Below are 57,622 nucleotides of genomic sequence, written 5' to 3' on the forward strand. Positions count from 1 at the left end.
CCCTTGGCATCTCACCAGCACGTGTCACTGGCCAGGCTGTGGTGCAGGGCAAGCTACCCCATGGGAAGGAGCTCAGGCAGGCAGGACAGGGCTCAGGCACCTGCCGGGCTCACTCCTGCCTCTATCGCAGTCCTCGGCAGCCTCGAGGCAGGGCGAGGAGGGCAGCTGCCGGGGGCAGGGGCAGGCGCAGGCCAGGCGCCCCTACCCCGGGCAGGGGTGTCTGACACCGTGCTCCATGGCCCAGCTCCAGAGCAGATTTGTTCCATGCGGAGGCATCCCAGGCAGGCCCCAGCTGTCCCCTGACAATCTGCACCACCCCACCCCCGGCCCCAGACACCATCCAGGTAGCATCACACACGAGCCCGTCCTGACCCGGCACCAAGGGCAAAGTCAAGGACGCAGCCAAGGGCAAGCAGGTGCCAGTGCATGGCGGGGCCTCAGCAAGCAGGCCCCTTCGCGGCCGTGGCTGCCTCTCCGGGTGCTCAGCGCCCAGTCTTCGCCCCTGGGGACAGATGGTCCACTGGGAACTAGGCTGGTCCCCTGGGCATTTCTTGCTGCCAAGGCAGCGTGCCTGGGCACCAGGCATGTCACACTCTTGACCTCTGACCTTTTGAAGCCTGGCAGCAGACCCCTGGGCCGCACAGCTGGTGCAGGGGAGGAGGCCGAGCTGTGCTGCAAGCAGGGGGTGGGCGCAGGGCTGTGGGGGGAGCACAGCACCCCTTCCCTTCCGCGCTGGGTCTCCCAGTCATTCCCAAGCAGGGCCTGTGCTGCCAGGGGAAAGATCTGTCCCTGGATCCGTGTCAAGCTGGCGGAAGGTGACCGGTGGGGTCCCCCAGGGTTCAGTACTTGGACCGGTGCTTTGCAACATCTTCATCAATGATCTGGATGTGGAGTGAAAAGCACGCTGGCAAAGTTTGCTGATGACACTAAGCTGTGGGGAGATGCGGCCACATATCAGGGTAGGCTGACGCTCCAGGCGGACACAGATGGTTTAGTTAGATGGGCGGACCAGAACCAGATGCTGGTCAACACCGAGAAGTGTCAAGTGCTCCATCCGGGGGGGGAAATTCACAACAAACTTACAGGCTCAGTGGTGCTACGCTAGCTAGCACCACGTCCAAAAGGGACCCGGGGGGTCACAATTGACCATACAATGAATACGAGCCACCAGTGCAATGCTACAGTTAGCAGAGCAAACTATACGCTGGCATGCATCAACCGATGCGCCTCCAGCAAAACTAAGGCAGTTATTCTCCCGCTCTACTTGGCCTTGGTGATGCCACAGCTGGAGCACTGCATCCAGTTCTGGGCACTGCACTTCAAGAAGGATGTGGAGAAGCTTGAGAAAGTCTAGAGAAGAGACACTTATACAATCAGAGGCCTGAAGAGCAAGCCATACAAGAAAAGGCTGACAGATATGGGACTATTCAGCCTAGAAGAGATAAGACCTTGTGGGGTTTTGGTGGCACCTTACAAATATATCAGGGGTAAGCATCAGGGGCTAGGTGAACAACTATTCACTGAAGTGCCCCAGGGGAAAACCAGGAGCAACAGTCACCTAGAAGAAGGTTTCAGAATGGATATAAGGAAAAACATCTTCATGGTTCGTGTGACCAGACTCTGGAATAGACTCCCAGCGGGGGTGGTGCAGGCATCTACCCTGGAGGTCGTCAAAAGGAAACTGGACGCACGCCTTACTGGGGTTATTTGACCCCCACAAGCTTTCCTGCCCAGAGCAGGGGGGCTGGACCCGATGATCTCATGAAGTCCCTTCCAGCCCTAAACTACTGTGAATCTGTGAACCTGTGGGTCCTGGCACTGCCCTGGGACAGGGGGCTGCAACCCCAGGGCTGCAGGGCAGGCGTAGGGCGTGAAACTCCCTCTGACCGGCTGAGAGCAGCTTTTCCATCCCTGGGCTTGTCTCTGCCTCTTCCCACAGCAGCCAAGGTCCCCGGGCAGCCGGGCTGCCCTGCTCCAAGTGCAAGGCTGGCCCGGCTGCTAATGAGACAGAGAAGTCCCGTTAATTATAGCGCGATCCCCAGGGCTCCTGCTGGGTGATGCCGTCCAGCTGTGCCCGTCTGAGTAGCTCGTTAGGGTGGGGAAGGAGCTGCCAAGCTGGGGCTGGCCCAGCAGCTCTGGCTGTGCCGTGCAGGATGTGAGCAGAAGGCCACTGCAGTGGGGAAAGCACATTGCAGAGCAGCCCAGTGAGACCCTCCCCAGCCCACAAGCATGTGCAGCACTGTGGCCGGACTGCCATGGTGTAGCCAGTCCCTGGCAGGGTTCAGCCCCAGGCCAGGGACGTGCAAGCACCTGGGAGGCTCCAGTATGGCGGGGAGAAGTGCAGGGGCTGGAACCAGCCCAGCATCCGTGTACCATCCTTGCACCTCTTCCCTGCTGAGCCCAGAGCCCCCCAGTACGGCACCTGGTGCCTGAGGGGCTGGAGGCTCAGACAATGCAATAGCCTGCAAGTCTGGGGCACCTTCAGTCTTCAGTGCTGGCAGTTGCAAAGGACAGAGGAGCAGGGGAAAACCCAGGTTACTCCCTTCCAGTCTTGTTTTGTCACCCGCCTGCTGTGTGACACAGGAGAAGATGAGCAAGAGGGACCTGGGGTCTGAGCCGGTCCATAGTAGCTCCTATGTTCTCATGAGACCCACACAGCCCTGCTAGTGCCCTAGGGCTGGGGACCAGGGTTCCCTGGGTGGAGGAGTTTGCTCACACAAAGCCCCCCAGGGTCAGCGCTAGGCCCAGCCGGCGTGGCAGCTCCCAGCACAGAGCTCCGCGCTGGCGCACAGCCATTTACCTCTGCTCTTTGCCACTATTCCTGGAGTCCTGCGTGGGCCAGTGCGACACGGCTCCACGGACACGGACCAGTAGGAAAGCCCTGGGGCAGATCGCAGCCATGGTGCCAGAGGCAGCCAAGGCAGCTGGTGTCGCGGGAAGGAGCTGGCCAGCCTGAGCAGCTGTGTGCCCCTCAGCAAATGCCAGGATTTGTTCCCAGGCCGACGTGGCTTCCTCGGCCATGGCAGGAGGAAGGTGGTGGTTTCGCTGAGGAGGGCTGATGCCTGTGTGGGACTATGCGATGGAGAGAGCGGGGCCAGCCTTGCACATGTGAGAGGGCCCCTCTGCAAGCAGATGAGGTCCAGGGTGAAGTGAGGAGGAAGCCTCAGCCTGAGGAGGAGGCTGCGCAGGAGGCAGGCTCCCCAAAGCAGGGACGAGCTGAAGCCACCACGTGGCCCGTCAATAGATCCACGGTGCATGAGGCAGAAGGGCTGTGAGCCCTCATCCAAGCACCTGCACTGTGCAAGCTGCGACGTGCTCCCCTTGCAGCGCTCTCCTTGGAGGGAGAAGGGGATTTCTCATTTTCATCCCACTTTTCCTCTGTGGAAAAATAATAATTTGCCAACTCTCTACCATAGTTCAGTACTTAGCTGTGACATCTGAAGACATTGATATAAACATTTCTCCCCTTGATAGTGTCCTGATAGAAAGGGGCCATGGCATCAGCATCAGCCTAGGAGGCTGGTTGCAGCCCTGTCCTGCCCACATGGCCTGCCCGGCAGCCTGGCTCCGGGTGCATGGCCTTGCGCTTGGCCCCACTGGAGTGCACTGTGTCTAACCCAGCCCCGTGCCCCCATGCCCCAGCCCCGCTCCTAGGCAGCCCATGCCCCCCCTGCCATGAGCCATCCCTGCCTTGCCCCGCCCAGCCCTGCCCTGCCCCCTGCAAGTGTGCCTGCGCTACAGGACCAAGTGCTGCTTCCCAGGCCCGCACCCTGCCTTCCTGCTGCTGGGCACTCTCCACCCTCCCCACACCTCTTCACTCCCCAGCCAAGGCCCCAGCCTGCTCCCAGCCCCAGCAGCCTCTCACCCTTCTCAGCCAGCCACAGCCCTTGACCCCAGCCCCGCACCCTGGCCCTCCAACCCCTTGATCCAAGTGCAGCACCCGCTCTTCTGGGCCTGCACGGAGGCAGGTGGGAGCAGCGCGGCAGGTGCTATTCTTAGCGGACTGGGCCGGAGGGGTCCTGCATTTCTGGCCTGCTGAACACTGTTTATTTAGGGCCGGATGCGCTGGCCCCGTGTGTGTCGGCCCTAGCGTGGCAGTGGGGGCGTGCGAGGGGGCTGGAATGCGCTGGAGCTGCCAGCTCCCAGCCTGCTGCTCTCAGTCACAGGCCTGGGGGAGGGGGCCGGTCCGCCTGTCCGTGAAAGCACATGCTCCAAGGTGCTACACGGGTGGGCCGCGGCCGCGCCGTCGTGGCAGCCCGTGTGCGGCGGGCTCTGTGCAATGGCCTTGGTCCTGTCAGGGTGTCAGGGAGGGGAGGACACAGTCAGGTCAGCTCAGCTCAGCTCAGTTCGGGGGGCAGGAGCCTGTATGATGCCCAGAACTGCTGCCCCCCACCCCCATGGCAATGGTGCCCAGCTGTGGCTTCCTCTCCCCAGGGGTGGAAGGGGGAGCTGGGCACACACTTGCCTTGAGAGGAGTGTTTCTGCTTGCTTTTCTGGGGAAGATGCACTGGTGTGGTGTGGGCCAGACAGCTGGGGGATGCAGGTCAACCCAGGGTCCAGAGCCCCTCTGCTGCCTCTTGGGAGCTCCCTGCCTCTGCCGAGGTTCAGGCTGGGCTCCAGCAGGGAAGGATGTGTGGGCTCTGCCCCTGGGGCACCCTCTCACCCTTCAGGGCACCACGGCCGTTCCAGGGTGCGCCGAGGCTCACAGGACGCACGAGCCACCAGGTCCCAGACCCTCTCTGCCCAGCGATGCCCCCAGGGGTCCTATCCTGGAGGCAGGTGTTGAGGAATGTTTCTATGACAACAGGCTGCACACCAGTTAAATCCAGGGAGCCTGGGGCACGCACAGGGGCCTGGGGTGCAGAGATGCAGTGAGGGGGGCGGGCATCGGGTCTCGGGGGCTGAGCTGCAGGGCAGGGTGCAGGGTTGCAGGAAGCTAAGACATGGGCTAGGGGCTGAGATGCAGAAGCAGAGGTGCAGGGTTGTAGTGGGCTGAGCTGCAGGGGTGGCGGGTACTGAGATGGCGGGGGCAGAGGTCCTGGAGACGGAGCTGCGGGGATGGGGCAGAGGTTCTGGGTGCTGTGATGTGGAGGAAAAAGATGTCTGAGGTGGGGGCGAGATGCAGGGGGGTGCAGGGAGTCTGTTGGGGGGGCAGACATGTGGGGTGCAGGCTGCTGCAATTTGGGGGGTGAGGTCCTGTGGGGTAGAGATGCGGGGTGCTAAGATGCAGGGAAGCAGAGGTTTGGGGAGCCAAGCTGGGGGGAGGGGGGTCAGAGGTTCTGGGTGCTGGGATGGGGGGGGCAGGGTGTGGTGATGCAGTGGAGACAGGGGTCCTGGGGCCGAGCTGGGGGTGGGGGGGTGGCAGAGGTCCTGGGGGACAGAGATGTGGGGTGGTGATGCTGCGATGCAGGGGACACAGAGGTCCTGGGGGGTGGAGGTGCAGGGTGCTGCGATGCGGGGGCAGAGGTCCTGGGGCCGAGTTGTGGGGGTGGGGGGGCGGCAGAGGTCCTGGGGGACGGAGATGTGGGGTGGTGATGCTGCGATGCGGGGGACGCAGAGGTCCTGGGGGGCGGAGGTGCGGGGTGCTGCGATGCGGGGGCAGAGGTCCTGGGGCCGAGCTGGGGGTGGAGGGGCGGCAGAGGTCCTGGGGGACGGAGATGTGGGGTGGTGATGCTGCGATGCGGGGGACGCAGAGGTCCTGGGGGACGGAGATGTGGGGTGGTGATGCTGCGATGCGGGGGACGCAGAGGTCCTGGGGGACGGAGATGTGGGGTGGTGATGCTGCGATGTGGGGGACGCAGAGGTCCTGGGGGACGGAGATGTGGGGTGGTGATGCTGCGATGCGGGGGACGCAGAGGTCCTGGGGGACGGAGATGTGGGGTGGTGATGCTGCGATGCGGGGGACGCAGAGGTCCTGGGGGACGGAGATGTGGGGTGGTGATGCTGCGATGTGGGGGACGCAGAGGTCCTGGGGGACGGAGATGTGGGGTGGTGATGCTGCGATGTGGGGGATGCAGAGGTCCTGGGGGGCGGAGGTGCGGGGTGCTGCGATGCGGGGGCAGAGGTCCTGGGGCCGAGCTGGGGGTGGAGGGGCGGCAGAGGTCCTGGGGGACGGAGATGTGGGGTGGTGATGCTGCGATGCGGGGGACGCAGAGGTCCTGGGGGACGGAGGTGCGGGGTGCTGCGATGCGGGGGCAGAGGTCCTGGGGCCGAGCTGCGGAGTGCGGGTGCGGGTGCGGGAGCTCGGCCCCCGGCCCGGCCCGGCCCGGCCCCGCCCGCCGCTCGCAGCCTGTCCCTAAAAGGTGCTTGGCGGCGGCGGGGGAGGGTCCGTCCCTGCGGCTCCTCCCGGCCCCTCCCCGCCTTTTAGGCGGCGGCGGCGGCGCCGGGGCGCAGTGCCCGCTCGCCCCGCGTCCGCGCCCGCTCCCGGCCCCGCTCCGCTCCGCTCCTCTCCGCTCCGGTCTCCGCCCCGCGCCGCAGCCATGGACGCCATCAAGAAGAAGATGCAGATGCTGAAGCTGGACAAGGAGAACGCGATCGACCGCGCCGAGCAGGCGGAGGTCGACAAGAAGCAGGCGGAGGATCGCTGCAAGCAGGTGGGCGCCCGCCCCGGGACCCCCGGCCACTGCCCCAGACTCCCGGCCAGCTCCCGCCCTCGGGACTGTGATCGCCCGGGATCCCCAGCCAGCCCCCGGGCCCTAAGCCCTCCAGAGCCCCCATCCAGCTCCCCTGAGACCCAACCCGCTCACAAACACCCCCTGCCAGCCCCCGGTGCACCCAGTCCTCCCTGAGGCCCCGACCCCCACACCAGACTCCCCCAGGGCCCCAGTGTCCTGCTCGGAGCCCCCCGCCCCCTTCAGTTCTCTGTGACCTGCCCATGCCTCGTGAGCTCAAGCAGAGGATCAGCGGGTGCAGATGAGGCTTCAGCTCCCCCAGCCCTAGAGACCCCCACCCAGAGCCCTTTACCCACCCGGGCCCTCCCTGGCCAACCAGGCAGCCAAGGACAGCTGGGTGACAGCTGCACTGAATGACAGGCGGGGAGAGGACAGGGCGGGCACCCAAAAGGGGCCTGGCCTGGGTCTGCTGCCCTGGTCACCCCATGTCTCCTCCTAGGGGTCCCAGACGTTCTTGGGATGCCCCTGTTCCTTTCCCAGGCTTGGCCTGCCCCAGCAACCCACACCCAGCCCAAGCCAGGGCTATGGGTTGAGTCTGCCTCTGCCCCAGCTTGATCCCCCCAGTGGGGGGAACATTGTGCCCAGCCCTGCTGGCCCTCCGGGCCCCTCCGTGCCTAACCGTGCCATGCTCTATCTGTCCAGCTTGAGGAGGAGCAGCAGGGTCTGCAGAAGAAGCTGAAGGGGACGGAGGATGAGGTGGAGAAGTACTCGGAGAACGTCAAGGATGCTCAGGAGAAGCTGGAGCAGGCAGAAAAGAAAGCCACGGATGTATGTAGCTCCCGCCTGTGCCCAGGCACAGGGATCATGGGGTGGGGGCTGGGGGGGGCGGCACTGGGGTCCCACCACTGGGGACGATTGTGTTGAACTGGGCTCCGAGTGTAACGGGGCCTGGGCTGGAGACAGGGCAGGGCGTAACAGGCTGGGATGGGATTGAGCTGTCACCGCGCCACCTAGCATGGGGCAGCGCCTTGGCAGCCCAGTCTGTCCGGGCACAGGCCCAAGGCGCTGACCTCATAAAGTTGTCAGAGTGCAGGAGCTGTCCCCGGGCGCTTGTTAGGTTGTTCCGGGTGATCTGAGATGCGTGGGGACAGGGGCAGCTGTGTGCCCGTGGGGCAGGGCTGGAGGACAGGGTCCTGCCTGCATGTGGGGAAGTCCTTTTTCTGTGGGTGGGCGCACCAGGGACGGCCCCATGGCTTGTGATAGGGCTCTGATTTATGCCTCTCCCAAGAAAGCGGATCTGGTGGAGGGCATAAGGAAGGTGTTGAAATGGCCGAGAGCCGGCCAGGAACAGCTGTGCACAGCCTGAGGGGGTGTGGGGTGGGATGGCCCACTGTGCCCCCCTGGGCATTTGACACCCTATAAATAAACCCTTCTTGCTGTATCCAGCCCTGCTTTGATGAAAGCCAACTCCGGCTGCGGCAAGGGGCTGCCTGGCATGGGACCAGCAGGGACCACTGGGTGTTTGGGGAGCGGGAGCAAAGCCTGTGATCCCTGCCAGTCCCTGAGGTTAAATGTGGGAGAGGCGTCAGGCCGGAGGCAGGTGCCCAGGGCAGGCAGCCCAGGCCTGGACAGGGCAGCAGCACAGGCACTCCCAGGGGCCACGACCAGATCCCTTGAGGTCCCATCCAGCCCCAGTTCTGTGACCCCTATCCCAAGGCCTCCCTCAGGGCACAGAGGCACCCACCAGGCCAGCTCTGTGCAGGCGCTTGAGGCAGCCCCCATGAGTGGCAGGCCCCACTGCCCTGAGTGGAGGGGATGCTGCGTTCCATGGCCACGTGTCCCTTGGGTTTGCGCGGGAGCCACATGCCACAGGCCATGCTGTCTCAGGGCCTTCCTGTGGGCTGGGCCGTGGCCTCTGGCTTCAGTGATGTGGCAAAGCCTGGGGGAGCTGTGAGCTGAACCGGGCCAGGCTGGGGCCTCTGGGCTCAGTGCAGACCCTGCCATCATGGCAGAGTGGTGCCGTCATGGGCCCAGGCCACGCCAGCTCCTGCCACTGCAGGCTGCTGCACCTCTTAGGCCTGCAGCTGGGGCTGCCCAGGCCTGGGATGGCCCCACATGGAGCGTGGGGCTGGTCCTCCCTTGGCACCCCATGGAGCCAGACATGGCGCAGCTCCTCATGGCCTGGTGGGTTCCTGCAGGGTTCAGGCCCCATGGACACCAGTGGGAGTTTCTCCTTGACCTCTGTGGAGCCAGGTCACCTGAAGCCCGTTTGCCCAGGGCTGGGGCGAGGAGGTCTGGTCTGGTCTGGTCACCTTGCCCCTGGTCCCCCGGCCCCAGCCAGCTCAGAGCCACGAGCGCGGGTGTCTCGCCCAGTCTCCTCCCCGCACCTAGGCTGGAGGGACCGAGCTGGGAGAGCGGGGCCCTGCTGACTGCACCGTCCCTGCGCTCCTGGCGGGGGCATTGCGGGGCGGGGCGGGGGCTGCGGGGTAGGAGCCGGCGGGGCGCTGCGCCCGGCCCGGGGCTGCGGGGTAGGAGCGGCGGGGCGCTGCGGGGCCGGGCCGGGGCTGCGGGGTAGGAGCCGGCGGGGGCGCTGCGGGGCCGGCCCGGGGCTGCGGGATGGGAGCCGGCGGGGCGCTGCGGGCCGGGCCGGGGCTGCGGGGTAGGAGCCGGCGGGGGCGCTGCGGGGCCGGCCCGGGGCTGCGGGATAGGAGCCGGCGGGGCGCTGCGGGCCGGGCCGGGGCTGCGGGGTAGGAGCCGGCGGGGCGCTGCGGGGCCGGCCCGGGGCTGCGGGATAGGAGCCGGCGGGGCGCTGCGGGCCGGGCCGGGGCTGCGGGGTAGGAGCCGGCGGGGGCGCTGCGGGGCCGGCCCGGGGCTGCGGGATAGGAGCCGGCGGGGCGCTGCGGGCCGGGCCGGGGCTGCGGGGTAGGAGCCGGCGGGGCGCTGCGGGGCCGGCCCGGGGCTGCGGGATAGGAGCCGGCGGGGCGCTGCGGGCCGGGCCGGGGCTGCGGGGTAGGAGCCGGCGGGGGCGCTGCGGGGCCAGGCCGGGGCTGCGGGGTAGGAGCCGACGGGGCGCTGCGGGCCGGGCCGGGGCTGCGGGGTAGGAGCCGGCGGGGCGCTGCGGGGCCGGCCCGGGGCTGCGGGATAGGAGCCGGCGGGGCGCTGCGGGCCGGGCCGGGGCTGCGGGGTAGGAGCCGGCGGGGGCGCTGCGGGGCCGGGCCGGGCCGGGGCTGCGGGGTAGGAGCCGGCGGGGCGCTGCGGAGCCGGGCCGAGCCGGGCCGGGCGGGGGCTGCCGGCCGCGTCTCGGCGGCAGGGGGTTCCCGTGCGGGGCGGGCCGAGCCGATCCCACCCCTGCCGCGGACTTTGCTCTTATTTGGCGATCCCAGCGGCCGGCCGCGCTGCCGGGCCTCCCTCCCGGGGCGGGGCAGCTGTGCGGGTTCCCTGCGGATCCGGCCCCTGCCCCGCCTTGTCTCGTGGAGGTGCCCCCCCATCCCCCGCCAGTGGTTCGCGTGGGGCTGGGACCCGAGCGGGAGGTCCCCGGGGGTTGATCTCGAGCCACCCCGCGGGTTCCCGGGGCGAGCTGGGCCGGGGTGCACGGGTGCGCGGCGCCTGCCCGGCCTCTCGCCCGCGGGGCAGCGGGGCCCGATCCGGGCGGGGTGCGTGCGGGACCCGCGGCTCGGGGCCGGTGCTCGGCGCTGGCGCTGGCACTTTAAGGGGCGGGCACGGCGCGGGACTGGGAGCGGCGGATGGAGGAGGAGGAGGAGCAGGAAAGGGATGAAGGCGCGGGGGGAGGGAGCGGCCGTGTCCTGAGCTTCCTGCGGGCGGTGGCGGTGGCGGGAGCGGCCCCACAAAGGGCGGCGCGGCGCGGCGAGGCGACCCGCGGTTCCCCGCAGCGGCCCGATCCCGCGGCCGGGCCGGGGCGGGATGGCCGGGAGCGGCTCCATCGAGGCGGTGAAGAAGAAGATCCAGAGCCTGCAGCAGGTGGCGGACGAGGCGGAGGAGCGCGCCGAGCACCTGCAGCGGGACGTGGATGCGGAGCGCCAGGCCCGCGAGCGGGTGAGGCCGCGCCCCGCACCGGCCCCGGCCCCTGCGCCGCGGGCGCCCCCCTTTCCCAGACGCGCGGGAATGCGGCGGGCCGGGCCGGGCCGGGGCCGGGGGCAAATGGGGAAGGTCCCCCTGCCCCGCCGCCCGCGGGAGCGAGCCCCAGGGCCGATGTGACCCGGCCCCTGCAGGGCGCCAGCGTCTCCGGCCCACGGGCGTGCCGGTGGCCAGGGGCCACTGGGCGGCGGCTCAGACTGCAGGTCCACGGGCTCTTCCCACAGCCTCCTAATGCCATGGGCACATCCCCCGGGACTCCCTAGCAAGGCCTGTGGCCCAGCTGCCCCGGGGCTCTGGAGACTGCTCTGTGCCAAGTGCCCCTGTACCCAGCTGGGCCCAGAGCCCCTCTGCATCCCTTTGGAGCAAGGCAGCACCTTTGCACTGCACCCAGCCCAGCCCAGATGGCTGCAGCCACAGCCCTGGTCCTGGATCCCGTTTGCCCTCCCAGCTGCCGTGTGGTGCGGGGAGCTCAGGTTCCCCGCGGCGTCATGCGGGTCGAGGCGCTGACCCAGTTCCGGGCACCGCGGGAAAGCGGCTGGTGCTGGTGCTGGCAGCCGGGAGCCAGGTTGGGCAGGGCAGGGATGGGCAAGAGCCTGGTCCCTGCAGGGCTGAAGGCAGTGGTGTGGAGGCAGAGGCTGGCGCAGGGTGGTGGGTGTGGTCCTGCCACAGGCATTGGGCTTGCTGGGCCCAGGGGCCTTCCCTCTGCACTCCTGACCTGGCTGCCGGGGCTGGGGCTGGTGGCTGCTGCCCTGTGGCCATCCCCATCCCCACCCTCCCCCTCCCTGGTTCCAGCCCCCCAGGTGCAGACCTGCTAGCTCAGCAGGGCCCTTGCTGTCTCTGGCCCTACCCTAGTCCCAGGGCCCATGGGGGCCCAGCTGAGGGGTCTCAGGGGCAGCGGGCCACCCAGCTCCAGCCCTGACCCCAGCTCTGACAAGTGGGGCTCTGCAGCCCTGTGGAAGGGCCACGCTGGGCTTCTGTTGCCCTGCAACCTGCAGGCTGGGCCTGACCAACCTGGGAGCTGGAGCCAGAGCTGTCCCAGTCCAGCCACAGCTCTGTGCCCAAATGTCAGGAGACCCCAGACCCAGGCCTCAGTGTGGCCAGAGGGGGAGTAACCGTGGCCGGACAGGGGCTCCAGTCAGCCCTCTGCAGGGGCCCAGTGCTGTGGGCAGGGGTAGCTGTTCACACCCGTGACCCCATGCCCTGGGGCCTGGCAGGGCCATGCACAGCTTTGTGGTTCCTGGTCCTGGTTCAAATCCAGCCCTGCAGCCTGTGGAAGGGGCAGCACAGGGGGGATGGGCAGGTATGTCCCCCCCCCACACCCCGCCAGTTCATCTGCCCCTGGTTCCCAGTGCCCTCCCGACCAGTGCCACCGTGCTGTGCTCCCAGCCTCTCTTCTGCCCTCCCCGTTCCCCTCCCGCCCTGGAGCCTGGGAACCAGGCGCTGGGTCTTTCCAGCCTGGCCTTGGCAAGGGGCCAGCCTGGGAGGCGTCTGCTCCATTGTCCCTGCTGACGGGGACCCTCCCCTTGCTGCCATAAATCAGCCTGGGCCTGGCCTGGCTCAGCCAAGCCTGGTGGGCGGAGGCCAAGGAGCAACTCAGAACTGGGGCAGGGAGCAGCAAGCACCCTGGGACCAGTGTGGACCCCAGTTCCTGGCCCTGCCCAGCCTGCTCCTGCCAGAGCTGCTGCGGAGGGGGAGGGTTGTCCCACGTGGGAGCTGCTTGCTGGGCCAGTGGCCTCAGTAAACAGGAAATCCACAAGTTGTTCCATCTCCTTTTTGGGAGCGAATCCTTGCGGGCCAGGCTGGGCATTCCTGCTCCGTTACTCATGCCACAGCCCCAATACCACGCCAGGCCATGTGCTGCAGGAGGCATCCCGGCCCCGCTGACCTGGGGGTGTGTGCGGGGTCCCCGGGCTGGCTCAGGGCTGGGTGCTGGTGCCAGGTCTGGGCTGTGTTGTGTGGTCAAGAAGCAGGCAGTACTCTGGGGCTGGAGGGGCCTGAATGTGCTGGTATCAGTGTGAGACCCTGGGGTGTCCTGCCTGTGGCGCAGGTCCCCAGCCTCAAGCATGTCCCTGTGGGGCTGGCAGGGGTAAGGGCACTTGGGCAGCACAGTGGGGTGGGCGACATGGCGTGCCTGCAGAGGCGAGCATGCAGGGACAGTCGGTATCTCTGGGGAAGCAGAGGAGGGGGTGCAGAGCTAGGAGCGTTTGGCACGGCCACCACATGTGCAGGGACAGGAAGACCCGTGTCCCCGGTGCCTGTTACCCCTGGGACTCGCTGCTGCCTGGTGCTGCACGTGATTTGGGGTGTTGGGGGCAGGGTCTCAGTGCTAAGCTGTGGAGGGTCCTTGGTGCTCAGCCAGTCTCCCAAGGGGGAGGCAGGCCTGGGGCACAGTCTGTGCCCCCCTGCAAATGTAGGGCCAGGTCTGGGTGTTCAGCCATCCCCAAGGCCGAGTCTGGGCAGGGCCCAGCAATGCTGAGGTGACCCTGGTGCTGCTTCCCCCCAGGCTGAGGCAGAGGTGGCCTCCCTGAACCGCCGCATCCAGCTGGTAGAGGAGGAGCTAGACCGGGCCCAGGAGCGCCTGGCCACTGCACTGCAGAAGCTGGAGGAGGCAGAGAAGGCAGCTGATGAGAGCGAGAGGTGAGTGGCGGGGACAGGAGGTGTCCCCAGGATGCTTCTCACCCCCCATCTCCCAGCGACCAGGTTCCTGCCCAGTCCTATCCTGGGGCTTTGGGTCTCTGGGGCAGCCACAAGTTGGGGGTTAGGGTTTGGGTTGCCAGAGGCTGACGGCCTTTTGGGTGACCAAGGCCATTGGGGTCCAATAGGCCTTCTCTCTCCAGAGCCAGCAGCTTCTAGTGTAAAGGTCCCCAGTGTCCCCAGGGCAATGTGTGACCCTGCAGTGGCGAGAAGGGTGGCCTGTCCTGCATCCTCTGACCCTCCTGGGGGGCATTGACTCTGGAGTGTAAGGATGATGCAGTCACTGCCCTAACACTGTTCTGGCACAAGGGCAGGGAAGATGGAGAGACAGGCAAAGAGGAGCGAGGGTGTGGCTGTGGGGGGCTGGGAGGGAGCAGAGCAGAGGGCAGGATGAACTCAGGCCATTGGGTAAATTATACCTGAGCATGGCGAGGAGCCAGTCCTGGCCATGGGAACCTGGCTAGCGCCCCGCTCGCCCTGGCCAGGTGAGAGGCTGCACTCCTGCAGGCGCCTCAAAGGACAGACGTGGGGACCAGCCCGTGGCTGTGCTGAGGCATGGCTGCCGGCCCTCACCCTGCCCTGGGGATGCAGCTACATTGCCGGCACCAAGGGGCCGTGCCAGCTCCAGGACGCTAGCTTGGGCTCTGTCAGCTCCTCCCCTGCCCATGGCACTGTAGGTCCTGGTGCCACCCCATCACTCGCTAAGCAGAAGCTCCCTAAGGAGGGAGATGGCCTGGGTCCCGCGCTGGGCTGGGAGCCTGGGTCTGCTGGGGGCCGTGGCTATGGGTGGGTCTCCTGCTGGAGCTGCTCTGGCAGGCTGGAGGTACGTGGGGTGAGCCGTGTGCTACATGGGTCGTGGCAGTGATGGTCGGGTCTGGGTTCTCATCAGAGGCATGAAGGTCATCGAGAACAGGGCCATGAAGGACGAGGAGAAGATGGAGCTCCAGGAGATGCAGCTGAAAGAGGCCAAGCACATAGCGGAGGAGGCCGACCGCAAATACGAGGAGGTGAGCATCCGACCACTAGCCCTGGGGCCACAGCTCCTGTCAAGGGGCCTGTGCCCAGATCCCTGGGTCTGCCCCTGACACCCCTTCCCCAGGGAGAGCTCCAGAGAGAGCAGAGCCCACCGAAGCAGCTCCTGCCATGGGGTCCCCTGTCCAGCCCACGTGGTACCCTCTCTCCTCATTGCCTACACCTCTGCAGCCAGGCCATGCGCCTGCCGCTAGGGACACCACTCATTGCACCCCCGGCCTGTGTGCTGGGGGGTCCCTGCCACCCTTCCTCATTCATGCAGACACACGCGTGCGCTGCCCCTGGGCCCCACATGACCCTGGCTGTGTGCATAGGCACCTGGGGTAACCTTCCCCTCTGCTGTTGCTGACAGGTTGCCCGCAAACTGGTGGTCATTGAGGGGGAGCTGGAGCGCTCTGAGGAGAGAGCAGAGGTTGCAGAGAGGTGAGTGCCAATGCCCGCAAGATCTGGGGGGGATCGACCACACGATGATTGCAGGCCCAGTGGCCGCCTCCACCCCCAAGCTGTGCAGGGACCCCAGTCAGGCACTAGCTTGGGAGCCCAGTGCTGCTAGTCCACCCAGCCCAGCTGGCCTGGGCTCCAAGGGCTCCTGGGGCTGGGCCCGGCCCAGGACCCCTGCACTTTCTGCCTGGCCACCAGACCTGCCCCACGGCTGCTCTGTCCTGTCTCGTCCTCTTGCCCAGCTGGGGCCCAGGTGTGAGGAGCGAGTGTTTGACCATGTTCTCTGCTCGGTTCCCCACCTCCCCACGATGCCCCCTCCCCGCAGCCGTATGAGGCAGCTGGAAGAAGAGCTGCGGACCATGGACCAGACCCTCAAGTCCCTGATCGCCTCAGAGGAAGAGGTACTGGGCAGGGCTGGGAGACGCTGCTTCCTCTGCCCCTCTCTGTTCCTCTGGCCTCCTCTCTCCCCTCATCTCTGCACAAGGATCTCGGCTTCCTGCTCCTCACTGTCCTGCAGCTGCCTTGGGCCTGGGCCCTGGGGCAGACGGGTGGAGGCAATGCCTGGAGCTGGGTGCTGGTGTGGCCGCACCTGGAAGCCTCATGGCCTGTCCTCCACAGTCTGGCCCCCCATTGCAGCCCTCTGGGGCTGTGGAAGGAGAAACCTCTGGGTTGGGGTTGGCATCGGTGATGGTTACAGGTTCCCATGTACCTGTCCTGGCCACAGCTGAGCAGGTGACCCACCCAGGCCTTTGCCCCTGCCCACAAAGCAGCCTGCTCCCCTGGGCTGTACGTGTGCATGTGGCTGCTGGACTCTCCTGGACCTGAGTGGCTGCAGGAGAGCAAGGACGACTGTCACAAGGGCACCAGACATGTGGACGCAGGGCACGGGCCATGGCAGCTGTCGCTTCCTCTCCACCCAATTGCACCGGTTTCTGTCCTCTGAACTTGTTCTCTTGTTCTCTCCTTTCCTTCCTTCCTTCCTTCCTTCCTTCCTTTGCTCCCTGCTCCCTCTCTGCTGTCCTCTCCCATGCTGTCTCCTCTGCTGTCCCTTGCCCCTGGGATGTAGTAAATGTGGGGACCTAGAGGAAGAGCTGAAAATTGTCACCAACAACTTGAAGTCCCTGGAGGCCCAGGCCGACAAGGTAGGAGCCGGCCTGGCAGCAGTGCCTGCCCCTGGGGCTGGGAGGGGGTGAGCGTTGGGGGGCAGTGCCGGTCCCTGTGCAAACGGGAGCCCGGTGCTGCAGGGCTCACACGTGTTTCTCTCCACAGTACTCCACCAAGGAAGACAAATACGAGGAGGAGATCAAGATTCTAACAGAGAAACTGAAAGAGGTGAGAGGCCCTGGAGCAGAGTGGGGAGGGCATGGACCCTGCCTGGGCACCTGGACCAGTGGCCACCCTGGGTCAGCAAGCCCAAACCTGGGTGTATCCAGACCCTTGTCCACAGTTCCTATCACCCCTGCAGTGGGCAGGTGACCCACATGCCTGCAGGGGCCAGCCCCAGCCCTGGGCACCAGGGTGGGGTAGGTGCCACTGTTCTGGAGTGGAGCCGGATTGCTGCCGGCCCTGTGAGGGGCAGAGCCAGGGTCTGAACCCCACTTTGTCTGGGGTTCCAGAGCTGAAAGACTGCCGCAAGACTGGCAGGGGGGTCCAGGTCCACCCAGACCTTGGATACAGCAAATCAGGAAGAATCAGCTCCCAAGAGACTGGGAAGCAAGTCCCAGGGTGGGTGCAGACAACCTGGCAGTACCCAGTGCCAGGACAAACCAGGTCCAGTCCTGCATCGGGATCCATGCATGGGCAGTGCTGGTCCGGGGCCTGCTCCTGCCTGCCACAGCTGCCACCCCGTGTTGGCCCTGGAGCTGACACCCATTTCCCACTGCAGGCTGAGACCCGAGCGGAGTTTGCAGAGCGCTCGGTGGCGAAGCTGGAGAAAACCATTGATGACTTGGAAGGTAACGCACCCCTGATGAGTAGAGCTGTTCCTGGGTCTCAGACCCCGGGCATGTGCCCAGTCTACCTCACTCATGCCTGCAGCCAGGGGCCAGGGAGGGGGCAGGGCGCTGAGGGGTGCCAGGCAGGTGAGGAGGGTCTGCCCCGGCCATAGCAAGGCATGTGGGGGACCCCAGGGTGCGATGGGGCTACGTGGAGGATGGAAGCAGTTTTTGCAGCCATGGGGAACGGGGTGGGGGGCCGTGGCTGATGTGGTAGCATGGGGGAGCTTGGGTCAGGGTTGGGAAGGAACCCCTGCCCCTGAGGGTAGAAACTGGCCCCCAGAGCAGCTGTACTGCCCCACTGGGGGAATTGGACTGGGGTGGTTCAGACAGGGCTGATTCTGGGCCGGGCAGACCCCTGGCGGGCCCAGCAGGCGGGTTGGCCCAGGGCACAGGCCCCAGGAAGGGGTGATGGGGGAACGTGCTGGGGAGGAGGTGCTGAGCGCGGGGCCCCTGGCAGCCATGGGGGCCTTGCCTGCCCGTGCCAGGTCTGTGTGTGTGTGTGTGTGAGAGCACGTGTGGCCTGCCCCTGCCCCAGCCCCGTCCCCCTGCACTGGGGTCTCTCACTCTCTCACATTCACTCTCTCTCTTTCTCCCACCACTCCCTGCCCCCCGCACCCCCACTGTCCTGCTCCGCCCCACACTGTGCCCCCGCGCCCTCCTCCTGCCTGCAGACGAGGTGTATGCCCAGAAGATGAAGTATAAGGCCATCAGCGAGGAGCTGGACAATGCACTTAACGACATCACCTCCCTCTGAGCCACTCGCGCACCAACGCCCTGCTCTGCCCTGCCTGTCTGTCCGTCCGTCCTGCCCCCACCTGCCTGCCTGCCCGCCCCTGGGTCACCCTGGCTGCTCCCCACCCAGCCCCCCTGCCTGCCTGTCCATCTGTCTGTCCTCTCTCTATGTCTTCAGGCCCCAGTGCTGTCAGGTGTGAGTGCTCAGGCGAGGGGCTGGGAAGCTCCTGGGGGGTAGGGGGGAGACCTGCTTTGTGTTGCTGCCTCCTGTCCAGGGATTCCCCCTCTGTCAGCCACAGCCTGGGGGAGGTGCTGGGTGTAGGGGCCCACTGGTACAGCAGGAGGGGCCCCCACCGCCTGCCCTGCTGAGAGGCCAAGCCCTGGGGCTCAGGGCAGCTGGGCAGGGGGCAGGGGAAGCAGGAGCCATAGCCCAAGCAAGGTGCTCACAGTGGGGCTGGGAGGGGACGACTGGGGCTCCGTGTCATCCAAGCACATCCGCCTGCTCCGCCACTGCTGGGGCTGACCTGGCCAGAAGCCAGGTCCCTGCTGCGGTGGGGTGGGGGCTGCCCTGGTGCTGCTGCATCCTCTGTCCTCTGCCCATCGCTGTTTCATTTGCATCTCATGACTTTTCCTTTCTCTTCTGTCCCACTGAGTTGGTCTCAATAAAGCATTCTCTTTCCTCCGTTTCTCCTTGGTTTCTTCATGCTGCTGCCTCCCTCCCCCTGCTCCCACTCTCATTTCCACTGCTGTCTCATTCTCATGCCTGCCCTTGGCCTAGGAGGGAGCCCCGGGGCAGGACAACAGCTCCTGCGAGGGCCCACACTCATGGGGTCAATCCTTCTTCCCTGTCCTGTGACTCCATCACTGCTGATGTGGTCCCATCCCCTGCTCTGCCCAGGAGTTGCCCCAGACACAGCTCCTGTCAGCCTGCCTGGCCCCTGCCCCCGTGCCTGGTGGGGGACAGCACCAGTGCCTCCTGGAAGAGGGGAAACTCCTCCGTGGGGTTCAGCTTTGCACTCTTGGCCCAGAGCTCAGCTCAGTGTCAGTTTGGATCTCCTCCATGCAGTCTGCCCCACCACGGGAATGGGTTCACCCCAGCCAGGATGAGCTAAACCCCCACCCAGATCTGCCTCTCGCTCCAGGCTCTCTCCAGGCCACACTGCTTCTCCTTTGAGGCAAACACAGGTCCCTGCCTGGCTCTGGTCTCCACATGTGACTTTCTCTTGCACTAACGTGACTTTCTCTGCACTAACACTCTCCTCTCTTTCTCTCTTTCTCTTTCTCTGCTGCTGCTGCTGACACCTCTGTTTTCCATAGAGCGCTCCCGGCAGGAGGCGGAGAAAAACCGTGTTCTCACTAATGAGCTGCGGGTCATCCTTAATGAACTTAACAACTGAGCAGGGAATCCGTGCCCCAGCTCCCTGGCTCTGCTCCTGCCATTGGCCTGTGCCCGCTGGGTTGAACCCTCCTTGGCCCCCTGCCTCTCCGACCACAGCCCAGGCTGCACCGATGCCACATTCCCGCCCAGTGCCACAGGGTCTGCCCACTCCCTCCTGTTGGCTCTGGGCTTGCTGCCTTGCACCGCAGTCAGCCTGTGGCTCTGCGCGCCCCGGAAAGGAGCCTGTCCTTGCCATGGCCAGACCCAGAGGCCTCTGCCCTGTTGGGCAGCCCCAGCATGGGATGGGATGCCCAGCTGGCTGAGAACCCTCAATCCTGCCTGCCCAAGCGCAGGGCGCCCCAGTCGGAGGATGGCAGCAGCCCGTCTCCACCTTGCACAGCCGGGAATTCCTTAACAGGCCACGCGCGGGCAGAGCTCTCTTCTGACCACAGCCAGCCCTTGCAGGCCCTGCCTCTCCCAGGGTTGCTCCAGGGTGGACCGACAGGGAAGAGCTCCCTGCTACCCTGGGGGGGTCGGATTCGATGATCTATTGAGGTCCTTTCTGACCCTAACATCTATGAAAACCTAGCCCCAGCCAGGGGGCTGTGGGGCAAGACCAGGGGCTCTTGATGGGGTGCCCAGCTGGAGGGTTTTTCTCTTTTTCAAGGAAAGTTTTTTGTGTTCCAAGCCAAATCAATTCCAAGTCTGTGAGTCATTCGAGAACCATAAGTGACCCTGTTACCAGCAAACAGCCTCCACTCCCACCTGGGGCTTCAAATGCTTCTAGACAATTTGGCAGGCATCCTGTGTGCAGGCCCAAGCCCAGAGGCTTAGGGTTCAGATGCCCCCAAGTTTCACTTGCCCTCAACCATATGGCCACAGGAGCAAGCTAGCAGGAGGTGCTGTAGAAGCAGGGCAGGGATGCTGGCCAGGAGAGAGACTTTCAGCTGCTCTGGCCCTAGCCTGCCCCACCAGGGCAGAGGCTGTAGAGCTCAGGATGGGACTACCCTGGTGCACTGACGTGTCAGGGAGTCGGACAGTGCTCCAAGCTGCTCCTGTCCTGGCCTCTCCCAGGACTGGGTGCTGCAGGGAGCCCGGGGCCCTCCATCCCCATCTCCCAGCACTGGGCATTGTGCGGAGCCCGGGGCCCTCCATCCCCATCTCCCAGCACTGGACGTTGTGCGGTGCCCGGGGCCCTCGACCCCCATCTCCCAGCACTGGACGTTGTGCGGTGCCCGGGGCCCTCGACCCCCATCTCCCAGCACTGGACGTTGTGCGGTGCCCAGGGCCCTCGACCCCCATCTCCCAGCACTGGGCATTGTGCGGTGCCCAGGGCCCTCGACCCCCATCTCCCAGCACTGGGCATTGTGCGGAGCCCGGGGCCCTCGACCCCCATCTCCCAGCACTGGGCATTGTGCGGTGCCCGGGGCCCTCGACCCCCATCTCCCAGCACTGGACGTTGTGCGGTGCCCAGGGCCCTCGACTCCCATCTCCCAGCACTGGGCATTGTGCGGTGCCCAGGGCCCTCGACCCCCATCTCCCAGCACTGGACGTTGTGCGGTGCCCAGGGCCCTCGACTCCCATCTCCCAGCACTGGGCATTGTGCGGTGCCCAGGGCCCTCTATCCCCATCTCCCAGCACTGGATGTTGTGCGGTGCCCAGGGCCCTCCATCCCCACCTCCCAGCGCTGGGTGCTGCAGGGAGCCTGGGGCCTTTGCTCCTGCCCCAGTCCACTCTGCGCAGGACAGCTAGAAGTAGTCCTGCAGCTCGGTTCTTTCTGCTGTCCTGTCCTGTGCTGTGCTGTGCTGTCCTGTCCGCCTCTCCTGAGCTGCTGTCTCGCTCCTGCTCCCCGTGGATGTGCTCAGGGCAGGCCCCCCCTGCGCTGGCCCTGGGCTCTGCAAGGTAGGACGCGCCGTGGAGGGAGGGAGGGAGGGACTGGGCCCTGCTAGGGAGGCGCTGACCCAGGACTGAGAGGTGGTGCTGGCAGGGTCAGCTGTGCTCCGGGCACGGCGATGGGAGCGCTGCCCCGATCCCCACTTAGTCCCCCAGCTGCTGCCAGAGCACCGCTGCGCCCAGGCGCTGCTCCGGGGGTGTGGCCATTGCACTGACGTGTGCATTCGCGTGTGTGTGTGTGTGTGTGTGTGTGTGTGTGTGTGTGTCCGGACGGCGGTGCGGTGCGGTGCGGTGCGGTGCGGTGCGGCACGGCGTGTGTGGCCGGGTGCGTGGTCGTCCCTTGTGCTTACAGAGAACCTGGCCAGTGCCAAAGAGGAGAACGTGGGCATCCACCAAGTGCTGGACCAGACCCTGCTGGAGCTCAACAACCTCTGAGCCCCCGCGCGGCTGCAGGGCACGGAGCGCCGCCCCGCGGCCAAAGGCACACCCGCCCGGGGCCAGGGCGCCCGGCCACCCGCCCCTCCTCTTCCCACATTAAAGCAGTTTGACGAACGCTGGCTGGCCGCGTCTGTGCTGGGGGGGGGCGGGCGGGCGGGAGGGGCGGCGGAGCCCCGGGGCCGGCCAAGGGCTGCCCGCGCCTGGGAGCCCGGCCCTGCCGCCTGCGGGGCAGGCATCCTGGGGCCCGTGTCCCGCGGCGGCCTGGCCTGGCCTGGCCTGTCCCCGCGGCGCCGGCTCGGCTCGGCTCGGCTCGGCGCGTCGCTGCCCTGCGGCCGGGCCGGCGCGCGGCGCTAGCGGGCGGGGGCAGCGTTACCGGGACCGGCACCCCCCGCACGGGGCCCGGCCGGGCCGGGGCGGGCGGACACGCAGCGCTCGCCTGCGGCGGGGGGGGCTGGGGCAGCCCCAAGACCCTCGCTCCGGGGCGGGGCGGGGCGGGGCGGGGGCCAGAGGGCGCGACCCCGGGACGGGCAACGGCGGCAGCGTCAAGACTGAGCCTGCAGCTCCGCCCCTCCCCGTCCCGGATGTGACGCGAGGGCGGGGCGGGCACCCGGAAGTGCCGCGAGCGGAGCGGGGCGGGGCGGGGCGGGGCGAGCGCCGGGGCCGGGGCCAGTGCCAGTGCCGGTGTCGCGGGCCGGGCCATGGCGCTGGCCGTGTTCTTCGGCTGCACCTTCATCGCCTTCGGGCCGGCGCTCGGCCTCTTCCTGCTCACGGTGGCGCGGGACCCGCTGCGCATCATCATCCTCATCGCGGGGTGAGCGCGGCGCGGCGCGGCGCGGCGCGGCGGAGCCTCCGCAGCCCTGGCCCCGAGCCCCGGGCCGGCCCCGCCGCGCTGCTCGGCGGTGAGCGGGCCTCGCGCGTCGCCAGGCGGCAGCGGAGCGGAGCGGAGCGGGGCCGGGCCGGGCCGTCGTGGGGCGGGACGCGGCGGTGGGAGTGGGGCGGCCGCCTGCCTGCGGGGAGTGACGCCCGTCTCCCTGCCAGGGCCTTCTTCTGGCTGGTCTCGCTGCTCCTGTCCTCGCTGATCTGGTTCATCGCGGTGAAGTCCAGCGACCCCCGCGACGCGCCGCTGCAGAAGGGGCTCCTGATCTTCGGGGTGATGTTCTCTGTGCTGCTGCAGGAGGCCTTCCGCTTCCTCTACTACAAGCTGCTCCGGTAGGACCGCGGCTCCGGCTACCTGCGCCCCGCTCCCGGCACCGGCCAGGCCCCCCGTCCCTGTCCCCATCCGCGCCCCGACGCCCGGCCCCGCCCCGCCCCACGGCCCGCCTGTATCCGTAGGCGCTCCTGCTGCTTGTCCCCTGTGCCGATCCCAGCGCGAGGCAGGGGCCGCCTTTGCCGTGGGTGCGTGCAGCTCCCTGCACAAAAGGGCTGAGCCTTAGCAGGGGCCGGGGGGACAGCAGTGTCCCTGGGCTCACGGGTTCAGAGCCAAAGGGGACCGATCAGCCGTTCACCCCGGCAGCCCTTCACGGCCCCCAGGCAGCTGGGTTTGGCAGCGCTGCATCGGGAGGCTCCAGGGGATGGCGAGCCTTCCCAGGGAGGTTGCTCCTCGCGGTTAACAGCCTTCCTGGACTCCAGCGTGGGTTTGCCCAGCTGCACCCTCCAGCCCTCGGTTCCTTCCCTGCCACGTTAGTGAGTGCGTTGACACCTGTCGTCCCACTTGCCCCGTGCGGTGGAGACCCCCACGCCCCCCATATCTTCTGTCCGGGGAGCCTGGAACAAGTCTGCAAGTCCGTCTTGTGTTGGAAGCAGCGTTGTCACCAGTAAGGAACCAGCTGAGAAATCGGTGTGAAAATGCTCTGTAGGCCTGGGGCTGCCCACATGAGGCCATGATCCTGGCCATAGCCCTAACCCCCCAGGCTCCTGTCTGAGTTCTCGAATGTCCCTGCTGTGCAAGTGACCTGCCTCGCGCCTGTGGCAAGTGTCCTTTGTGAGCGCTGGCCCAGGGGCTCGAAGTTCTCGGCCCTCAGGCTCTGAGCCTGTCTGGAAGCTGCCTGTGAAGGACCTGAGCTCTCGGTGAGGTCTGGCCCCATGTTGTCCGGGGCGGAGGAGTCGGGCAGCCTGCTCAGGATGGGCTTGTAGAGCTGTTCTCGTGCGAGCAGGCTTGGAGCTGGAGGATGTCTGTAGGATGCAGTGTGCTGATGGGTGAAGCCAGAGTCTGGCCTGAGCCCTTTGTAGACAGGCTGAGGGGAGGCAGGGGAGGGGCTGATTGTGCAGGGCCAAGGCTGAGGCTAATCTCACAAGCGCAGGCCACAGCAGCCGGGCGGGCCCCTTCCCTGGGCAGGGCAGGCCACGGTGCTGGGGCAGACGGGTCTGTCTCTGTGCTGGCCTCGGGGCGTGGGGGGAAGTTTCAGGCAGGTGGGGTAGAGGGGCGCGTGACGCACTTAGAGTACAAGGGTGAGAAGGGCAGTGCGGGGCCGTGCACCCATGGTGCAGGAAGGACCGGCTGCTAGAGGCTGTCACCTGCCTGGATTCACAGAGCAGCTGTGGCTGATGCCTGCGATGCTGCAGCCTTGTGTTCCCTTGGCTCCAGAAACGGGTGTTGCTGTCCCTGCTGCGTGGGGCCTGCTCCTGCTAGGGCAGATCACACTTGGCACCTTTCTTGCTCATGAGGCTTTCTTTCCCAGTGGGTCAGTGAAGCAGTAGGGTGCTGGTCAGGGTCCCCAGCCTGGCTCTATCCTGCGCTGCTCCACGTGACTGCCACACTGGTGCTGGCTAGGTTAGCAAAAGGTATGGTGTGCCGGGGCTCCTAGCAGGTAGGAGTCGCTTGCTCCAGACTTGTTCCCTGGAGGGGCAAAGCCAGCACAGTGCCAACTCAGCCAGGCCTCCCTGGCACTGAGAGATGAGCACCTGCATGACATAGTTCATGCCGCCTCCTGTCATCTCTACCTGGAGATGGGACTGGAGCATGTCCCCTGCTTCCAACTGCTGGTGGGACCTGTGCTTTAGGCACAGACGGGTCTCGGGCAGTTGAGCTAAGACGTGGCTGGACAGACCTTGGCCCCTCCCTGAATCTAGGGCTGCAACAGTGCTGCCCATTGCTTTCCTCCCCAGCCCTCCCGTCCCAGAGTCAGCTCGGAGCTGGGTCCATACACTTCGAGAGAGAGACCTCTTGGGCCAAAGCACTATGGTGAAAGCAGGTCTGCCACAGTGGTCCTTGGGCAGGGGGCTCTGGAAATGGCTGCACAAGGGACTGAGAGATCTCGTGGCCAAATCCTCAATGCAGGACAGTAGCAGTGAGGGCAGAATAGTTGACTGGGATGATGGAGAGGGGCTGGGGTGGCTGCTGTGGAACATGCCCTGTCTGCTCAGCATGTCCTTGCTCAAGGAGTTGGTATCCCTGGAACCATCCCAGCTTCCCTGACTTGGAGGCACTGCGGCCAGCTTCTTCCCTCCTGCCGACAGTTGGGCACCTGGATGGTCAGCAGATGTCAGTGGTGTGTGTGCACGCATGTCGTGCACCAGAGCTGTCTGGCAGATAGAGGACTGGGTGGCATCTGAGCGGGAGGCAGCCTCTCATCTTCATCTGGCCAAGCAGCTTAGGTCTGGCAAAGAGTGGTGAGCCGGTGCCACGAGGGAAGGGGCCTTGCTGGCACCTGCTGCATCTTTATGTTTCAGCCTCTGGTCTGGGCATTGGATATGTGAACCTGTGCTTCACCTGAGGGCTGGCTGCCACCAGCACAATCCCTCACAGGGACCTGTGTCTTTACCTCTAGGGACGGGCTGTGGCCTCCTGGACAAGGCAGCTCTATAGGTGTGATCCTGCTGTCCTGAACATGCATCGCTGCAGGGGGGTGCCTGGATGCTGGCAGGCTGGGCTAGGCTCCCATTTAAAGACCCAGCCCCCTTCTCCCTCCAACTCCAGGCACCATTGTCCCTGGGGTGTGCCTTCCTGGCACATCTCCCAGCTGAGTGCACTTTGCTCCATGCTCGGACAATTGGGCGTTGCCCATGGAGCTCAGGCCAGCTGCCAGCCCAGCCCTGTATGGGGCAAAGTCCGGGCACTGCCTACAGGGCCAGGGGGCCTGGGAGTGACACCTCCTGCCAGGCAGAGGCTGCTTCCTAGGCTGCTGAGCCTCGGTGCTTGCAGGCCTGGGTGCTGCACAGACACGTTGCAAGAGGCCATCCCTGCTGACAGCGCTCGCAGCCTGTGTGGGCTAAGGGAGTACCGAGTGGGGCGGGGGCTATCTTCCTCTGGCTTACTCAGCTGGCCAGGGGTGGGGCCAGGAGTGGAACGTAGGCATCCAGAGTGCCCTTCTTTGCAGCGCCCTGGCTGGCAGTTTGTGACCATTGGGGCCGAGGGGAGTTGTGTGCGTGTGTGGTGCCCTACTCTGCCCAGTCCAAACCATCCAGGCAGAGAGGGAGGGTTCCCCTTCTCCCCTCTGTGCAGCACCCTGGGTGGCAGTTTGTGATCATTGGGAGGGAGCGGAGGGGGGTGTGCATGCAGCATCAAGCTCCTCCCCACGCAGGTGCTGGAGAGGCTGGGGCTGGCAGGACATGTTCACACAGCCAGCATCCCTTGGCCCTTCGAACTACAGCATCATGAGGGAGCTCATGCATGACTGCCTGTCCCCTGTGGCCCCTCCATCCTCACCAGTGTTGCTGCTCTCCGGGGCTCAGCCCTAAGGCCATCCAGTCACCCTCAGTCTGCCCCCCCATTGGAGGTGCCCGGGGCAAAGGGTGGTTCCCATCACTGATGCCCAGGGACCCTCCAGCCAGGCCTCCGTGGCGGCATCGGCAGGATTCTGGTGAGCACCTGGGCAGAAGCTACGGCCATTCTGCCTGTGCCAGTGTCAAGGGGCAATCGGGAATAAGTGCCCCTTCCCACTGCAGTGTGGGGGCCTCGTCTGGGCTGGGCTCTGATGGGCACTATCTCCTCTGCCCAGGAAGGCGATCGAGGGGCTGGTGGCACTCAGTGAAGATGGCTGCTCCCCCCTTTCCATCCAGCAGATGGCGTATGGTGAGTCCCGCCCCCTGGCTGGGGCACTGGGCTGCTGGGTGACGGGAGCCTGGGGTGCTAGAGGGGAAGGGAAGGGGGGACTTCTCCCCAGGAGTCCCTTCAGGATAAGGGCAGGTGTGTGCAGAAGCCCTCAGCACTGTGTGGGGGTGGGGGTAGTGGGGTAGCTGTGTGCAGGGGTGGTCCCTGGGGCATGGCCCTCCCTTGTGGTGCTGGGGCCTCTGGCATCTCCAGCTCAGCACCATGCATCTGCCCCCACAGTGGCTGGCCTGGGCTTCGGACTCATGAGCGGTGCCTTCTCCATGATCAACCTCCTGGCGGATTCACTGGGGCCTGGCACCGTGGGTATTCATGGGGACTCGCAGCTCTACTTCTTGACCTCGGGTGAGAAGAAATGCTTGCTGTGCGCCTGCCCCCCCCCCCCCCCCCCCGGCTCCCGTGGCTTAATGGCCTGGTCTTGGGTAAGAGACTGCCCTGCCCCTTGTCTTGCTGCTTCTGCACCCCCACTCCGACTGCACATCCCCTACCCCCTGAGAGCTCTATTTCATAGATTCATAGACGCTGGGGCTGGAAGGGACCCCAGAAGATCGAGTCCAGCCCCCGCCCCAGGGGCAGGAAGTCAGCAGGGATCATAGGATCCCAGCAAGATAAACATCAACATGAAAATGTCTCTTGAAGGCATTCAAAGTAGGTACTTGAACCACCTCTGGCGGCAGTCTATTCCAAACCTTGGGGGCTCGGACAATAAAGAAGTTCTTTCTTACGTCCAGCCTGAAACGGTCACAGAGGAGTTTGTGACCATTCAACCTTGTCATCCCCTGGGGCGCTCTGGTGAACAGACGTTCCCCCAGATCCTGATTAGCACCCTGATAAACTTATAGGTGGCCACCAGATCACCCCTACGCCTGGGCTTTTCCCAGTTGAATAGTCCCATGGCTCTCAGCATGTGGCTCTCCTCTGCACTCTCTCAAGCTTCTCCACATCCTTTTTGAATGGTGGAGCCCAAAACTGGATGCAGTACTCCAGCTGCGGCCTCACCAAGGCCAAGTACAACGGGAGAATGACGTCCTGGGATTTGCTTGAGAAGCATCTGTGGATGCAAGCCAGTGTTTTGCTTGCTATACTAGCAGCCGCATCACATTGAAGTCTCATGTTCATCTTGTGGTCAATCGTGACCCCCAAGTCCCTTTCGTCGGTAGTGCTAACCAGCATAGCACTGCCGAGCCTATCAGCATGCTGCAGGTTTTTCCTCCCAAGGTGGAGAACCTTGCATTTTTCAGTGTTAAACACCATCAGGTTCTTGTCCGCCCATTTCCCAAGCCTGTCAAGGTCTGCCTGTACAGTGCCAGTAGCCATGTGACATGGAGCCAGTTGGAGTACGTCTTCCTCTGCCGGCTCCAAGGGCTCCGCTACAACTAGCAGCTCTTCCTCCTATGGGATTTCCTTTCATGGGGCTTGGGGGAGCTCTGCCAGTCTTTTACCAGGGCCTTCTCATGGGGCCTGGGGCTGACCTCTGCCTCCAGGTCCCCATTGCGGGTGGCCCAGGGTGCTGACCTACTCGCCGAGCCACTGCTGTGGAACCCCCAGCTCGTGGTCATGGCAACACCCTGGGCACGTCAAAGGATGGCCCAGGTGGGTCTCGCCTGGATCAGAGACCTCCTGGCCTATGCCAAGCGGAAGTGGGTAGACTGCTGCACAGGCCCGGCATGTGGGTCTGCCTGCAGAGCGTGCGTCCTGCCTGCACCAAGCCCTGGAAGTGAAAGCTGCCTTGCTCAGTGACGCCCTTGCCTTCTTAGAGCATGTCCTGTGTGAGGGTGGTCTCCGCTCCTCCGTGTCCTCCAGCCCAGTGGAGTTGCTGGTGGGTCCTGCACCACAGCAGGCCCCGCAGCACTCCCTGCTCTTGACAGTGAAGCATCACCTCAGCAGGCTGGAGGACACGAGCCCGGTTCACTTCTCCTTGGCCCACTGTCGCCAGCTCTACACGTTTGTCCACCAAACGCTTCACCACACCACCCTTGCATCCCACGCAGACACCAAGTGGCGGGACGTCTTCGGCGGAGGCAAGGCCGATGGACCCTGGTGGCTGAGTCTGTGCTCCACCTTGGTCCCACACACCACTGGGGACCTTGGCTGGCAGCTCCTCCATGGAGCTGTCACCGTGAGTTTGTATCTGGCATGGTTTATGCCTGCCCCTGACGTGCTCATTCTCTTCCTCAAGTGCACCCGGTTGCAGCCCCTGTACCACCTCTTCATTTGTCCCCACACTTGTTCATTTTCTCACACCCCATCCGTGGCCCCACCAAGCTCTGGGACCTCCTGGGCAGCCTCCTCCTGGCCCTGGCCAAGTTGGCCATCTATCTTATCAGGAAGGAGGCTCTGGGCGAGAGTGTCCCCACGGACTGTGGGGCCATATTCCTGGGCGTTCTCTATTCCCGACTCTGAGCGGAGCACCACTGGGCAGTAGCTGCCAGCTCTCTGGCTGCCTTTGAGAGTCAGTGGGTGCTGTCTAGGGTGCTCTGCTGAGTGTCCCCCAAGGGTTCACTTCTTATCAACCTTTGACCCACCTGCACGTTCCATTTTTGTCATTTGTTGTCCCCCACGGTCACTTGTGGTCGTTCTGCTCTTGCCGCTGCTGAGATGGCTCTTGGTACAATAGTGGGCTTTAGGCCCACATAAAGAATGGTCCACATGTAGACCATTTGTCATGTTTTGTCCCCTGCGTTTTGTTGTTTGCCTTCCTCTCTAGCCGCCCCAACAAGTGGCGGCTCTTTGTAACTTGGTGGGCGTTGCCCATGGCCTGAAGGCACACAAATAGGCCTATTAAAATGCAGCACCCAGAACTGCACACTGTATCCAGATGAGACTGAACCAGTGCTGAGCAGAGAAGCACTGTCACTTCCTGTGTTTTGTACCTAACGGTTCTATTGAGGCAGCCCAAAACCACTATCACTTTGTTCAGCTGCATCACACTGCAGATTCGTATTAAGTCTGTGGTCTACCAAGACTCCCAGGTCCTTCTCTGCAGAGCCGCCATCCAGCCAGGTGTCTCCCACTTTGTATTTGTGCTTTTGATTTATGCTTCCCAAGGTGCAGCCCCTTGACTTCATCAGCACTGAACTTCCCATCAGCTTCAACCCAGCTTTCCAGTCTGTGAAGATCCTTCTGAATTGCCCTCCTGCCCTCCATGTTCACACTCCTTCCCAGTTTTGTCGCCTGCAAACTTGCTCCAGAAGCTTCCTATGCCAGCATCCACATTGTCAGTAAACATTGTGCACAGCAGCGGGTCCAGATCAGACCCCCGTGGGACTCCACTCAAAATCTGCCACCCTGACATGGATCTGTTAATAATTGCCCTTTGCTTGCAGCTATTGAACCAGTTGTCTATCTGTCTTCTGAGTAGCTTTGACCAGCCCATGTTTCTTCAACCTAATTATGAGAGGATCATACAGGACCTCAACAACAGCCTGGCTGAAGTCCAGATACTCGATACCCACAGCAGGCCCTTCATCCACATCAGTATTTACTTTGTCAAAGAAGGAGATTGGGTTTGTTTGCTCCAGTAACTTCCCAGGTATCAAGCTGAGGCTAAGCAGTCTAGTTCTCCAGGTCCTTCTTCTTGCCTTTCTTCAAGAGGGGCACTATGTTCACCCTTTTCCAGTCCTTTGGTATGTGGCCCATCTCCCACAACTTCATTAAGATAATTGCCAGATCCAAGATCTCTGCCAGTTCCTTCAATACCCTGGGATGAGGCTTATCCAGCCCTGCTGATTTGAATTCGCTCAGACCCATCAAAAGCTTTCTGACTGTCTCTTCTGTTATCTCCTTCCTCAGCTTGTCCCTTTCTTACCTAGACTATCCCTATTAGGTCTCTGGCTTCAGCTTTTTTTTGTGAAGACTGAGGCAAAGTAGCTGTTTAGCAGTTCCATCTTCATAGTTTCATCATTTCATAGATGTTAGGATCAGAAGTGACCTATTAGATCATTGAGTTCAACCCCCTGCCCTGGGCAGGAAAGAGTGCTGAGGTCAGGTGACCCCAGTCAGGTGTCTATCCAATCTCCTTTTAAATACCTCCAAGAAAGGTATGCCTATAAGTTCATCACTGCCTATAAGTTCATCACGGGGGTACAGAAGGGAATTGGTGAGTATTTATTCACCAAGGCGTCCCCGGGGGTTACAAGAAACAATGGCCACAAGCTAGCAGAGAGCAGATTTAGATTGGACATTAGGAAGAACTTCTTCACAGTTCGAGTGGCCAAAGTCTGGAACGGGCTCCCAAGGGAGGTGGTGCTCTCCCCTACCCTGGGGGTCTTCAAGAGGAGGTTAGATGAGTATCTAGCTGGGGTCATCTAGACCCAGCACTCTTTCCTGCTTATGCAGGGGGTCGGACTCGATGATCTATTGAGGTCCCTTCCGACCCTAACATCTATGAATCTATGAAAGGAGGTGATCGTCCCCCTCTACGCGACACTGGTCAGGCCACAGGTGGAGTACTGCGTCCAGTCCTGGGTGCCGCACTTCAGGAGGGATGTGGACAGCATGGAGAGGGTTCAGAGGAGGCCACCCGCATGGTCAGGGGGCAGCAGGGCAGGCTCTACGAGGACAGGCTACGGGACCTGAACCTGTTCAGCCTCCAAAAGAGAAGGCTATGGGGGGATCTAGTGGCAGTCTACAAACTAGTCAAGGGGGACCGGCAGGCATTGGGAGAGTCCCTGTTCCCCCGAGCACTCCCGGGAGTTGCATGAAACAACGGACACAAGCTAGCGGAGGGTAGTTTCTCAGGCTAGACATTAGGAAGCACTATTTCACTGTCAGGGCGGCCAGGACCTGGAACCAACTTCCAAAAGAAGTGGTGCTGGCTCCTACCCTGGGGGGCTTTAAAAGGAGGTTGGACAAACATCTGGCCGGGGTTGTTTGACCCCAGCACTCTTTCCTGCCACGGCAGGGGGTCAGACTAGATGATCTGCTCAGGTTCCTTCTGACCCGACCAACTATGAAGGGGACAGCACCACCTCCCTTGGAAGCGTATTCCATCTTTTGGCAACCCTCACCGTAAAGAATGTTTTCCTGATGCCCAATCTGAATTTGCTGTCTTACAGTTTGTGGCCGTTATTTCTAGTTACCCCGATGGGTGCCTTGGTAAACATTGTAACCCCTATTTCTTGCCCCCCCCATAAGGTGGCCATGAGATCACCTCTCAGCCTCCTCTTGTAGAGGCTGAAGAGGTTCAGGTCTCCCAATTGGTCCACATAAGGTTTTTTTCTGTAGGCCTTTAACCAGATGAGTGACTGGGTTGAGAGAAATGGTGGTGTCACTTTGTGTCAGACACAGATACACTTGTTCCCTGGTTCAGGAGGAAGAAGATGGCAAAGCAAAATGCATCAGGGTGAAGATGACAGATGCGGCGCCAATGTAATGGTGGGGATTTATTATAGGCCACCCAGACAGGTTCCCTGATGCAATGCAGTGTGGATCCCCGTGCTTCCAACCTTTCCATCTTTCCCACCAGGGCAGACACCAGCTTACACCTGGTACAGATGAAGTGGTCTTGGTCCTCCATGAGGAGCAGGACCATGGTATATCCTATGCAGGTCACAGCTGCTGACCCTGCCTCTGTTTGGGCCTCCTGTGCTTCCAGAAAAGCTTCCTTGCAGCAGCCCCACTGAGCTGCTTTTCTCACAGCAGCTCACCCTGTTTGCTGCCCTCTCTTCACCCCCTGCCCCTTCCTCTGCTTGCCCATGCTGCCTGCCTGCCGCCTAGTGCCACTCCCTTCTGCCTGTGTCTCACACTAACATCCTGCTCACACACCAGCCCTTGCTCTCACCACCATGCTCCCCAGCTGTTTGCCCCCTGCCACCCCCCTGCAGGCTCCCCATGGCCTGCCCTGCAGCTTTTCCCAGCCTGTGTCTGCTCTCCCTGGCCCTGCCTTGCCTGGGGGCACCAGGTGATGGCTGCTTGTGCCCTACACTGACTCTCCTTCATGCCCCTACCCCCTGCAGCCTTCATGACCATGGTGCTGATTTTCCTTCACACCTTCTGGGGGATCCTCTTCTTCCATGGCTGTGAGACCCGGCACTGGTGGGAGATTGTGGCTGTCGTCCTCACGCACCTCCTTGTCTCGGGGCTGGTGAGTCCTGGGTGGTGAGGGAGGGCAGGAGCTCCTTGCGGGGGTTGCTTTCCAGCCTGATGCAACCCTTGACTGGCCTGGCCAGGGGCAGGGACATGCCAAGGGGGAGGGGGGGGTGGACAGTTTGCTAGGGATTCACCCAGGAGCTGAGGCACCTGGTGTGCGGGTGCCAGCCTAGCACAGGAGGCTCTCTCTCCCCAGAAAACCAGGGGTTTGTTTCCCTGTGGCCCCAGGGCCCTGTACAAGCACCAAGGGTCCTCTGTCACATCCAAACAGCGAAGCCGGAGGGCAAGATGCTGCTGTCTCGACCCTGCTCCAGGTGCTCTGGCAGGGCATGGGGCCCAGCCTGCTGCTTGGGACAGCATCCCAGGATGCCTGGCGACCCTGCTGCTTTCCTGAGCACCTGCCCTCATTCCTCCCCTCTCCTCCTGCCCAGACCTTCTTCAACCCACTGTACGTGAGCAGCCTGGTCCCTGCCTACCTGCTGATGGTCGCCACGGCCGCCTGGGCCTACCTGCTGTCAGGAGGCTCCGCTCAGAACCTGCGTCGCTTCCTGCTGTGTGAGTGCAGCTGCCCCCAGCCCCGCGCTGCCTGGCCTGACAGGGCCCTGCCCCAGAGGGGTTGGGTTGTAGGGGTGCGGCATCATCCCATTCCCAATGGCTGCCTCTGTGTTGGGGAGGGAGGGAGCAGGCAGAGCCTGGGCAGAGGTGCAGGGCAGGCCAGTGGAAGCCTTCCCTGAGCTCCGGTGTAAGCAGTGGTTTGATCCCTCTCCCAAGCAGGGACTGCACTTCATGGTGTTCACTGCAGAGAGATGCTCCTCCCAGCTCTGGCGGGAGAAGGGGGCTGGGTGGGATGGGGTAGCCAGGTGCACACTCACCACCAGCCTCTGCCTCCCCACAGGCCTACGGAGTGGGACAACCCCACAGCTGGGATCCTGAGGCCCTGCAGCGCTTGTCCCAGAGCCACCCCCCTCCCCTGGGCGCTGGGGGCCTGGACTTCAGCTGTTTCCTCTACACGCCGCCTTGGGATCTGGGCCTGGAGGTGGCACTTGGGGCCCCTTGCCTGGGAGCAGCTAGGGAATGTGAGCGCCAGGGACTGGTGCGACCCTGCCTCCACTGCACAGCCAGAGCACTGCCTGCGAGCTCAACCTGACCCCAAGCCTGCAGTGGGGCAATGGTGTTGCCTCTCCTTGAGGGACACCTTGAACTGACTGTCCCGGCGCCTGGACACGGCAGGGTTATCCCCAGGCTTGCTCTGTTGCCCCCAGCATGCCAGAGTGCTCCTCTTCACACTGATGAGGGCTACGGTCCCCTCTCCCCAGCCCCGGACGTGCTCAGGTGGGCAGGGCTCCCTGCACTTGCCCCAGCCAGAGGCCAAAGGGCTGCCTCCCTGCCCCATCACCCAGCAGAATGGCAGCAGGGGCGACTCCCAGCATAACCACAGGGACTAGAAGAGGCAGGGCAGCCCGGGGCCAGGGCTGGCAGGGGGTGGGTGGTCAGCGAGGGACAAATGAGTGCCTGAGAAGCAAAGGGGGGTGGGGGGTGGCAAGGGCTGAGCCCCAGCTGAAGTGGGGGTTGCTGCTTGCCTGGTGCTTGCAGGCTGGATGCAGTTGGGGGTGGGGGGTGTTGCCTCCCTCCAGTACCCCATGAGGGAGGCTGCTCCCAGGTTTGCATGGGGCTGAGGGAGGGGGTTACAGAAGTAGAGCCAGGTGCAGGGGTGGGGAGCAGAGAGCGTGACTGCATCAGCCGTAGGCTTTGATACCAATAAAGAGAGACCAACTGCAAGCCAGACGCCACAGGTGTGGTGTGTGCCTGGTGCCTGTGAGAGCAAGTGGGGGTGCCTGCAGTGAAGAACCCCTAATGAGGCAGCACCTCTCCTCTGGGCTCTGGCCCCCACCCAGCACCCAGCCCCACGCAGCTGGGAAGAAGGCCAGTGCCGTCCCAGGCCAGCAGTGCCATGGCCACGAGGGCAGCAGGGGGTTGAGCTGAAGTGGACCCTGGGCTGGGTATCACTGCCCTGTTGGGCTGTGGGCTGATGGGCATGGGGTGGCGGGGAAGCTGGGCCAGGGATCCCTGGGGCCCCAAGGGTAGTACTGTGAGCAGGGCGCTACCCAGCTGTGCTGCAGCTGCTGCTGGGGTGGGATGTGGTTGGCGCACACACAGCAGGAGCCTGGGGACCCATCCTGCCCTGACTGTGGCTCAGGCAGAAGGGCAGGGCTAGGAGCTGCTTCCATATGGGCTGGACCCCTGAGCCCTGCAGCATCCAGCCCTGGCAGTCCTGCTGTCAGCCTGCTCTGGGCTTCAGCACTTGCCATGGCAGGTCTCAGCTCTGGCCCTGCTGCCCAGGTCCTGGGCTCAGCTGGTTGTGTCCTGCACAGCCCCCTGCTCTCCCACCCTCTGCCCTTTCTGCTCCCTGTGTGGGGGTTTACACCTCCGTCAGAGGCCCTGGGTGCTGCTGCAGCCTAGGCTGGGAATGGGACAGGGCTGTGCTAATGCTCCTGCTGAGACCAACCCTGCAGGGTCCTGGCTGGAGGGCCTTGCCCCTGTGCTTATGCTCAGACTGGCACTATACTGGAGAAGGAAGGGATTTTCCCCTGGTCAGACTGGGGGGCACTTTGCCTTCCTCTATAGTAGGGGCATGACCTGGGGTCTTTCGAGAATCCATGAACCCCCCCCCCCCCCCCCCCCTGCTAAGAGTGGGATGGGGGTGATGTCTGAGCTGTGGCAGTAACAGGGTCCCGTTCAAGTCATGGGAAACAGTTCTGGTTCCTGTAGTGGTCCACCTTCCTGGGGGGAGAGCCTCCCCAAGCCTCCCAACTACCTCCCCCCGTACCCTTGTCCTGCTTCCAGCTCCTGAGGTCTGGCTCAAGGTCCCTGCCCTGCATACACCTGTCCTCCCCCCTGCACCTTGTGCCGGGTGCCCCTCCACAAAGGCATGGCTGTGTGTGCTGTCAACTACACCAAGCGGACATCTGGGGCTCCCTGTGCAGCCAGGGGTGACTATGGCACAGGGTGCGGGGCTGGCAGGTGCAGGAGGGCTCCACTTCCTCCTGCTGCAAGCAAGGCCTGGAGGGCCCAGGGCAGAGCTATGAGTGCCAGGGCTGCTGCCCCACACTGAAACCCCACCAGCTTCTGCTTCCCGGGGCGGGGGGCAGGAGCGGTGGTCATCTTGCAGCAGGCAGCGATGAGGCTGAGACCCTGCCCAGCCCCATGCCCCTCCCCGTCATGATTTAGGAGCACCTCCACAGGCAAAGGGTGGGGGCTGCACACAGCTGGCCCGGGCACAGGGCAGGAGCAGATTCCCAAGCTTGGGACAGGATCTTGCATTTGAGGGGGTGGTTTTTGTACCTTTTATCTTTTTATAACAAAAATATCTGTGTTTGGGGGGGGGAGGGAGTGCATGGACATGGCTCAGGACACAGTCTGTGAGGGGTGGTGGGCAGGACGGCAGGGAGTGGGACCTGCAGGGGTGCCACAGCCACCAGCCCTAGGAGCTGGGCCATGTTGGTGGAGGTCGGGGGGGGCTACACTGCGTTCTCCTCCGTAGTGGCTGCCGTGTAGATGACCTTGGGCTTGTCCGGAGAGTCCAGCCTGGGGAGCACAGCACCGGGGGGGGGGAGGGGTCAGAGGCAGCTCAGCCCCTTGTCACCCTCACCCCCCCCCCCCCAACACCCAGCCTCGGCCCCAGCTCCCCCAAGTGCACAGCCCCTGCCCCCCTCAGCCTCAGGCCCAGCTCCCCCCCCCCCCCCCAATGAGCTGGGGCCTAGCTCCTGCCAGCATGCAGCCCCTGCCTGCCCCCCATCAGCCTGGGCCCCAGCTGCCCCCAGAGCATAGCCCCTGTGCCCTGCTTCGCCCACAGCACCTGCTCTCAGGGAGGGGGACCAGCTGCTCTGGCCTGCTCAGATAGGGGTCCTGGGGCAAGAGGGGGAAGCAGGGCCCAGTGGAGGGGGGAGGTGACACTCCTAGGGTCATGGGGGGGAGACCAGGGCAGGGCACACACCTGCGGCTGTGGCTCCGCTGCTTGTGGACGTAGACAAGGAAGGCGAGGGCAGTGACGGCAAACAGCACCCCGAACAGCACGGCCAGCACGTCCCCTGCGGCAACAGCCAACCCGGGGGTGAGGACAGACGGACATAGTGACCGCGGGGGCAGCCCCCAGGGTGCAGGGGGGAGCTGCCTGCAGAGGGGGTGGGCACGGCAGGGTGGGAAGGGAGGGGATAGGGGGACTCAAGAACAGGGAAGAGAGGCTGCAGGAGGCTGGGACTGGAGCTAGGGCTGGGAAGGAAGGGAGGGGGCTGTGGGGCAGGCTAGGCACGGCGGGGGGGCGGCACTTACCTGCCTGAAAGGAGGAGCCCAGGTGCGTTTCGGGCCCTGGCCAGGGAAGGCAAGAGGGAGCGTGAGCTGTGCTGTGGCGAGTCCACCCTGTCATCCTCCCTCATCCCACAGCTTTGTACCCAGCACCCTCCCCACCCCCCGGCCTGCCCCTGTGAGCGTCTTACCTGTACCCTCTGGGCTGCTGCCACCTGCAAGAGGCACAGGCTGTGAGGAGGAGCCTGGGGCTGTGCATGGGGGCGGGGGTATCCCTGCCATAATGGGCTGGTCACAAGCCACCCCCAGCAAGGCCACCCCTGCTGAACACACTTGGCTGCAACCCCCAGCCCCGCTCCGCCCCTGGCTCTGGAACCAGCTCCAGACCTGACTACCCTAGCTGCCCCTTCCCCGGGCACTGCACCGGCAGGTCCCCGGCTGCCAGCCCCTGCCTTGGCCAAGTCCACCCCTGCTCCCTGCCAGAGCCAGGGACCACTGGACACCATGCCTCAGCTGCAGCCAGGACGCAGAGACCCAGAGCCCAGTCCAGCGGAGCGCCCGGGGGGACCTGAACACACGGCCTGCCTGCACACACAGCCGGCACCAAGAGGGGAGCGGGCATAGGTAGGGCAAGTGGTACCTGGTCCAAGTCCTCGGCCAGCAGCAGCCCCTGCGTGGCCATCAGGGACAGGGGTCATCGCAGCTTCCCCATCATCTGCAGGGAGAGTAGGGCTCAGGCACCCGCCACAGCTCCCAGGGACCCCCATACACCCCTGAATCAGGAACAGCCAAGCTTCCCCTTCCGGGGAACACAAGGAGGGTGGGGGCAAGAAACCAGCACAACCACAGGGCCAAAAGCAGCAGGAGGTGGGTGGAGGATGGAAAAGCCACCAGCAAACCCAAGCCCTGCCTGCCTGCCCCCCCCCCCCCCAAAAAAAACCCCAGCCCCTACGAGACCCCCACAGCAGCACCTGGAGTACAGCCCATCACCACCGCGTCTCCCCAACCCCAACCGCCAGCCACTACTGGCCTCTGGTGGGGGTGAGGGGGGGAAAGGGAGAGGCCACCACAGCACAGAGCATCCGGCCAGGCAGGGCCTGGGTCGGGCTGACCCGGGCAGGCAGCCGCACCACAGCCTTGTCAGGCAGAGCCCACGCAGCCCAGCAAGCCCCGGAGCCCGGCAGACAGACACCAGGCCCTGGCAGCAGGCGCTGCCTGCAGAGCGGTACCTGGTTGGGGTGCTCCGCTGGTGCCTGCCCCTGTGGCGTTGTCAGAGGTGGGGGGCACGGGGGACCCCCCACCTGCTGCAGGGAGAGTGCAAGGCTCAGGCACCCACCGGCGGCTCCCAGATGTCCAATACCACCCCACCCCCCGGGAGCTTCCTTAGAGCCCCCTGCGCCCCTCAGCATCCTGTGCTTGGCTGGGGCCCATCGCCCCATGGCCAGGGGCTTCCACACCTGCCTCCGGTCTACCGCCTCCCTCCCCTCTCCTGTGCCCCAGCTCCCCCTCTAGGCTGTGCCCCATGTGCTGCTGGGAGGACGGAGCAAGGTGAGCATGTGCTGGCGCGAGGCCACAGCACGTACACACGGGTGTGCGGCCTGCAGGTGCAGCCCGGAGGAAGAGCTCTGGGCCCGCAGCAGCCCTGGTGCAGCTGCAAGGGCTGCACTTCCCCCAGCTTCTGCAGCAAGTGCAGTGCTGGGAGCCTCCTGCAGCCGCCCCTTGCTGGCACCCAGCATAGGTGGTACAGGGGCAGGCAAGCGCTGGCAGGACAGTGCCAGCCCTGGGATATAGACAGCCACAGGAGCTGCGTCCTCCCAAGAACTGCCTGACGCACGTGGGGCTCGGGAAACCGGTTGGAGCAGGTCCCAGATCTCACAAAAACAAAAGCGCGCGGTCAACTCCGGCTCTGCTGGGGCAGAGTGCCTGAGCTGCAGTGAGCGCTAGGGCAGCTGCGGGGCAGGAAGACAGCAGGAGCCCAGAGGCTGGGCCATGGCCCCTGCTGAGCTGGTGGTCCCATGCAGCCCCATATGCACTCCCCAGCTCGTCTGAGCATGGGCGACCTGTGACCCGTGCCACGGTCACCCCAGGCCCTGGCCTCACTGTAAGGGAGCCCTGGGTCACATACGACACGGACGTGACAAGGGCACTTGCTCCCTGCAGCTGGGGGGGGGCAGTACTGCTACCCACCATGCTGCCAGCAGCACCCCAGCTGCGCTCCCCTCCCAGCCCGGGCACCAGTCCCTGCAGCTCCCAGCAGGTTGCAGTTAACCCTGAGCTTCCTGCTGCTCCTGGCACCACCCTGCCCTAGCCCATGATTCACAGGCCCAGCTCCATCTCTGGGGCCGACACCTCCGTCCTGCCCTGCCTGTGCCAGGCTCCAGCCACGTTCAGGCTGTCTGCTTCCACAATAGGGGTCAGTCACCCAAGCCCAGCCTCTACACGCTGGGAGTAGGTGCAGCCCCTGGCTCTGCAGGCAAATATTTGTCCAGGTGGTATCACCACTGGCGCTGGAGCACTATCAGCACCGTGCACCAGCCGTGTCAGGCGCGGGTGCCGGGGCCGTGGGCACAGCACAAAGAACTTCGGGTCTTGGCCCACTGCTGGGACCTGGCCCCATTGATGCAGTGACCTGGGAGCAAAACAAGGCGGCTGTGACTCAGGAAGGGTCAATAAAGGAGCCTGCATGAGCTCTTTCATTCCCTGCAGGGCTGGGAGCATTCCTGGAAGGGATGGAGGAGGGGACTCCCCAGGAGGGCAGGGTCAAGGCTTGCAGCAATGCACAGTGTTGTGGCATGACTCCGACACAGGGTGGAGCAGGCAGGGGAGTGTGGGCATGAGCATCACCACTGAGGTGGGAGCAACTCTAGACTCCCCTTGCTCCAGGCTGGGGGAGCCAGCTCCAGCCCAGGGCTCTGGAAGGATGGGCAGGGGGCCCGGGCCAGGAGCGGGGAAGTCCAGCAGCTTTGGCAATAGGGCAGCTCTGTGAGCTACTTGAGATGAGGGACAGTGCAACTGAGACAAGAGCAGGGAGCTGGCCTGGGAACAGGAGCAGGCAAAGCCTTATAGCAAGGGAACAGCAGCGAAACTGGGGAAAAAGGGCCTCGTTTTTAAGGGTGAGCGCACCACCAGTCAGCTCTGGGAGCCGATGTGTGCCTCCGCCTGCCCCCACATCCGGCCTTCAGGCAAGCACTGGGGTCCTGGGCCCAGAGGCAGCCCCAGGACACAGCTCGGGGTTTGCCAAGCACCTTGGCTCAGGCTCTCCCTAGCCCTTTCTGGTGTCCCAGCCGCAGGCCAGAGCAAGACAGGCCCAGAGCTGGGACTGCTGCTCCCTTCAGTGGCCATGCACCTCGCCCTGCCATGGGGAGATGCCGGTGCCGCCACGCCTCAGATGCCACGTGGTGCTGACCTGCTCCTCCGGCAGTATTTCCCTGGAAGGCACCAGGGAAACAACTCCCTCAGGCTCAGGCCAGACACTCTGGTTGTCATCTATCGATACGAAACCCGATATGTTTATGTCCTTTTTCTCTTCAAGAGAAAAATAGAGGACACAAAGGCATCGGGTTTCATATCAATAGAGAACAGAGTAGCAGAAAACCGGAATGTGCTCTATGATGGCCACCCACCCAGGCTCCTTACCTGGCACAGAAGGCACCTCTGGGCCACGGGCCACCGAGAAGCTTGCCAGCACCCTCCGGCCGTGCATGGCCTGGGGTAGCCGGAAGTTGTTCTCCAGGAGCTTGTCGTGGTCTCCATACAGCGTCTCCTCCAGCTTCAAGATCTGTGGGGAGACGGGCATAAGCAGGGCCCAGCTGCAGGAGCCCGGGGCCACAGGCAGGGCCAGGACTTCCCCGACCGCCCCTGTGAGTGCCCACAGTGGAGCAGGTGCCCCCCCAGCCCGGACCGACCTGGTCCAGAGACAGGCGCACGGTCTGGTTGAAGACGGTCCACATCACAGTCTGGTAGCAGGGCGGGGTGGTCAGGGAGCCGTTGTACCGGAAGTAGCGGCTGAGATCGGCAGGGAGCAGCCCAGCAATGTTGAACCCAGCCACAAGCGTGTCGTCACCTGGAAGACAGCAGCAGTCGGCAACCAGAGCCACGGTGCCTGCACCCACCCACGGGCCATGTGGCTGGGCTGCACCTCCCCACTGACGGCCACCACAGCACGATCGGGAACAGCAAGAGTCAGATCTATACCTGTAGCATGATCTAGAGTGGCACAATCTAGACCTAGACCCACAGCATAATTGAGAACAGCATGATCCAAATTGTGCAGGGAAATCTCAATCAAGAACAGCTTGACTCAGCACCTGACCAAGAACTAAGCATGGAGAACAGTTCAACCAGACGTGTAGCATGATTTAGAACGGTGCAAGCCAGGTCCGATCCCCAGCATGATCTAGAGCATCACAGTCCCCTGCCCACCGTATCCGAGCTAGGATGTGCCCAGAGCCTGCGCTGCCACAGTGCCTCTAGCACTTCCGGGACTGCCTGGGCCCCGGTCCTGGAGCTCAGGACAGGGCACTGGAGCCGGAGCGGGTTTGGCACTCAGAGCTCCTGAGGCAAGTGGTGCACACGGGTGCTGATCCCGCAGCCTGAGTGCAGCTGGCCACGCAGAGCCTGTTGGCGCAGCCTCCTGCTGCCTTCCTGACATGTGCCATGTCCCCACACAGGTGCAGCTCCCAGCCCATGGGCATAGGGGCAGGAGGGGCAGTACCTTCCTCAGAGACCTCTTCCAGGTGCTCAAGCACATGCTCATAGGATGGGTTTTTCTCCGGCCCAGCCTACAACACAGAGACCTGGGGTGAGCAACAGGGTTCAGGCCACCCAGAAGTTACCCTGCCCCTGGCAGAGCCTAGCCATAGATGGCGAGGGGCCAGGGGACAGAAGGGGCCCCCCCAGCACTACCCCCTACAACTGGTGATTGAGGCAGGTCCGGTATGGCACTGCCCCTGCCCCTGCCCTTCCTCACAAGACGTGCCTGTGCCTAGCCCAGCCCCAGTCCAGGATTGGGCCCCTAGGCCTCACCTGCAGAAGTGCGGCAAGCACGGCCAGGCCGTCAGGCTGGGTCATGGCTTGGAAGATGCTGTCGTACCGGGTGTTGTAATGCACCACATGGATCTGAAACCAAAGCAGAGGCCCTGAGCTCTGCCCGTGGGCAGGGGGAGGAGCAGCAGGGCAGGTACTGGCACTGACATGGGGCCCTTCCACCCACAGTGCCCAAAAGCTCTGCCGCTGCTGGGCCCCCACAGCCACCAGGCCAAGCCCAGTGCCAGGCTCCCACCACGGGCTATGCACAGCATCTCCCCAGGCTCCCTCTGGCTGCACCCGCCGCATGCTCCCCCCCGCAGCCAGGACGAGGTGCTGCCCTTCCTCCCCTGCTCCGGGCACCACAACCAGCACGAGGCAAGGGGCTGCACCAGGTCACGGGCTCGGGATGAGCCACAGCAGGATCAAGCCACCCAGAACCAGACTGGGGAGCGCAGAGTGTCTGTGTACAGGACAAACAGCCCCCAGCAGCGCTGCGGCCAGGCTGCCAAGCACACAGGAACAGGCACTGGGAGCCGGCCCAGCTGCCCTCCCTGGCCCAGACACCTTCCAGGAGCCGCCCCCCAGTCACCCCACAGTGCCGGGGAACAGGAGCAGCCGCCTGTCCACGAGCAGGGCCCTGCCTCCTCCGGCTCCCGTGTGCTGTGCTGGTGCCCAGGCAGTCTGGCTGAGGAGCGGGGGGGTGGACTCACCTCTGCATGAGGAGGAGGGGGTGGTGCCCCCTCAGCAGCAGGGCAGCAGTGACTGGGATACCAAGCCCCCATGCCCCTGCAGACGAGTGGCTGCCACAGGGGCCGGGGCAGTGCCTTACCTCGGCTTGGTAGCGCTGGCCGTCCACAGTGTGCTCAGAGCCGGGTCCGGCGGGGGAGCCCCAGTGCAGGTGCAGCTGCACAGCCTGGTACTGCTGGCCGTTGCTGCCAGACATGGTCAGGGTTGCGGGCAGTCGCAGCACGACTGCAGGGAGTGAAGGGCCAGGTCAGTGGGACATGGCACCAGGAGAGGACACGCTTTGTGGGGCTGTGGTCTTGGGAGGGTAGGGGGTGAGCCTGGAGGCTGATAGGATGGGAGAGGCAGGCGGCTGCCAGAGCCCGCCACGATATACCAGGACAGCACACGTGTGGGGGCTGTGGACCAGTCAGCACCCTGCAGCTGCCAGCCAGGGTGCCCTGAGCAGGGGGAAGCATGCCGGGGTGCATGCCCAGCCTGCCCACAGCAATGCTGCTATCATGGGGAGCAGCAAAGCATGCTGGAAAAGCTCCCAGGTAACGGCACAGGGCCGAACGGTGGACAAAGGGGAGGGCAGGCCAGCCTCATGGGGCCCTTGTGACCGAGCCACGAGCGAGAGCAGCGACAGGCGCAGCCACAGAGCGGCAGAGAGGGAGGCTGGGGCTGGCCTGCCTCCATGCTGCCCCCCCTCTCACCAAGCGCCTGTGCCCAGCACCCGATCGCCACGCGGCACATACCGGTGTGTCCATTGTTCTTCAGTGTCAGCTGCTCCGAGGGGGGCAGGTTGTAGCCAGACAGGTGGATGGGCTGCAGCTGGGGGCTGAAGAGTGTTGCCTCAGTGATGATGTTGATGGGCGACTGTTTCTGGCCACTACAGTCCGGGAAGCCCTGGCTCCACGACAGCTTGTCTGGGAAGGGGAGAGGGTGTGCAAGGCATGAGCACAGCAGCGCCAAAGGGAGTGTTAGGGGCCAGGGCACCAATGTGGGGGGGGGGGTGAGCCTATGTGGGGCAGGGTGTCCATGGGACACCCCGCAGACAGGCTCCAGGTGCCCCTGGCCTGGACTCTGCTGCCCAAGCTGAAGAGGGGACGTGATTTCCAGCTGGGGCTCAGTGGGCCCCACAGACCCCTTGCCCCATCTTCTGCTCACTGTCCCACCTCGGGCTCAGGCTCCAGCTCCTCAAGGTTGCTCAAGGCCTTGGCAGGAGCCGCCTACACTGGCAGCGCCACGTGCAGCTGTCGCAGGGGTCCGAGCGCAGCGCTCTGCCTGGAATGTCTATTTTAGGGGCTGCTGGAAAGGCCAAGCAACATGATTTACAGCCCAGCCTGGCAGGCAGACGGGCTGCCGGCACTGCAGCTCAGGCGTTGGGCACATGCTGCCCCCCACAAGAGGCCCCTTGGCTCACGGGGCCCAGCCGGCCACGCGCCCAGATGGGCGAGTGCCAGCACCAGGTCTGTGGCTGGGCAGCACCGGGGCTTAGAGGCAGCACCTCGCAGAGGGGGACCCAGCCCCTGGGTGCAGGGTGAGGCCAAAGCCCCATGCCACAGCACAGCAGCCCAGGGCCCCCAGGTGCTCCCTCCCTGGGCTCAGCCCAGGGGCAGCTTCCAGTGCTGAGCTGCAGCTGCACAAGCGCCCCAGGCAGGGCTGAAGCCACAGGAGAGGCAGCAAGCCTTTGTCGGAGCCTGGGGGGCCAGATGCCTCCAGAACCCCTCGGGGACCCCGCGAGGGAGGAGTTGGGGCTGCAGAGCACACAGCAAAGCCCCACGAGGAGAGACTAGGGGACCCGGACCTCTTCAGTCTCTGCAAGAGAAGGGTGAGAGGCGACCTTGTGGCTGCCTATAAGTTCATCACGGGGGGCGCAGGGGGGAATTGGTGAGGTTTTATTCACCAAGGCGCCCCTGGGGGTCACAAGAAATAATGGCCACAAGCTAGCAGAGAGCAGATTTAGACTGGACATCAGGCAGCACTTCTTCACAGTTCGAGTGGCCAAGGTCTGGAACGGGCTCCCAAGGGAGGTGGTGCTCTCCCCTACCCTGGGGGTCTTCAAGAGGAGGTTGGATGAGTATCTAGCTGGGGTCATCCGAACCCAGCACACTTTCCTGCCTGTGCAGGGGGTCGGACTCGATGATCTACTGAGGTCCCTTCCGGCCCTAACATCTATGAATCTATGAATCAAAGAGCCCCCTCCCAGGAGGAGAGCAGCTGCGCATGCTGCCCAGGCCTGCAAAGTGCCAGGGCAGGGCTGGAGCACGCGCCACGGCTGCAGCAGGGCTGGGGCAAGGAGCATGGGAGTGAGCCAGGGGGCCAGTAATGATTAACCGGGGCTGGCAGGGTCCCAACATCGCAGCAGAGGAGGCTGGAGAGCCTGTCCTTGGGGCACTTACCTGCATAGCTCCAGTGCCCATGGGCAGCACCTGGGAAGGGAAGAGAAAAGGGAGCATGAGTGGAGCCCTGAGCTAGCAGCAAACATGCCTGTGGCAGGCTGCACCCCTCTCCCCTCCCCCCGGTCCTCTGCCATCGGCCCCCTGTCCCAGGAGCCATGGGGCTACCTGGGGCTCCAGGGCTGGCCAAGGGGACCAGTGGGCAGCAGCAGCACCATGCCTTGGGCCCTGGGACCCTCAGCTCAGCCACTGGTGACAGCGGCGAGGCCAGAGATGCTCCATGCACCGAGGCCCAGTGCGGGCTCTCCCTAGCACAAGCTCTCCCTGGCACATCCCCCCTTGCCCGAGCAAACCCTCCGTTCCAAACCCTCTGGCTTGGCCAGGCCCTGGCTCTGGCTCCTGCTGAGTCAGGTCTGAGGCAGATGGGGTTGGGAGCCAGCGTGCTTCTCGCTGCTGGCTAATGAGATGCAGATGGCCCTGCAGCCCAGCACGTCTACCATGGCCCTCAGGCCACAGGCAGCACCGTGCAAACTGGCTTTGGGATGCTGCATTGGGAACCAGCATCTGCATGGGCCTGGAGGTCGCGTGGGGGAGGGCCCAGGAATGATCTGTGGGCTGGAGAGAGGGAGGGCTGGGGGTTGGCAGACAGCAAAGGGCAGAGCAAGGCCTGGTAGGGAGCAATGGTTGGAGCAGAAGACCCTGCGGCCCTGCCTGGCCATCACCTCTGTGACCCAAGCACAGTTCCCCCTCTCCCGCCCCATCATCCCACACGTGGCAACTCCTTGGCCAGGGCTGTGCAGCCCCAGAAGGGGACAGAGCCTCCAGGAGCCAGCACCATACCCCAGCCCCCAGGAGCCAGCTGACAGGCTAACAGCTCCCTGACAACAGCAGCTAGCAACAGGCCACCGCTAATTATGCAACGACCCCTCCTTGGAAGAGGGGAAAGGAGTAAGGGATGGTTCCCAGGCTCCTGCTCTGGGGGGCCAGACTTCCTTCCCCTCCATTGGGTGATGCCCATCCCTGTCTCAGGATCGTTGATGGGGAGAACCCCTGCCAATGGGAGGACCCGGGATGGTACAAGTGTCCCTCAAGTAGCAGTCCCCTGGCCTCCGGAGCATCCTGCCCAGGAAGTGCCACCCTGCAGCTGCTTCTGGCATAAGCGGGGCACTCCGTGCACAAGGTGGGGCAGAGGGACGCCTGGGCCAGTGGCAGCATGGCTTGGGCACCCCATCTATCCCCGCCCTGGGCCAGTGGAACAACCCCAGGCAGCTCAGGGACCCCAGCAGCCACACCGGCATTTAGGGTGGGTGAGTTCAGAAAGGACCTCGAGGAGCACCTGGTCCAGCCCCCTGCGTGAAGGCCGGATGCTGCTCCTGAACCCTCCCTGCCCAGGACTGATCCAGCCTCCTCCCAAGCTCTCCTGTGCAGGAGACTCCATCCCCCGGGGAAGCCGGTGCCTCTGCCTCCCTACTCAGACAGCAACGAGGTTCTCCTGGTGCCCATTACAGCCATTGCTATGTCTCCTGCTTCCGAAGGAGGGAGGACAGGTCTCCTCCTCCTCCTCCCCCTCCCCCTCCATGGCAGCCTTTCAGGCATTTGCAGACTGTTACCATGCCCCCTTTTAAGCTCCTTTTCTGCAAGCTGAACATAGTTTTTCCTTGCACAGCTGCCAAACTCAATGCCTGAAGGTCTGCAACACCTGCTAAGTATACGCTTGGTCCAACAGCAGTCACCAAGAAAACCAAACCTCACCTCTCGTACATGTCCTGGACTGTCATGACTACAATATCAGCCCAAACGCATTTCAACCCATAGATCATTTTTGCCACCCACCTCTGGACCCTCAAACACCTCCATGTCCTTAAAGCGTGGAGCCCAGCCCTGTGCACTGTGGTCTAGAGGAGACCTAGAGTGGTACGGTTGCCTCCTGCATCTTATGCCTGATACTCCTTTGATGCAGCCCAAACCACACTTGCCTTCTCTGCTGCAGGTTGCTGCCTCACATCTCGTATGCGGCGCACCCAAAACCCAGGCCCTGCCTAGCACTGCTGCCGCCCCTCCTGCCTGGTCATCTCCTATTCAGCACTTGGGCTTCTCATTCTTCCCTAGGGGCACCCCCTTGGATGTGCCTGTACAGACTTCACGGTGATACCTCCAGCCCTGCCATTCAGGCTTGCAAGATCTTTCTGGAGTCCAAGCCTGTCCTTCTGTGCACCTGCAAGCCTTCCAACTCTGTGTCATGTGAGAATCTGCTCGGGGAGCTCTCTTCTGGCCCCCAACTCAGGAACAACTCCCTTTGAAACCTCCCGCCATTCTGACAGGGACCCATTCATGGTGACACATTGCTTGGGGTTACCAAGCCTGTTGTGCATCTACTGGAGAGCAACTTTATCCAGCCCACATATCTCCAGTTTCCTTATGAGAGCTAAAGTCTCCCTCAAGCAGTCCCTCCATCCACTTAACCCTCTTCTGTGTCAGAGGAGATCAAGTGGTTGCAGCATGATTTGTTCCTAGCAAATCCACGCAGGTGGCTCATGGTCACCCTGCCCCCACCAGGTCTTTACAGTTTGCTTCTGTAACTTTCCAGATATTGCTGTCAGGTTGTGGGGCTGTAAATCCAGGTGCTCCACCCAGCCCAACCTGGACCTTTCCTCCCACCCCTCCCAAGATGTCCAGACCAGAGCTCAGCCCCCTGCATCCGCAGAAAGTGGGGGGGGGGGCAGACACCCCTTACCCCAACCCACCCAGCTCCAAACTCAAGCCGCTGCTGCCCTCCACCCCACCCTGCTCCTCTCTGGGGCAGCCCCAATGCCACCCGCACTGTGGGTATACCACACGTCGCATTCCCCAGTGTCCAGAGCTGAGCTAAATCCCACCCAAACCTGCTATCCCCCTGCCCCTGCCCTTCCCAGCAGGGCAAAGCAAGCAGGACAAGGGCCAGGGCTGTGCAGAAGGGGCTCCTGGGAGGGGTGTCCAACAGACATCCAGCACCACAGCCACAAGGGTCACAGCCTCAACCCTCCTGGCATCATACGTGGCCCGCCTTGGGCCTCCCTCTCCTGCATCTCATGGGACACAGGTGCCCCCCATGCCCTGCCCTGCTGCGTTCTCCTGGGCTGCTGCATGGCTCTGCCCCAGAGGTGGCTGTCTGCCCTGAACATGCAACAGCATCAGCTTCAGGAAGGACCTCGGTTGTCAGCTTGTCCAAGCCCTGCACAAGGGCAGGCTCCCTGCTTCTTACCTGGCCCCAGCAGGCACCCACCCCGGCTCTCCCCAAACACCCCCGGAGGGGACTGCCCCTCGCCCTGCTGCCTTGCCCAAGGGCTCTGGCAGCCGGGACATTTTCCCTGAGATTTGATCCTAATCTGCTTTGCAGCCACTGAAACCCACCACCAGGCCACGTGTCCCACCTTCTGCAGGGGCAAGGAACAATGCTTCTCTTTATCCTTCGCAGCAGGCTGGCAGGTCGCTCATGGCTGCTGTTACCCCCCACCCCCAAATCTTTTCTCCAAGCTGAACAGTCCCAGTCACAAGAAGGAGTCACATCCTGCCCTGCCCTGGGACTCTTCAGCATTGCTTTCCAGCTCCATCACCATCCTCCTCAGTACCCTTTGCTGGGGGCACCCCAGTCTGGCCCCGTTCCCCCACAGCCTTCCTACAAGACAATGCTCCCCTGCTGGGGTGAGCCGACCAAGCCAGGCAGTGCCAGCAGCAGCGGTAGCAACACCCCAGGCCTGGCCTGCACCCGGCCCGGCACCCCACCAAGCCCCTTGGCACAGCCACCCTGTCTCCCCAGGGGTGGGATGGGGCACACCCGGAGACTAACCTTCCCCCTCCCCTACAGTCAGCTCCAAGCTGTTGGTCACTGAGCCGCTCAGGCCCCCTCCCAGCTGCTCACTCTCCCCACAGAGCCCCAGCCAGGTGCAGGAGGGAGGGATGGTTAGTTGCAGCCATTTGGCCTCTTTGTCTGCAGCCGGCAGCCAACCCCTGCCCCCCATGACAGGACAGGGCATGCTCCCACCCTCCAGGAGCCCCAGCAATGGCCAGGAGGGAGCCTGTCTCGGCCCCCAGTTGCCATGGCAAAGAACATGGGGCCTTGCAGGGAGCAGAGGAGATGGGGCTACTTCACAGCCCTTCAAAGTGTTTCCTCCCCAGCACGGCCCCAGCCCTGCCCGCAAGTCCCCAGCCCTGGACATGCACTGGAAGGACAGGGGGACACTAGGAAGGGTGGCTGTGCCTTAAGGAAATGATCCTTCGGGCACAGAGGGAGACGATCCCGATCCGAGGAAAAAGAGGGAAAGGGGCCAGAAAGCTTCTCTGGCTGACCAGAGAAATCCAGAGCAGCCTACGGGCTACAAGGGGAGCACATAAAAAGTGGAAACAGGGAGAGATCACTAAAGATGAATATACCTCCTCTGCTCGTGCTTGTAGGGAGGCAGTTAGACGGGCCAAAGCTGCCATGGAGCTGAGGATGGCAACCCAAGTAAAAGACAACAAGGAATTGTTTTTCAGCTATAAAGGGAGTAAAAGGAAGGCCCAGGGAGGAATAGGACCCCTGCTAAATGGGCAGAAACAATTGGTGACAGATAGGGGGGACAAGGCTGAACTCCTCAACGAGTTCTTTGCCTCAGTGTTCCTAAGCGAGGGGCACGACAAGTCTCTCACTGGGGTTGTGGAGAGGCAGCAGCAAGGTGCCAGACTGCCATGCGTAGACCCTGAGACGGTGCAGAGGCACTTGGAAGAACTGGATGCTTTTAAGTCGGCAGGCCCGGATGGGCTCCATCCGAGGGTGCTGAAGGCACTGGCCGACGTCATTGCAGAGCCACTGGCGGGAATATTCGAACGCTCGTGGCGCACGGGCCAAGTCCCGGAGGACTGGAAAAGGGCCAATGTGGTCCCCATTTTCAAGAAGGGGAGGAAGGAGGACCCGGGCAACTATAGGCCAGTCAGTCTCACCTGCATCCTTGGCAAAGTCTTTGAAAAAATTATCAAGGCTCACATTTGCGAGAGCCCGGCAGGACAAATTATGCTGAGGGGAAACCAGCACGGGTTCGTGGCAGGCAGATCGTGCCTGACCAATCTAGTCTCTTTTTATGACCAGGTTACAAAACACCTGGACGCAGGAGTAGGGGTGGATGTCATATACTTAGACTTCAGGAAGGCCTTCGATACGGTATCCCACCCCATACTGGTGAACAAGTTAAGAGGCTGTGATGTGGATGACTGCACAGTCCGGTGGGTGGCGAATTGGCTAGAGGGTCGCACCCAGAGAGTCATGGTGGATGGGTCGGTCTCGACCTGGAAGGGTGTGGGCAGTGGGGTCCCGCAGGGCTCGGTCCTTGGACCGATACTCTTTAATGTCTTCATCAGTGACTTGGACGAGGGAGTGAAATGTACTGTGTCCAAGTTTGAGGATGACACAAAACTGGGGAGAAGTGGACACGCTGGAGGGCAGGGAACAGCTGCAAGCAGACCTGGATAGGTTGCACAAGTGGGCAGAAAACAACAGGATGCAGTTCAACAAGGAGAAATGCAAAGTGCTGCACCTAGGGAGGAAAAATGTCCAGCACACCTACAGCCTAGGGAATGACCTGCTGGGTGGCACAGAGGTGGAAAGGGATCTTGGAGTCCTAGTGGACTCCAAGATGAACATGAGCCGGCAGTGTGACGAAGCCATCAGAAAAGCCAATGGCACTTTATCGTGCATCAGCAGGTGCATGACGAATAGGTCCAGGGAGGTGATACTTGCCCTCTATCGGGCGCTGGTCAGACCGCAGCTGAAGTACTGCATGCAATTTTGGGCGCCACACTTCAAGAGGGATGCGGACAACCTGGAGAGGGTCCAGAGAAGGGCCACTCGTATGGTCAAGGGCCTGCAGACCAAGCCCTATGAGGAGAGACTGGGGCACCTGGACCTCTTCAGCCTCCGCAAGAGAAGGGTGAGAAGCGACCTTGTGGCTGCCTATAAGTTCATCACGGGGGCACAGAAGGGAACTGGTGAGTATTTATTCACCAAGGCGCCCCCGGGGGTTACAAGAAACAATGGCCACAAGCTAGCAGAGAGCAGATTTAGACTGGACATTAGGAAGAACTTCTTCACAGTTCGAGTGGCCAAGGTCTGGAACAGGCTCCCAAGGGAGGTGGTGCTCTCCCCTACCCTGGGGGTCTTCAAGAGGAGGTTAGATGAGTATCTAGCTGGGGTCATCTAGACCCAGCACTCTTTCCTGCTTATGCAGGGGGTCGGACTCGATGATCTATTGAGGTCCCTTCCGACCCTAGCATCTATGAATCTGTGAGAGGAGATCAGATGTCCCCTGGCCTGCCCATCCTGAGCACCCATGTGGGACAGAGCAGGGGCCTGGGAAAACAGCAACAGGGGCCTGTCGCTACCCTGGCCTCTCTAGGACAGTGCAGCATGGTGCAGGGGCCCTGGACAGCCAGAGCCAGCCTTGGCCTCACCCCATGTGGTGGCTGAATCATGCCCGAGAGCCTCCTCAGTTTCCCAGCCAAGGCCACTGCAGGGTGCTGCTTGCTGAAACCCAGGTTCCCACATGCTGGGGCCATGGCCCCGCCCTGGGCACCTGGAGCTCCGGGCACCCCTGGCTGCTGGGCCTACCTGCCCGGTAGGAGCCCCGAGGACAGGAGCCTCCATTCCTGGCCATTGGGTTCCCAAGCAGCTGCCCCCTGCATCCCCTCACCCACTTGCAAAGGTGCATTCAGCTGCCTCCAGGGCCCCGGCCAGCCACCCCAGCACTCCTGGGGCCACGTGCTGACTGTTGCGAGCCTAGAGCTGGCCCCAGAGCCACAGGCAGTGGGGCACCATGTGCAGCAGGCAGCCCCACGTGCCCCAGGCAAGCCCAGTGTGGGGGCATGCACGGCTGCCTGGCTCCCCCCATGGGCAAAGCCCGAGGCCACAGTTGTGCTCAAGAGCTATTATGAGCCAGTCAGACCCGACTTGGCTCCCTTCTCGTCACGCACTGCTGAGCACTGCTGCCCTCCACGGCTGACCCTGAGCCACGCGGTGGCATCAGAGGTGGCTATGTGCCGGCAATAGGGTGCAAGCCCAGGCCAGCCCCAGCCGGCCCCACGGAGCGAGTGGTGCACAATGCTGCCCGTGCACAGGATGGGAGCACAGCTGGACACCCCATCCAGGGGCCACCTCCACAGGGTAACCATGGGGCAGGAGTCCTAATGTGGCAAGGGTAGGGAGCAGGCAGCACCAAGCACAGAGGCAGCAGGCAGCTCTAGGGACAGCGGACATGGGAGGGCCGTTGTGGTGAGAAAGGAGCCGCAGCAGCAGAGCTCAGAACGCGCTGGGTCCAGCCAGGCAGTGTGAAGTGTCCTCTAAGCCGGGCCCGGCACATCCCCGTCCCCCTCCCCTGCAGGGAATTCCTCAGCCTGTGGTTCAGCCTGGTCCTTCCCTAATTGCGTCCCCACCCCGTGCTTCGAGGAAACCAGTGTAGCAGCCAGCCCTGGCTCCGCGCCTTCTGTGACACTTAGAGGCAACGCAGGCAGGCGCTGCCATTAAGAGCAGGCAGCGCGGCATGTCCGCCCCACTGTGGCTGACAGGACTGTGGGGAGAAGGGGGGGCCGCAGCTCAGAGCAGGGCTGGTTGGACAGAATCGGACCTGGAGGCTGCCTGGGAGCTAGGAGGAGGTGGGGGGCCACACTGGAGCTGCTCTGGCTCTGCTCTCCCACGCTGTGCAGCCCCCACTGGCACCAGCACCCAGCAGTGGTGACAGGACAGGGCATCAGGGCTTCTGGCCTGTATGTGGCCCCTTGGCCCTCACCCACTTGCAAAGGTGCATTCAGCTGCCTCCAGGGCCCCGGCCAGCCACCCCAGCACTCCTGGGGCCACGTGCTGACTGTTGCGAGCCTAGAGCTGGCCCCAGAGCCACAGGCAGTGGGGCACCATGTGCAGCAGGCAGCCCCACGTGCCCCAGGCCAAAAGGGTGGGAAGAAAGCAGCCCCACGCCCTGATCATCCCCAGGTTTGGTTAAGCTTGGGCTGAGGGATTTCCCCACTACTGTGCACTGGTGCAGCACTGCCCAGCAGCCCCCACACCAAGGTCCCAGGGGGCAAAAGCACAGAGTGGCCCAGCCCCCTCCTCTTCCCTGAGGCATGGTCTCATTACCGCCACAGTGCAAGGCATGCGGATCTCCGCACCGCCTGCCTCGTGCTAGGGCTCACAGCTCAGCTTCTCCTTCCCCAGCCCTCCTGCCTGGCACCAGTCCAGGGGAGCTCTGGCCAGGCCCATGTGCCACCACGACCAGCCCCCTCCCCGGCTCTGCTGCACGGTGCCCACAGCCCTGCTCACAAGCTGCGTTGGCTGCAAACCCTGTGACCAGTCCCTAATCTGCTGCTGGTGGTGGCAGAACGTTCATTGTGATCCCGCATGGTAGATGGAGCAGCACCCAGGTCTGGGACACCAGCCAGCTTCCCACAGAGGCCTCTGTGTCTGCAAAGGAAGGTCAAGGGCATGCACAGCACTGGCCTGCATTTCCCAGACCCTTCCCCGTCTGTAGGTGTATGGAGGTGGGCCTCGCCAGCACCCAGCTGAGAGCAAGGGGAAAGGAGGGGAACAAGTCACAGCTTCTGGGCCCCCTTTCCTGGGAGGTGATCCGGTGGCAGTAGGACACTGGCCAAGGGAAGCCCCAGGTGCCCCTACACTGTGGGAGCAGGACCTAGGAGTACTCCCTCCACATGGCTGCAGAGCCTGGCCCCCCCAGCAAGCTGGGGCAGAGGCAGTGACACCTATCCAGGGCCCCTGGCCTCCCAGTCCAGCCTTAATAGTTATTTGCAATGGATCTGAGGCTGAGTTGAGGGGTTGGATGCATCCAGACATACCCTGCCCCAGCAAACTGTCAGCACAGCCCACAGCACTTGCCTGGCCACATGCATGCTGCCTCTCCCCTGACACCTGCGGGCAGGCCTCACTCCCTGCCCCCTCCAGAGGCTGCATGGGGGCAACATGGCCTTAGTGCAGCGCTGGAGGAAGTGACTGCACAGGGCAGGGGGACGCCAGGATTCTGTGAAGTAGCTAACTCAAAGCCATGACTCCAAGCCACAAGCCACAACTTCCCCTGAGTCAGAGGCAGCAGGGTTGCCCCATGGCAAGCACAGGGGCAAGAGACAGGGCACAGAGCCCAGGGCCACAGCCCAGCCACAGGGCTGGCAGTGCTAGCAGCCTCGCCTGGGCACCAGCCAGGACAACTGGGAAGGGTCCACTGTGGGAGAGCCCTGGGCTGGGAGGACAGGGATGATGCAGGTGATGAGTTATGGCTGAGACAGAGGGGGTGGGTCAGGGTGAAGCTGACATGAGACAGCGACAGTGCAAGCAGCATGAGGCTATGGGCATGACCCCCTACACATTCCCCACCCCCCAAATCACTGCCCCAGGGCAGTGCCCAGCCAGATCTGCGCCTGGTCTCAGTTCCAAGCTGCCAGCCTGCATGGAGGATGTGATTGCAGCACCCATGATGCATCAACCATTCTGGAGCTTCCAGCATGGAGCCACAACCACAGCCTCCTGCAGCCACACTGCACCACGGGCCTCTAGGACCCTGCCCTTGGGCTCAGCCCCACCGCCCAGCTGAGAGCATGGGAACAACCCTCCCCCTCCCCCTCCACAGCAGGGCACATGTACACCTGAGACCCACACAAGAGCCCCAGCTGGCCTGGTGCTGGGAGAGTGTGTGGCATAAGCTGTCCAGGTCAGGGCTGGCTGCCCTGGGGGCGCAGGTGAAGCAGGACCCACATGAGCCAACCTCTCCTTGCAGCTCCCTCTCAGCCCCCATGCTGGAGACACAGGAGTAACCTCCCCCCTCCCCACACACACACTGTGCACCCAGTGGGACAGAGGGGAAGAAGGGACCTGGGGATGGAGGAAAATCTGGTTCAGGGACCCAAACCATAGAGAGTCCTAGAGATGTGTGCGGGAGGGAACCCCAGACATCACCTCTAGTCCAATCCCTGCCTGAGGCAAGACCAAGTCACCCCACACAAATGCATTGTTCAGCCTCAGAGCAGCATGACACCAGCCTCTTGACACGGACCCAGGCATCGCCCCCTAAATGCACAGTGGTGGGGGGAAGAAAACTCTCTGGGTGAGCAGGAGGCACCCCAGCTGGGCAGAGCGGCCTGGCCAGAGCAGCAGTTGATGTGGAGCTGCCTGCCACCAGGGTAGGCCAGGCAGCAAGACAGGCCCAGGGATCCAGGCCCACAGGCAGCAGAGCCCTGGTGCTCAGGCATGGGCAGCACTCGCTTGGCCTGGCCAGAACACAAGATGAAGTCTAATGGGGCTGAAGTGCGTCATGGAGCCTGGGAACCCCCTCACACTCCACCAGCCAGTGCTGCACCCCAGCCCCAACGCTGCCCAGGCTGCTGCACCCCCAGAGCTGCAAGATGTGGCTGCAGAGGCCCCACCCCAGGGCACAGCCTGGGAGGATGTTGGGAGAGCGCCACACTGCTCTGTGCTCCCAGTGCCCAGCTGCTTCTCCGGGGACCGGAGCACTACACTCAGGGGCACAGAGGTTAGCCTCAGCACCCAGCCCTGTGGCCCCCCAGGGAATCAGCTCCCCACTGGGTGCCAAGAGAAGTCCCACCAAGGTCCGAGCCACCAAGCTGTTGCTAACATAATCCCTGCTCAGCTCTGAACCCACTGCTCCAGGACAGGCTTGACCCAGAGCCCTTAACCCGGGCTAGCTGCCAGCGCTCACTTCAGAGCCGCTCTCCCCAAAGCTGCTAACCCGGGCTAGCCGCTAGCACGCGCCCCGGAGCCCTCCCGTGGCCCGACGGCTTCGCAGCAAAACAAAGCCCTGCACGCCGGACGGGACGGGCCGGGCCGGGCCGGGCCGGGCCGCGCTCGCCTCGGAGCTGGCAGAGTCGCCGGCCCGGCCGGGCGCTGAGGCGCCGCCTCTTTCCTGGGAGCGCCGGAGCAGCGGATCCCGCCTGGGACGGGGCAGGAGCCCGAGTGGAGAGGGGCGCCGGGGCGGAGGAAGGTCTCGGTCCCGGCTGGCGGGCTGTGCCGGGGCACGGCGGGGAGACGGGGCCGCTGCCCGCGTGCGCCCGGAGCCCCGGGGCGGGGGGTGGGGGTCTGTGCGAGGCCCAGAAACGGGTCCAGCGCCCCCCCGCCGACACCTGCCCGGGTGACTCGGGCCGGGCCGGGCCGGGCTCAGGGGGTGCTGGCAGCCGCCCCTGCCCGTGCGGTCCCGGTGCTCACCTGTCCCGTGGTGCGGGCCGTCCTCCGGCTCCGACTTGTCCTCCGCCCGGGCCGGCGCCGTCCGCAGCAGCAGGGCAAGGGCGAGGGCGAGCCCCAGTCCCAGTCCCAGCCCCGGCCGGGAGCAACCCATCTCCCCGATGGTGCGGAGCAGCCGGCCCCGGAGCGCAGCTCAGCGCAGCGCAGCGGAGAGGAGCGGAGCCGAGCCGCGTGTGCGTGAGCCGGCGGAGGGGAGGAGAGAGGAGGGCAGGGGGCCGTGACTCACCCGCGCTCACCTTTTATAGCGGCCGCGGGCTGGAGCCAAAGTCCCTGCCTGCCTGCCTGCCTGCCTGCCTGCCTGCCTGCCTGGCCGGCCGGAGCGGAGCGGAGCGGGGCGGGCCGAGGGCCGAGCCCCCCCACGGCCCCTCCACAGTGCCCCGACGACAGCTTCGCGCAGCTGGCGCCCGCGGCCGAGCCGGCTCTCGGAGCTGCGCAGGTGCCCGTGGGCCGGGATCAGCCTCTCCCTGCCCGGCCCCGGCCCCGGCCCCGGGGCTGCTCGGCTCCGCTCCGCTCCGCTCCGCTCCCGCAGTGGCCCGGGCAGCTCAGCCAAACCGCCCCCCACTCTGGCCACGGGCATCGCGGCGGTGCGTCCCGGTCCCCGGCTCCCCCCTCCCGCCCCACACTCGCCTGAGCCGCACGCGGGGATGGCTGCGCTCCGTGGGTGACGCGGCTGCTTGTCCCGCGGGTCTCTCGGGCCGGACTGGGGCTCCCGGGCTTGGCGCCCGGAGCCCCGCGCGGTGTGTGCGGCGGTCCAGCAGCCTGGGAGAAACCGCGTCCTGCCGCCCAACTCCACCCGCCCTTTCCCCGCGGAGGGAACCAGCTGTGAGATGGCAGCTGCTTGCTGGGGCAGTGGCCAGCACCCGCCAAGGACTGTACGGTTCAGAGCAGTACTGCCTGCCCTGGGCCCTTGGCCCTGCCTGAGCTGCAGAGCACAGCCCCAGCTCTGCCATGGGCCACCAGTCCCAGCCCCTTCTCTGCGACCTTCAGGATGGCGCCACGAGCTCAGAGCCAGGCCCAGGAGACTGGCTGTGCAGACTCAGGGCTGCAGCAGGGCCAAGGGCAGGCAGCTTTTCTGGGTGGGGGGAAATTGTTCGTGTTTCAAGCCAAATCAGTCAGATCAATTCTGAATCCGTGAGTCAGTCAAGAACCATAAGCGGCCTTTCAACCAGCAAACATCTTCCACTCCACCTGGGCCATCAGATGTTTCCAAATGCTTTGGCAGGCATCCTACGTGCAGGCCCAAGTCCGGAGGCTTGGGGTTCAGATGCCCTCAAGTTTTGCTTGCCTTCAACCATATGGCTGCAGGAGCAAGCTAGGAAGGAGTCTCCCATGTCCATAAAATGGATGTAAAACTACGTTACCTCTACGGGTGCCAGGAAAGCAGTTATCCCTGGGTACAACTAGGACACCACCTTGGTGGTCACGGTGTTTCCCCTGCCAGGGCAGGCAGCTCCCTGGGATC

At 63.8% G+C, this 57,622-nt stretch overlaps 3 protein-coding genes across 17 annotated transcripts; 2 read left to right on the forward strand and 1 right to left on the reverse strand.

Annotated features, from left to right (window-relative positions):
* Positions 1–6,378: 6,378 nt before the first annotated feature.
* Positions 6,379–21,425, forward strand: TPM2 (tropomyosin 2). Of its 12 annotated transcripts, none has more exons than XM_059725440.1 (9): positions 6,379–6,593; positions 7,314–7,439; positions 13,210–13,343; positions 14,290–14,407; positions 14,785–14,855; positions 15,940–16,015; positions 16,143–16,205; positions 16,759–16,828; positions 18,920–19,112. In XM_059725440.1, the coding sequence occupies exons 1-9, from the start codon at positions 6,480–6,482 to the stop codon at positions 18,997–18,999; spliced, it is 852 nt and encodes a 283-aa protein (XP_059581423.1). In that variant the 5' UTR covers positions 6,379–6,479; the 3' UTR covers positions 19,000–19,112. The 12 variants fall into 12 exon arrangements, with proteins under 12 accessions (XP_059581423.1, XP_019340989.1, XP_019340988.1 ...); XM_019485444.2 differs by lacking the exon at positions 18,920–19,112 and adding an exon at positions 17,542–18,288; XM_019485443.2 differs by lacking the exon at positions 18,920–19,112 and adding an exon at positions 21,226–21,425 and having other exon boundaries at positions 6,381–6,593.
* A 500-nt stretch (positions 21,426–21,925) lies between these two features.
* LOC102567968 (gamma-secretase subunit Aph-1b) lies at positions 21,926–34,231 on the forward strand. 2 transcript variants are annotated; one of them, XM_059725438.1, is made up of 7 exons: positions 21,935–22,122; positions 22,350–22,520; positions 26,249–26,322; positions 26,581–26,703; positions 32,316–32,443; positions 32,880–33,003; positions 33,344–33,478. In XM_059725438.1, exons 1-7 carry the CDS (start codon positions 22,010–22,012, stop codon positions 33,379–33,381), a joined length of 771 nt encoding a protein of 256 aa, XP_059581421.1. In that variant the 5' UTR covers positions 21,935–22,009; the 3' UTR covers positions 33,382–33,478. The 2 variants fall into 2 exon arrangements, with proteins under 2 accessions (XP_059581420.1, XP_059581421.1); XM_059725437.1 differs by lacking the exon at positions 32,316–32,443 and having other exon boundaries at positions 21,926–22,122; positions 33,344–34,231.
* A 1,547-nt stretch (positions 34,232–35,778) lies between these two features.
* On the reverse strand, positions 35,779–56,384 carry CA9 (carbonic anhydrase 9). 3 transcript variants are annotated; one of them, XM_059725433.1, is made up of 14 exons: positions 56,125–56,384; positions 44,907–44,936; positions 43,260–43,430; positions 42,608–42,750; positions 41,776–41,868; positions 41,465–41,531; positions 40,656–40,813; positions 40,387–40,528; positions 37,980–38,054; positions 37,391–37,465; positions 36,942–36,965; positions 36,778–36,813; positions 36,443–36,536; positions 35,779–36,033 (listed from the first exon to the last, which is right to left on the reverse strand). In XM_059725433.1, the coding sequence occupies exons 1-14, from the start codon at positions 56,252–56,254 to the stop codon at positions 35,967–35,969; spliced, it is 1,305 nt and encodes a 434-aa protein (XP_059581416.1). In that variant the 5' UTR covers positions 56,255–56,384; the 3' UTR covers positions 35,779–35,966. The 3 variants fall into 3 exon arrangements, with proteins under 3 accessions (XP_059581416.1, XP_059581418.1, XP_059581417.1); XM_059725435.1 differs by lacking the exon at positions 37,980–38,054; XM_059725434.1 differs by lacking the exon at positions 36,942–36,965.
* Between the last annotated feature and the right edge of the window lie 1,238 nt (positions 56,385–57,622).

Source organism: Alligator mississippiensis, chromosome 3 (assembly GCF_030867095.1).
Source record: "Alligator mississippiensis isolate rAllMis1 chromosome 3, rAllMis1, whole genome shotgun sequence".
Lineage (NCBI taxonomy): Eukaryota > Metazoa > Chordata > Crocodylia > Alligatoridae > Alligator > Alligator mississippiensis.

Excerpts from the sequence above, each read along its gene's own strand:
- LOC102567968 (XM_059725437.1), top strand. The coding sequence starts at position 22,010 with ATGGCGCTGGCCGTGTTCTTCGGCTGCACCTTCATCGCCTTCGGGCCG. Across the intron at positions 22,123-22,349 it reads ATCATCATCCTCATCGCGGG|GGCCTTCTTCTGGCTGGTCT; the intron begins GTGAGCGCGGCG and ends TCTCCCTGCCAG. Across the intron at positions 33,004-33,343 it reads CCTGCGTCGCTTCCTGCTGT|GCCTACGGAGTGGGACAACC; the intron begins GTGAGTGCAGCT and ends GCCTCCCCACAG.
- CA9 (XM_059725433.1), bottom strand. The coding sequence starts at position 56,254 with ATGGGTTGCTCCCGGCCGGGGCTGGGACTGGGACTGGGGCTCGCCCTC. Across the intron at positions 40,814-41,464 it reads GGAAGAGGTCTCTGAGGAAG|GTGACGACACGCTTGTGGCT; the intron begins GTACTGCCCCTC and ends GCTGTCTTCCAG. Across the intron at positions 36,966-37,390 it reads TGGCCGAGGACTTGGACCAG|GTGGCAGCAGCCCAGAGGGT; the intron begins GTACCACTTGCC and ends TGCCTCTTGCAG.
- TPM2 (XM_019485444.2), top strand. The coding sequence starts at position 6,480 with ATGGACGCCATCAAGAAGAAGATGCAGATGCTGAAGCTGGACAAGGAG. Across the intron at positions 6,594-7,313 it reads CGGAGGATCGCTGCAAGCAG|CTTGAGGAGGAGCAGCAGGG; the intron begins GTGGGCGCCCGC and ends CTATCTGTCCAG. Across the intron at positions 16,016-16,142 it reads TGGAGGCCCAGGCCGACAAG|TACTCCACCAAGGAAGACAA; the intron begins GTAGGAGCCGGC and ends TTCTCTCCACAG.